The sequence below is a fragment of the Erythranthe guttata genome, chromosome 2, assembly GCF_056151865.1.
Source record: "Erythranthe guttata isolate IM_541 chromosome 2, IM_541, whole genome shotgun sequence".
NCBI lineage: Eukaryota > Viridiplantae > Streptophyta > Magnoliopsida > Lamiales > Phrymaceae > Erythranthe > Erythranthe guttata.
In genome coordinates, this window is record NC_142534.1 from 13,824,202 (window position 1) to 13,885,149 (window position 60,948).

Here is a 60,948-nt window from a genome sequence, read left to right on the forward strand (position 1 = left end):
ATTACCCAATGGTTCTTGTTGGTTGACTTGGAGTCAAAATTAAGATGATTAGGCATTTGTTAATTGTCCATTAGAGTTTAGAGATAGTTTAATTTGGAGGGCTAGAAATAGGGGAGGCTGGATAATTAGTGACCAATTTGAGCCAAAATCTGAGAAATTTGTGCTGATAAATTATGATTTAAGGTACATACATCTGGTTGCCATAATAGGATTAGTAAAAATAAAATTAAGGGCCCGTTTGGTTAAGCAAAGTCTAACAGTTGATAAGCTTTTACAATTGATAAGTTGTTTTGATAGCTGATAAGTTGTTACGTCTTATTTTTAGAATTATTTTTTAAAGTGGTCGGATAATGATTTTATAAGCTATTTTTATTCATGGGTAAATTACACCCACACCCCTAAATTATGTTAAACTGACTTTAAGGTCCATCTGTTATCGATAATTACACTCACCCCTGAAACATAGTAGATCTTAAATAAAAAGATGGGGTGGGGTGTATTTGTTTTCTTAAAAATTTTATTTGCTCTCTAACAGCTAAATTTTTTATTTTTTTGGATTTTTTTTTTAAATTACCAAATACTTTGTAAGATCTTATAAGCTCTTAAAGATCTTATAAACTCTTTTTACCAGCTTATAAACTTAGCACCCTCTAAATAATCTAACGAAAATTCAATTATTTTGTCGGAGCCTGGGACTTCTAAACATAAAAGTATCATAAAAGGCAAAATAAGACATGATAACATAATATTTCAAGCCGACCTGGAAAGTTATTGAGTTAACCAAACATCGAATAAGGTTCGATTATTTAATTAATCAATGACTAATCGCCCCAACCAAATTTGACATTAAATTATGTGGTAAGTCGGTATTCTATTTAAGGCCTTAAATTATTTAGCTTCTAGAAATTAGTAAATAACTATTTAAATGATTAAATCTAATTTCTTCACGTGCTAGCTAGTGACCTTATATAAATCTAATCTTATTTAATTGGTGCCATATGATTTAGTTTTTTATTACGACATTTTTTCAAACAAGACAAATCTTGTTTAAAATTAATAACACATATATACAATGTTATTAGAATCGGACCCGACCGGCCGGTCCGACCGGTTCGACCGCGACCCGCCGGAAAACCGGTCCGGTCTAACCCCCAAACCCACATAAATTCAAAACCGGGGTCAACTACCAGAAACCCGGTCTGACCGGGTGGAACCCGGGACCCAGCGAACCGGCCGCTGACCCGGGTTTGATTCCTAAACGCTGCGTTTTATATTTTTTTAATACTTTATCAAAACGACGTCGAATTGATTATTAGGTTTAAAAAAAAAAAGATTGAATTAAAAAACACGTTAAACGTCAACACTCAACAGACTTTTTTGACAAGTCTGTACATCTTCCGCCTTCACTATTCCCGCACCCAGCCACCGCCTCCCAACCCTCCAGCCGCCAGCCACCGCCGCAAACCACCAGCCACCGCCGGCCGCCGCAAACCACCAGCCACCGCCGGCCGCCGCCAGCCACCGCCGCCCCCGCAACCTGCCGGTACCCTCTTTCGTGTAGATGAATCGTGCAATTTTTAAATTCTTTTGTTTAATCATGTGATAATAATTTTGTTTAGATTTCAATTCTTCAAAAAAAATTTGTTTAGATGTGAATTTAAAATTTCTATTTACACTTGTAGTTTTTTCACCATTTAATATCGTATATATCAAATTATGTTATTTTCTAATACCATATCTATTGTACAAGAAATAATTTTAATGCAAAAGACATTAACGATTTGATCTGCGTTCATTAATTAATTGAAATATTTTTTGAGTATCGTATTCAACCGTGAAAATATTAACTTGTCTTTTTTTTTTTTTTTTTTTCCCCTTAATTTATTAGGAGACTATGGCTGAGCTTGAGAGTAATACAATTTCGTCACAAGCAGAAGCTTCCTCAGCTACTTCAATTAGGAAAAAAACGGACGCGGCATGGAGATGAGGGCGAGGATGACCTTGATGAGTGAGGGTGATTATTATGAGATGATTTTATTTTATTTTAAAATTTATGTTCAATAAATGTTCTTGGATGTTTGTGACTATGTTTTTTTTAAGTAAATTGACTAGTTTATATGTTTTAGTTTTATATTTTAAATTTTAATTATGTGATGAGGATGATTTTGATGAGATACATTATTATTATGGATAATTTTTTGGATTGAAGTGAAGTTTTTCATATGTTGTTTAATGTTTTAAATTTTTATTTGGATGTAATTATGTGTATATAAAATTAAAAAATAAATAGAATATATAAAAAAGTAAAAAACCCGGGTTGACCCCGGTTGAACCGGTCCAACCATGACCCGAATGCCTCACCGGTTTAATGTCCGGTCCGGTTCTGATAACATTGCATATATATATGCCTAAGAAAAGAAAACTATTATACATTTAAATATATATTCACATACTAGTGCGACTTAATTAAGTCTTTTATTAATTGTTCTATTCACAACATGCACAAATTGTACTCTTTTATTAATGACGCATTATGTAAATTTTATAAAGGTTGAAGTATATGATAAACGAATAAGGAGATTTATTTCCTAAATTAAAATCATTTATTTATCGGTCGACAACAAAACGTAATATATTAATTAATCTTTAGGAATTTAGTATATAATGCATTTGATAATTTAGTTAATTATAATCCTCAAAGCCCATAGGTTTTGATTTAAGGAGCTCTTAGATATAGCTCCTCAAATATTATAATAATAGCTAAATTACAGTTAAACTTTTATAAATTAATACAGTAAGAACTAGGAAAATTCTATTAATTTAGGGAATTATTAAATTATCGAGTTAATAATTTAACAAATTTTCACCGAACCGAGACCGAGATAAACAATTATTTGATCGAGGTTATTAATTTATTGGGTATTAATATATCGAGGTTCGGCTGTAGGTCCAATATTATTTTCTCATTAGACAAAAGTTCTACTCTTTGAGTAGTTCTAATACTATCCTCATCTTCATCTTATAAGATCCCACGATTACCTCATCTTCACCGACGACGTTGACAACGTACCACCGTCTGGACTTTAAACATCAAACAAGTACACCATGGCGAAAGCACCACCATATGAACATAAAAAACATCCACCACTGTCGAGAAGTTTGGACATCTAAACACCTCCACCGTTGTCGATGAATCACTGTCTGGTTTCTAACACCTCCACCGCCGGAACTGAATAGCCCTGCTCTCATGAAACCAATAACTGTTCTGTAACAGTTTACGTAATCGACTATAATCAATTAATAAATCAATCATGTTTCTTTTATAGTCTATTTATTGTTTTTAGTTCTAATATACACATGAACATTTTAATCAACTATAGTATTAATAAATCAACTACACAAGCATGAATATTTTAATCAACTATAGTATTAATAAATCAACTACACAAGCAGCGTAGTCGATTTATGTCCGATTTAGTCCAGAATTTTGCAAAAAAACATAAGGTAATCTAGAATTTGTTAAAAAACATAAAAATGTTGTTACCACTAATTATATCCAAATGGTGTGCATATCTCAATGCAATTTCAAGACGAGGGTTTTCACTAATTTACCCTCGATTTAATCCATAATAATCAACAACATATATGCACCCTAACAACCCATCAAAACACAGAATCAATTGTCTCCTAGATAGATTAATGATAATGACAAGGATTGTGATTAATTAATGTGGCGGTCCAACCCATTAAGCCCGGTTTAGTGTCACTTAATTAACCTAGTTACTTGCCGGTTTACCATTGGTTAATTACAATCTACACACCACCAATCATATTAGTTAGTGGCCTAATTAAATGATGCTTTCTTATTTGTGTTTTGTCTTTTTTCCAAGTGTGTGATCACATAAAAAGGGATTAAGGTGTGGACTAAAAGCAACCTAATGACGTGTTACATGGTGATTAACTTTAGATTAAACAATTCCCTAATGTTAATCACTTTAATTAACCCTAAGGGGATGGATTTAACCTTTTTATCATTTCTTTAATGACAGTCGGTCTCTTGAAAACATGTAATCATGTATATTAGGTCTTCGATAATGTTAGAATTAATGATAACATCCAAAATATTACGGGTCATATGTGTTGTAATTAAACATAAATAGTTCCATAATATTACAGTAAAATCCAAATATTTTAGGTGGAATTCTGAAGAAAGATGGAGAGGGGTAAGACAATAATAAATGAGTTATAAAGTATAAAATTGAAACTCAAATTAATAAATATAGTACTCCTTATCTCTCTGTTTCACAATAATTGTATGTTTTTAAAAATATTTTTGTTTCATATTATCTGTCACTTTAGATTCTCAATACTGCATTAAATGCATTTTTCCTGTTTTAACCTTATTAATGAAACTCTAATCATTAAATTTCTCTTATAAATCATTAAATAATAAAGGTTGTTTTAGTATTTTTATATGATTTTTCTAAAATCAAGATATATTTATTGAGTTTCTTAATCTTTGTGAAAAGTGATAAAAAAAACACTTATTTAGGAACGGAGGGAGTACATGAATAGAGTTGATTTGTCGTTATTACTCGATCAACCAATTTTTTAGCATATTCCAATTATAGACTTATCTATATATACATGAGTTTGTTACATTATTGACCAAACTTTGATAAATTGGCTGATGGTTGATTATCCATAAAAAAAAAACTATAGATCACAAATATAAGTAATACAACCCATAATCAGCCCGTTCTAGTACTAAATGTTGCAATGCAACTTTGTAAAATAACTATAAACCTCAATGGTTAATTGCAATTTCAATTTCAATTTCTCACACAATATACTTTAATTTTTTTAAATTAGAAATATTAATGACAATTGTAATTTTTTTTTTAATTTAGAAATGAATAAACTCTGAATCATGAATGAATGGACAATATTAGTGGGGTTTCTACCATGCTTTATTGTCTAGTAGAATGACTTGGCTTATTTTTTTTATTATTTTTTATTTTTATTTTAAAGATTTGTGGTCCAAATTGGGTTAATTTGTTTGGAAAATTGAAGACCGTGAGGAATGGGGTGAGATTACATTGAGATTTTGTTTGAGGATTAAAATAATATTTTGCCCCACTTTGTGGATGCAATAATAAATAAAATAAATAAATAAAATTAGGAAGAAAAATAAGCTGCAATCCTTAGTAAACTTTCCACCTGAACTCCACTAAAGGACACAAGAACTTCACCCCATCTCCAACAAAAAAGTAGTTGCACAATTAATGATGTTTTTTATACAAAATTAAATAAAATAAAAAAAGGAAGAAAAGATGACATGGCAATGTGTGAGATAAGAAAAAAAAAAAGAAAAAAAAAAGATACCAATATTTTGAAAAAATAAAGAAATTTTGTTCAAGAAAAACGTGGATAGTTTAAAAACAAAATACTTTACCAGTATTTTATTTATTATTTTCAAAATTGGTTGCACTAATTGATTTTCGAAATTTGATATTTTTCCCTTCAAACCGAGTCATAAGAAAAGATAGGTTATATAATTCGGTTCTTTCGGTATGAAAATACTTCCTCCGTTTTTACAAGCATCGTATGGGCGAAAAGATCAGAATTTCAAGAAGAAAAACCAAACACCTCTCCATTAAAGGAAAAAAAATTACTCATTTTGTTCCATAGTAAATGTCATTTTTAACAAAAAAAATATCATATTATTTGTTACTGTAGATCTCTCTAATCCTACATTAAATGCATTTTTTTCGCTATTTTAACCTTATTAATTCAGTTATTAACATTAGCTCTATCTTGTAAATCATTCAACGATAAAGGCCCTTTTCCGTCTTTTTCGATGTATTTTTTCCTAAAAAACAAGCTACAGTTGTTGAGTTTCTTAATACTTCTACAAATGTGAAAAGAAACGCCTATTAACGAACAAAGGGGGTAATAATCTCTCATTATTTTAGTTGTAGCCTCCCGCTAGTGTCCACGTATTAAAAACAAATTAAAAAATGTGCAGGGAATATAGATACTTGAAAATTTTTACTAAATTGACTAAAACACCCCTACCGTTAATTGTTTCGCCATTAATTATCTTTCAATTCAAATTCTGAAGTGACAAATAATTTGAAAAAAAAATAAAATATTAATGAATGGATTTTATTGAAGTACCAAAAAATCCCATAGGAAGAATCATTGAAGTATTAGATGCCATATTTGAATGACTGCTCACTGAATTTCCCATAAACAACCAAAAAAAAAAAAAAAAAAAACCAAAAGTGGGAGACAAAAACTTGTTATGACTGCTGAAAGATTTGGTATCTGTTTTATGTCATCTACAAAACATTTAACTATTTGCACACTAACTCAAAAAGTTCTTATGTTTTTCCTTTTTAGACCACATTTTAATTAAATTAATAATTAATTAAATAAAAATAAAATATATAATAAAATGGCCATCATTCTGCCCCCTCATCAGCTTTCTCTCATGTAATAATAATACTGATTTTAGGACAGAATAATATCTCTGCTACAATCCCACATCACACTGAATCTACCCTCAAGTACTCATCCAAATTCACAAGATTTGATCCCCTTTTTTTTTTTTTTTTTTTTCTTGCTTTTCTGCATGGATTAAATTATTTTTTTTTTTTTTTTATATTAAAAAAAAAATTGGGTGTTTTATTTTTTTTAACTGTGTAAAAAAAATTACGCGGTAAGAATGAACGAAGGAACGAAGAGTTGAAAACGATACCGTAAACGTGTCCGTTTGCAGTGTAAAGTGATGGGGAAAAAAAAAGAAAGAGAAGACTTTGGAGGATAAATAGTCTTCTTATCACTCAACTTTCCCATGCCAAACACATTTAAGCAAAAATAGGTCCACAAAAATAAAAATAAAAATAAAAATACAATTAATATACAGCAACAATTAATTAAATAAATAAATAAAGTGTGCAGTCACGTGCCATATGGACCTGGTCTGAGAGCCAAGTATGTGTGCTAAAACAACCTTAGTCCCTCTCTCATGCAAATCTTTGAATTCGGATTCGCCGTGTTTGCTTTATAGACAAGTAACGGCTGCTTATCGAAACGAATGGAAACAATCGTATCCAGCTCACCGAAAACACGGTTAAGTTTAAGGTGGTCAAGGAAATTACAATAATAGTGGATGGACTACAACAAATTTCAGAATTATTAATCAAAAAAAAAATTAACGATAAAAAATGCGCTTTTCATTCCATAAATGGCAAGATTATCCTTAACATCGTAAACGAGTTGGGATTAAAAGATAATCTTGTCTTTAATTGAATTTAAAAGCAAAAAAAAAAAAAAAAAAAAAAAAAAAAGTTTAATGAAATGGTGTGGCAACTGTATGCAAAAAAGCAACAAGATCTATGAAAATCTTTCTTCCTTTCTTGTGACACTTTTTGTTCTTCCCACTTCAACTTGGAAGAATATATAGTTGTGTTTGTTTCTATTTGCAAAACCAAAAAAACACATCTTCTAAATAGATTATATTAAACAAATTAATTTACAAAAAAAAAAAAAAAAAAAAATCATCACTACTTATATATTTCTCCCATAAGTAGCCAGTCTTCTTACGGATTCTCGAAAAAAAACCTCTCTATTTAAATCTTTTCCATTTCAATTTCTTTGTCCCACAACCATTTCGAAAACCCGAATTAAGAAGAAAAAAAGAAAAAAACGTAATCTCGTACCTTCTTAACTTCTAGAAGCCAATAAAGATGATCATACATAAGCCATCGATTTCGTCTGCGAAACAAAGCAACGTTGTTTTCAGCCGAAGCTGCACGGTTTTGTTACTATGCTGCATTTCGATCAAACTAAGCCTCTCTTTCTCTATCGTCCCGTCGTCTTTGAATTCGCTCAATCTCCACGGCTACTTCACTTTCGAGAAGAACGAGTTCGCGGCGAGAGATTTCGGAAACCAATTCCACTCCCTCCCTCTCGCGGTCCTCCACCCCAAGAAAGTGTCCGACATAGCTTCGACGATACGGCACGTGTGGCAGATGGGCCCCACTTCGGGCTTGACCGTCGCGGCCCGAGGCCACGGCCATTCACTCCAAGGACAAGCGCAGGCGCCGCAAGGGATCGTGGTCAACATGGAATCTTTGACCGGGCAAGAAATGCAGATCCATAACGACGGAGTGTCCCCTTACGTGGATGTCTCGTCGGGAGAGCTGTGGATTAATATCCTGCACGAATGTTTGAAGTACGGGTTAGCACCGAAATCTTGGACCGATTATTTGCATCTAACTGTCGGAGGCACTTTGTCTAATGCTGGGATTAGTGGGCAGGCGTTTAGGCATGGCCCACAAATTAGTAACGTTCGTCAGCTCGAAGTCGTCACAGGTTTGTACCGTTCATTACAAAACAAAAATCGAATTACATAAAAATTTCGCAATAAAAGATCATGGTCTAATAAGTAATATTTGTGTAACGAAACGCTAATGCAGGAAAAGGAGAGGTGGTCGTTTGTTCGGAGGAGAAAAATGCCGATCTTTTTCACGGCGTACTCGGCGGGCTAGGGCAGTTTGGTATTATAACACGGGCGAGGATTTCGCTAGAGACGGCACCGAAGATGGTAATTCAAGAAACATTATCCACTAATGACGACTCGTGTTTTTTTTTTGGGTCGGAATTTTAAAAATCGAAAACTAATGTTTGTCCGTCTTACAGGTGAAGTGGATTAGGGTGCTGTATTCGGATTTCTCCACTTTCGTGAGGGATCAAGAGCACTTAATATCTTCGGAAAAGACGTTCGATTACGTGGAAGGCCTTGTTATAGTAAACAAAACCGGTCTCATAAATAATTGGAGGTCGTCTTTTAATCCACAAGATCCAGAGCAAGCTAGTCGATTCGTATCGGACGGAAAGACGCTGTTTTGCCTCGAACTAACGAAAAACTTCGACCCCGACGAAGATACTGACACGGACAAGGTGAAAAACTTTTACAGTTAGTGCACACAACACAACAAACACATAAGAAAAAAGGTGCTAATGTACGATTTTTTTGGGGATTCTTTTTTCTTTCGAATATGCAGGAAATTGAGAGGTTATTGTCGGAATTAAGCTACATCGAATCGACGTTGTTTGTGACAGAAGTTACGTATGTAGAATTCTTGGACAGGGTGCATGCAGCAGAAATGAAACTTAGGTCAAAAGGGCTATGGGATCTTCCACACCCATGGCTTAATCTTCTTGTACCAAGAACAAATATTCATACATTTGCTGAGGGTATTTTCGGCAATATTCTTACAGACACAAACAACGGCCCTGTTCTTGTCTATCCAGTCAACAAATCAAAGTAAGAAACAAAACATTTTAAAAAAACAATCTTTTTTGGGCAAATTAAGCCAACCCTCAAGTATGACCAAATTACGAAAAATAAACTTGGGTAATTACATTTATAGCCACCCCTCCTTTTAAGTATTTTTACATAAAATTTATGTAATTCATATATTTACTGAACCAAATCGTATTTTAAGTTCGATAAACGGTATGAAATGTTGGCGTGCCAAAATTTCGGTTCAATTTTACTGATTTAATATTCCTAAAAATTTACATCTGGAGGGGTATTTTCGTAAGATAATACATATTTAAGGGGTGACTGTAATTATCCAAACAAGTGAGAAATTTTCGTAATTTGACCATAACTCAAGGCGGACGTAATCAGATTCAGAATTCGAATTCAGACAACTGATTTTTAATGATTTTTTTTTTTGGTTTGCAGATGGGACAACAGAACATCATTTGTAACACCAGGAGGTGAAGAAGAAGGGGAGGATATTTTTTACCTAGTGGCTTTTCTTCCGGCGGCGGTTCCCTCCGGCGGCGGCGGCGGCGGAAATGGCAGCTTGCAGAATCTGTTGAATCTGAACAAGAGAATATTGAATTTCTGCGAAACGGAGAAATTGGGGGTGAAGCAATATTTGCCCTACTACACGACGCAGGAAGAGTGGCGGGCCCACTACGGGCCGCGGCGGTGGGAGGCGTTAGTGCAGAGGAAATCGGCGTATGATCCTCTGGCAATACTTGCTCCGGGGCAGAGGATTTTTCAGAAATCCATATCCGTTTTATAGAATCTGCAGGCAGAGATCGGAGAGCAGAGAGAAAGAAACCTAATGTGTAAATTATTTTACATATTCAATAGTTTTTTTTGGCAACCTTCTCAAGAACTGTAAGTAAGAAAAACACCATTACCAAAAATGTAGTACTCAAAACAGATAATTCAAAATTTATTATTATTGATATTCTTCAAAATTTTCATCCAATGATCATCTTGTTTAAAAAACTGGAGTTCGAATAGGGTAAAACGGAGTACAAAGTGAAGAATATTTCACATAATCTAGAAGATTTTACTATATTTGATATCTCATGTAAGAAGATTTAGAGTTGATGGGTAGTTGTAATTATCCAACATAAAGAATTTTTTATAATTTGACATTATCTCAGGTCGGTAGCCGTAATTTACCCTTATTTTAAGCGCCCGATGCAAGGCAAAACAACTTAAAGGCTTAAAACAAACTCTTGCATGATATTTCCACAAAGGTTTCCAATTCTACCTAGTAAGTAGTAACTTAGGCAATGTTTGGAAGCGTTTTGAATCTTATTTTGATTTCATTTTGAGGAAATATGTTTTGGGGGAATAATTTGAGAATGAAAGTAATGTTTGTTTGTATTTTGGAAGGAGACAAAATACACTGTAGAAGTCAAATCATGTTTAAAGGTGTTAGAAAAAGGTATTTTTGAAGAAAAAAATTGAAAGATGAAGTGATGTTTATTTGTTTTTTAGTGAAGACATTTTTTACTGTACCAGTCACATCATTTTACTGTAGCAGTCACATCATGTCTGAAGGAGAGAGAAACTTTTGAAATTGTTTTGAGAAAATGATTTGAAAAGTGTAATAAATCCCATTTTGTTTTGGGGAAACAATGAAAACAAAACAAAAATGCTTCCAAACATTAAAATGTGCGACAAAATGTTGTCGTTGGTGACGGCCTGCCTCTATTATCGAATTGCATTCCAATATTCCATCAAAATATATGTTTTGTAAGCTTCTGAGTTTGTTTGTGTTTTGAGAGGAGATAATTTGTACTGTAGCAAGTCAAATCATGTCTGAAAGGTGTTGGGAAAAAGTATTTTGGAAGAAGAATTTAAAAGATAAAGTGATTTGAATTTGTATTTTAGTGAAGACAATATTCACTGTAGCGGTCAAATCATGTTTGTTAGAGAGAGAAATATTTGAATTTGTTTTGGGGAAAGTTTTTTAAAATAGTGTAGAAAGATAATATTCATTTGGGGAAAGTGTGAAAAGAATTTGAAAATGGTAACAAACATAGCCTCAATTTTTGGAGCCCTAATCTTCGTTCCAGTTTCATAATCATGATCCCTAATTCTTATTGTCAATCTATCTACTTATTACTTTTTCCCCCATTAGGCGGGTTTTGGTTCGTTGTCAATTTGTATTATATTTATGATTTCAGCGATTTATTTTGGTGCGGGGTCCTAGCCTAACCCGCGCCGTACTGTCGCTTTTTGGCTTAGGAAATATATATGTATTCACTTCCATAAAAAAACTTGCTTTGCTTAGTATGGATGTCTTGAAAGATTTTTTGCCAGATTACGATTAATATGATGATAGTGGCCATAACTAACGTGATGTTAGAGATTTGAGGTTGATAAATGACTTCCTAGGGATGGACGTGTATGGTTATTCGGTGGTTAAGTATGGGATGCACGAGCATTGATTGAGAATGACGCTTTTTAGAAAACTCAGTTTTACTTACCTTCTAAAATGTAGCTAGAATATGAAATGCTCTATAAAATATATCATAACCGTAGTATTAAACCAATTTCACCATCATTTAGGGACAGGTGAAATACTACATATCCAAGTAAAATTTCATTTGTAAATCAACAAAACAAACTTCTAGACGCAATAAAGCACATAGATTTGTTATATCAAAATAAAAAGTCTAATGTATGTTGATATACTCCATGTTATTGAAAGTGTGCCTTCTTCTTACCCATGATGCGAAATCCGGCAATAAGCCGGTACTTGAAGCAAACTCGAACATAATAGTAAATGTCGCCCCCAACTTGTTAGATTGGATCTCTCCCCCAAAATAAACAACAAATAAAGCTCCCCGACTCTACAAATAATCAAGAAACAAGAAAGAAAAATGAAATGAACAAAAGTAATTATTTTTACGATCAACAATGAGCATGGAAGTCAAACAAGGGTTGTTGTTACTCTCTCTATTTCGGTAACCAACACTTATCTATCCAATTGTATTCAAGGAAATAAACAACAAATAAAGTTCCCCGACTCTACAAATAATCAAGAAAACAAGAAAGAAAAATAAAGTAAACAAAAGTAATTATTTTTACGATCAACAATGAGCATGGAAGTCAAATAAGGGTTGTTGTTACTCTCTCTATTTTCGTAACCAACACTTATCTATCCAATTGTATTCAAGTTTTTATTTAGTTGGTGGACAATTAGTTTTGTTTCGAAGATTGGTTTTAAGAATTTTATACATAATATAGAAATCACACTTGGAAAGGGGTGCTGTAGCAAAATTGATTGCAAAAAAGGGCAAATCGGCCACATTAAAATTAACTCAAAAAAGGGCAAATCGGCCACATTAAAATTAACTTCTGCGAAGGTCCATTTGATATCCAAAAACTGCTTAGCAGAAAAGTTTGGATAGATCCAGATCCGTCGTCCTGCCCAACTTTTTTTTTACAGATTTAAAAAATATAAATTAAACTCTTTAAGCTTTTATTCTATATATATATATATAATATATATATATATATATATATATATATATATATATATATATATATATATATATATATATATATATATGATCATCTAAAGTACTCATATCCTATTTTTTAATGTGTTATAGATAAAACCGTTTTTTTTCCCCTAATTTTATTCGATACTACCATTAAAATACTTAAAATTTTTGTGCCAAGCGCATAGTTTTTTGGAAACAAATACTAATACAAAATCAAACCTAGTGTTAGATAAAATCCAAGGTACCACAATCATTTGAAGTAACTATACTCTAACTAAGGCTCTCGTTATGGATCTTAAAATCGGTCTTAAAATCGCTCGAGATTTTGAGATTGAACGTTTGATTGTCGAAACTGATTCTTGTTTTCTTTTATCTTGTTTTATCAGGAACAAAATATTCCACATCAAGCTAACAACTCTCATGGAGGACGCGAGGAATCTACTGCATGAATTTTGAAGTGTCCGCATCACATTCGGATATAGAGAAACAAATAGTGTTGCTAATGCACTTGCAAAAATGGGAACGTCTCTTTTAATTAACCATGTTTGTACTTTTGATAATCCACCCCAGTTTCTCCTTGATCTTTTGGCTAAAGATAAGGATACTTTATATATACGCAAAACCAGTAAACCTTGTACTAAAACTCTTTTGCTTATGTAATATATGAAGTATTTTGCTTGTTCAAAAAAAAAAAACTATACTCTAACTAAAATCCAAGAATAAAAAAAACACGATAAAAGCATTTTTTACTAAATCAATTCGACAATCGAATACAGAAAAATGTGCATAAAAACATGATAGAAAGGTGCAAAATGTAAGAGTTCAAATCAACTATTGCATGACAGTAGAGAAAAGTAGTGAACATTATACTTGAGAAGATAAGCCACCACCATCTAATCTAATATAGGAGGATCTTAGCCTTCCTGTACAGACTACAGAGTATCTTTATCGCTTGTTGCTTTTACGGTGACAGTATCGAACGATGTTGGTTTTATCGACACCAAACAAGAAAGTCAACAAACTCTCAAACGTCCTTTTATCATTGCAAAATTTGAAAAGAAAATAAAGCAAATTAATTTAGTGGCCCTCTTGCCACAGGTTCACTTTCGCAGTTACAGCGGCAAATACGGCAAACCCCGTTTCTGTTAATTCATGAGTAGTGCATTGACGATTCAGACAAGTACAACACAAGCACTTTCCTCATAATAACCAAAATGCCACTTTCAAGAAGATTCGTAACACGCTTATTTTACTGACTTCGAGAACAGACATAATTGTAACAAGATTGCACAGCGTACTCGTTTCCTTTTAATTGCATTGTACTGCTCACATGATCATTTCCAGATCATATTCAGTGGTCGAGACAACATGGAGCAACGGGGGGCCATCACCCCCCACTGCTTCTCAAAAACCCAATATTTTATATAGTATTTGTGCCCAAAAGAATCATGCGAAAACAATTACTATTTTTAATAGGATCAAGTATTCATGCCTAAGGATCAAGTATTTATCCAGAAAAGGGCTTCTAATAATGAATGTATCTAGTGCAACTTATGCTTATTTACTGGTTATTTCTCGGTGTTCGAAACATTATTCAACTTTCCAACTGTAAAAAGCTGGCAAAAATGATGAGCTCAATTGAAAAATGTGGAACACAGACTAGTATCTCCGAAAATATTATGCATCATTACAGCTACAATCTCCGTACTAGGAACCCGTCTTTCTATACGTGAGTATGTAATAAATACACAAGGGAGTGAGTGCAATTATTGAGAATCGTTGAAAAAATTACCCCAAAAAATAAATTCAAAATAAACATTCTTCAAATAATAAGATGTTTCATATGCTTAAAAAACGAGAAGGAAAAACTTGGGGTTGTTAAAAAAACTTCAACGAGTTTGACTATATTGTAGTTACTTAGCAGCTAAATTGCTTCTTACGTTCGATTTACCGCTATTTTTTTCACTAAGCTCGTTGGTACTATTTGCATGCAATTAATAACGAATAAGATTTCATTCTAACTAGTCCGATTCTACTCCATGATTCTACTGTCATTTTACTACACCATTTGATCCTGCTACAAAAAGTCGAAACTGCAACAAATTAATATTACGACTACCTTTCTCCTACAACTTCATAATCACTGTAACAAATTCAACTCAAACCTAATTCATTCACCTTTTATTCTTTCCTTTTTTGTCTCTTTTCTGAAACATAATACAGTGGAGGTCTACTGGCTGAAAAAATCGGACTTCTATTTCAATAAAACAATCTACAGTTAATTACGGAGCATCGCTATCAAACGAGACACCATACATCGACATTTCTTGATTGTGACTTAGCATAATATCGTTACCACAAGCCCAAAGTAACACTGCATGTGCTCAACTACATTACTTATCCTATTAATGGGCAAAGGCCTAACTTTTACTGTTCTTGGATCCATCAATCGGTCTAAGCTAAAAATCAATGGATGTAATGCTTCGTTAAGTAACTGCTCGAGCATATAAAAAAAAAGTTCGGACATTACACTTTAATAAGTGGTATTCATGCTGTCATTCTTTCCGTTTAATGCCGAGCATCTTTGTACTCCAGAAAGTCGTAATCATTTTGCAACGTACAGTTAAGTTTTGAAGTTTTGCTAATTTACATTAAAATGGGAGACTCGAAAATAGAAACACACCTCGTAATCTGCATCATGCAGCAAAATTCGCAGCCACTGCACGCCAAACAGAGACAGCGAGCAGGATCCATGTTCTACAGAGCTGCAGCAAATATCAATTTCTCTAGAATATAATATGCTTATTATCATCATCACGCATCTTACGAACCTCATCGACAATACAGTTTGAAATAAAGAAAGGCATATAAATAAAATAAAATAAAATAAATAAAAAAAGAGTTGAAGTTTATAGAATATTATCAACACGAACAATAGTATATGAATTGAAATATTTCAACAATGTCTAATAATGTTAATATCGAGGTCACCACCCTAAAGAGCGCAAATGAATATCAATATTTTCACATAACGCAACACAAATTTCTTCAACCATTTTGTTCGACAAAACCTCTTGCATGAAAAATCAACCAGTATGGTAACTTACCGAAGCAATGCTAATACGTATCCTTCCTTACCACTTGCTTCCAAAAACAAATATTTTAGGCTCATGCATACAAAGCTATGCTCTTACATACGAACATTTATTGAACTGACAAAGATAACCACTGAAGACTGATTCCAGTTTAGTAAATTTACATTCCAACAAAATAATTTGATTTGCATTGATAATACTTCATAAGGAAGCCAAATAAAACAAGTTCAATTGATTCTCGATTCATGCAGAATAAAAGGTAGAAAGAGCATTAACTTATTCGTACACGAAGCATTAACCAAATAATCCCCGTCATACCACAAATATGCACAGAGTTCTATTTGTTTGTCCTCCAACATAATTTAATATGAGTTCTATACATATGTGTTTTGAGAAGCTTGTTCTTTTTCTAAAAAAAGTAGGAAAGTATTCGGTGCATTTTTTATTAATAATTCTACCGTTTATATGATAAATGAAGGGTATCATTGCAAGAAAGAGACGTAAATCTGAACTTATTTCCTAAAGAAAGTCAACACGGACATCCTTTGTGAGATGGATTAACGGATAAGACTTACTCATAAAAACAACATATGCCGATATATTAGCCATTTACTACACCTCGTGCATAAATCTGCATGGTGTAGCGAAATTAAGCTTTTACGTACATTAACCAAATTGCAATCGAGCTATGAATAGAATCAATTTCTTTATTAGTGGTTTTTCAAGTAGTGCTAACTTGATCACGGTATGCTCAGATTTGCTTCAAACTCATAAAGATAAGAGACACATTCGTTTCTTCACCTATATCCGAAAAAATATTCTATAACCGCATTTAAGAATCCGGACAATTCAGCCGAGATATTTTGTCTATCATTTTTCCTAATAAATCGGATCATAGTGTACTTGCAATTCATAGTAAATAAGTTTCCCATTCAACTCATATTCCAAGAATCCCAACTTTTTTTTCTTCCGACAAGTTTACCGCAATCAAATGACTCGTGTCATTTCAAGAACTCGAGTATTTTTCTTTGATTAATAAACGAACTTAATTAAAAAAAACGGCAAGTCCACTTTCATATATAGCAATCACCATAACAGCAAAGAGGCAGCAATCATCTAAAATAAAAATATATTCCCAAAAGCAGATCACTGCATATTTTCAGCCACAAACAAAAAGGAAAAAAAAAACTCCATTAACTGATCAAAAGAACATCTCTTTCGGATTACAACACTACTCGATAGTACTAGGTCTGAAAGCTACATAGTTTTTTTCCCCTAATTTTTTTTTAACCTAGTTTCAAAAGAATTTTCAATTAAGCATTGTTACCCTTGTCGGAATCATCGAAAATTCGAAGCCCTGGCTGCATTGAGCGCCGCCTAGTCCTGGACGGCAAAATGTTGTCCAAATCAACCTCAGCAAGTGGATCTGACTCCAAATCACTGTCATCAAGCCCATCGGAGAAATCGCCGTCGGAATCATCGCTCGAATCGTCGGAATCATCATCGCCGTCGGAATCATCATCTTCAGAGTCCTCGATCATTTTGCCCTTCCCTTTTCTGTCTATCAAAACCCCTTTCCCCTTTCTGTCAACATCATCTTCAACTTCCCCATTCGCATCCTCCTCTTGCTCAGAATTCTCCTCGTCTTCCACGGCGGCGCCGTCGTTCAGATGGTCACCGCATTCAGCCACATTTTCGCCGGCGGGGAGCGAAACGGCGCCGTTTTCGGCGGAGGTGGTGTCGACTTTCTGCCGCTTGTTTGAGTCGGCTTCACCGGTTTCCTCCTCGGGAACTTCGTTGATGGATTTCGGGACGTCGATCTTGCGCTTCTCCGGGAATTCAGTTGCTTCATCAGCTTTTTTGACGTCCGCCATTGATGCTGGGGTTTGGGAATTAGGGTTTTGAATTTTGATACTGCACTACTCTCTATTCTGTTGTGGCATATAAATATTATTATATTAGGATATGCAAAATTAGAATGTACTTAAATTTTTTTGAACAGAATTATAATTTAAATAATTATTCTGCTGGATCTGGATTTTGCAAAGAAAATGAGAAAAAAATACAGCTGTAATTAATTAATTTCTTATTCGTATAAAATATAGTTTTTAATTTAAATTATATATCAATGAAATTGTGAGTTTAATGAGTTAATACAACAATTTAGTTTTTCTTTTATAGATTAATACAATAAATTAGTTAAAATACATAATTATTTTCATTCTAATGAATAGTTATTGTTTGGATTGAGATTAATTTCAAATTATTGAAGTTCATCTTCAATTCTTTTTTTCTTTTTTTTCCTAGAGATGTACTATTTTTTATCTACGTGTTTCCCTCTCCACGTAGCAACGAGACAGAATCCCCTTTCGATAATCCCTTTATGCCACGTCTTATCACGAGCGAGTTCGGCCGTACGTAGATATACTTGTTTTTGACTTATTTATTGATTGATAAATAGTTTCTATAAATAAGTAATCATAACATTACTTTTATTAAAATTAGAAGGGCAAAATATATACACAAGTCATAACTACTGTTTACAGAACTTTGTTCGATTAATACTTGATTAGTTAATAATATACGTAAGTCATAACAACGTGGTAATATATTTACGAGAGATCCATGATAAAAATAATTAAATGACTCCTTAATAAATAGCATATTTATGAATAATATATGAAACTTCGTAAAAAAATGATTCGATTATTGTTCTCTTTTCGTGTTGATAATGTTATCGGTTGGAATCTCAATTTGATTTTGTAGTAATTGAAATTATCATATTCATTTTCAACACGTTTATCAATCAATTTTATTTTTTTTGCTTTTCTATTTTTAGATTAATATATACGAGAGAGGTAATCAAAAAAGAAAGAATATGAGTTCTTATTTCTTTTATCACTTGGGAACCGTGAAGAGGAAAGTCTTATGCACGATTTTGAATGAGAAAAAGGGGTGAATTTTCAATATTCCTTTAATATCTCTCTCCACGCAACAGCGAGACAGAATCCCCTTCGATAATCACTTATATGCCACGTATTATCACGAGCGAGTTCGACCGTACATAGAGACACTTCTTTTTTCACTTATTTATTAATTGATAAATAGGTTCTATTAAAAATAACCATATAGTACTTTTATCAAAATTAGAACGACAATATATATACATTCATCAGTTAATACTTGATTAATTAATAATATACATAAATCATAACAACGTGATAAATTAATAATTAATTGAATATGTAGGATAATATTTTACGAGAATTTATATAGACCCATAATATGTATAATTAAATGACCCCTTAATAAATAGCATATTTATGAATAATCTATGAAACTTCATAAAAAATGATCCGATCATCATTCTCTTTTCGTGTTGAATGGTGAAAAAGCAACACAACCATATACCAATTTGTCCAAATTTGCTATACTGTTTGAAAAAAACAACTACGAAGTACAAACTGTATAAATTTTCAGTGTCAACTGTAAAAAAAAATGGTAGTCAATTATATCGTTCCAAGATCAACTATACAATTTGGGTAGTCAACTATAAAATCTCCATAATCAACTATAAAAATTTAGCAGTCAACCATAATTTTATTATGAGTTAACTACAATATCCAATTTAAGGTCGAGATTCTGGTGTTCTAAAAATCGGATCCCAGCTACAAAAACCTTATATTCGGCGATAAAATTATAACATATGGCATTTATAGAATAGAAAATACATTTATTTTGATGACCAAAAAGTGAGATGAATTAAAAACACGCGATATTTGTAAATAAATGAGAGATAGTGAAAGCAGAAGAAAAGGAAATATAGAAATAAAGAAGGCAAAAATATAGAAAGAAAGGGCAGAAGGGTCCAAATATTCATAAAATCAGTTTGGGATTTCTTTACAAATATCCAATTATAAAATGGATCTGAGCTATATTATTTTACGTATTGAGGGGTTTTCCCTTATTTTCTCTAAATTAAATAATATAAATGAATAAGAGTTGAATTAAACAAGGGTTAATATGCAACACCCACTTAGTTTTAAAATTACACTTAAGTATCATGAGGTTTACACCCTTCATTTATAGACCCAAATTTTGGTTTTAATTTGGCTTGACCCCCTTTGAATTATTTCATCTCAATTTTACCCTTAATCCATTCCCACTATATATATAAGGTTCCGTATGAAACGTATTGTAAATATTATCCATGTATTTTATCAAGTGCAGCATGAAATGAACCATGTAGAACTTAAAAAAACAGTTTTAATGAAATTTATGTTTAAAAATCTGTATCAAAAATCGGCAAAGAACTCGATTGAATTTCACTACTAGCTCCACACATTCAAATTTAGAGATTCGACAATTGTTTTATAGAATCCACTCGTTCGAACCAATAACGGAGATCTTTACTTGTTTGAGACGAAAATTGATAAACTGCAAAATCGGCAAAGTTCAAGCAGATTTAAATCAGCTTTATCTCGTCTCTGCCAGATTGCTTCTCCTGGCATTGCAAAAATCTGTGTCTTGTCGCGCTTAATATATATATATATATATATATATATATATATATATATATATATATATATATATATATATATATATATATATATATAAACCTCTATAAATTAATACAGTCGGGACTAGCAAAATTTTATTAATTTAGCAAAATGTTAAATTATCAAACTAATAATTTAGTAGGTTTTTCATCGAGACGGGATCAGAAAAACTATTGTTTAAGCGAGGTTATTAGTTTATCGAGGTTCAACTGTATTATTACCTTTGAATTCGAATGCTTGTATTAGTTCCTCTCCCTATTCACACTTGGCGGCTTCCTCATTTGCAACTGCCCAAGCTTCCGATTATTTTTGCCGATATTCTCGAATTTTATGAATCGAACGAAATATCAACAACAATAATATCGATTCAAATATAACACCCTCTTCCGTGACGAAAAAAAACAAACATTAGTTCTGCTGCAGCCTTTGCTTGCAAGATTAATCGGACCTTATATCCTTTTGGTCCCTTTCGTAGAACCCCTTTTTTTCGAACGGCTAATTTACACCGATTTATAAACCACGATCAATCCATAACAAGCCCGTCAAGAAGTTGAAAAGCGGGCAAAAGCTTTCTCTCTCTACAGATCAAATCAATCAGCACGCTCCACGTACCGGGCTCCGGTTTAAACCCCGTCTCCACCAAACCAAACAACACTAAACCAGCACCATTCGCATTTCCCGCCTCACAAAGACTAACCAACAACTCATTCGACGTACCAAAATGCGGAACAAAACCCCTATGCAGCATCAAAATCAACAACTCGACCGCCTTCTCGAGTTCGCCTTCTTTGCACAAGAAATTCAACACGATCCTATAACTAGCCTTGTTAAGATAAACACCGTCGTTGGGCAATCTCTCGACCATGTTAATCGCCTCGATAAATCTGCACTCCCTGCACAACCCACCAAGAATTACGTTAAATGTGACCTCATCCGCTCTGCAGTCTTTCTCTCTCATCTCTCTAAGCAGCTCAATAGCTTCGTCGGTTCTGCGTGCCCTACACAAAAAGTTAATCAACGTAGTGTAGAGAACAGTATCGGGCTTCAAATTAGCATCTTTCATCTCGTCGAAAATTTTCTTCGCTTCTTCAAATTTTCCATCTTTGCAAAGCCCGTTCATTAAGGACGAGTAGTTGAATACATTAGGGCTGCATCCATTTTTCTTCATAAATTCGAGTATCTTCCTCGCTCTATCGGATTTCCCTCCGCGAGAAAATCCATTGATTAGTACGTTATAAGTCAATGCATCGGGCGGTATCTGATGCTTCGACACCATTTTCTCGAACAGGTCGATTGCTTCTTCTAATCTGTCGTTTCTGCAGAGACCGTCTATCAAAGTCGAGTACGTGATCAAGTTCGGATACGACACTTGAGCTTTCTCCATCTCTTTCAAAACCTCGAAAGCCGATTCCAAATCCCCCTTCTTACAATGATGCTTGACCAAAATGTTGAAGATACACGTATTGGGCTCAAGACGGAAGTCCTTTCGAGTACTCAATAGGAAAGTCTTCGCCAAATCGATTCGATCCGCCTCGACCAGAAGATTAAGACACGTACTCACGGCTTTCAAGGACGGCTTCGAACGCACAATCGGCACAATGGAGTCGAACATTTCGATCACCCTCTCGTGCATAGACGATTTCGAGAAATGCCTCATGAGATTGAGGAACACGCCCTCGTGGAATTCGCAGGTTTCGTACGACATCCGATGAAGAACGGCATCGACGGATTGATAATTCTTGCACTGCGCAAGCTTATGGAGAATTACAGCGTAAGTGGAGTTGTTATGACAAAAGCCCTTTTGTGCCGACACCTTGTTGAAGATTTCCAACGCTTGTTCTGGATTCTTCTCGCGTTTGATCAAATTGATGGCAGTTTCGTGATTAATGTATTTTCTCTTTCTAGGAGATTCTCTGATTGTAGTATCTGATTCTGCAGAAGGGGTGTCTGCTCTGCTTGATGTTAAAGGGGTGATGAACTGAATCAAAGATGGTGCCGATTCTGCAGAGAGTAAGTGCCGGCGGCTCACGGTGGAAACAACTTTCATCTTATCTGCATAAGAATTACATGGCTCGCCGGAACGCCGCTGTATCGGCCGGAGCGGGGTTAGCGGAGCCGGAACGGAGGCATATAGCGGCTGGCGTGTTCTGAAATAATAAAAGAAGCGATTTTTATCCGACGGAACGGAGATATATGCGGCTCACGCGCACCGTGGCGGCGATTTATCGGACGGAACGGCGGGCTAGAATGGGGTCGGACGGCTTCCGGCGGTGTTCGTGGCGGCGGAAATAGATTAGGGCTGGTGACGCCGACAATTTTATTTTAATTCTCAAATGTTTCAATTTAGTCCCTATCTTTAATGACTTCCATTAAAATGAACAGATATATCCAAAACTTACACTTTATAACCACTGAATTAGAATTTTCTGCATTTTCTTTTGGGTAAATTCCACTTTACCCCCTCGTACTCTGCCTGAGAGTCACTTTACCCCCTCGTACTCTCAATTTTATCGATTTACCCCCTTGTACTTGTACAATTTCCCAATACAACCCTTTCCTTCAATTTTTGTCAATTTTGACTCTAACGCCATTTGGTCAACTCTGTAAATTACAAAATTGCCACTGCCTATAACGCGTCGTTTCTCCTCCGTCAATATTGTCATTTCTTCTTCTCCCACCACTTCCCCTTCCAAGATATCCCCAATTGAACCCCTAACTTAGTAAAAATCAAGACCCAAAAATTGATCGATTCCACCCAGTGCAAAAAAAAAATATATGAATGTGTGAAACTTTCTCTTTTCTAATCTCGAGAGCCAAAATCGAAAAAATTCAATATTTACGTCAATATTTTGACTCTTGACCAAATGGCGTCAGAGTCAAAATCGAAAAAAGTTGACGACGAGGGTTGTATTGGGAAATTGTACAAGTACAAGGGGGTAAATCGACGAAATTAAGAGTACGAGGGGGTAAAGTGGTTCTTGGGCAGAGTACAAGGGGGTAAAGTGGAATTTACCCTTTTCTTTTTTCACCTTTTGCAAATTTAACGGTTTTACAGGGATTGTTGTAGCATTGATATAACATTATTTTTTTTATTATAATTTTATTTTGTGAATTATTATATTACAATTTCAATACTAGTAAGTAGTAACTTTAAGGCTCGGTATTGGTCGGTTTTATCGGCCAACCAACCCACTTTGAATCCACTTTTTTTAGCCGATATTTTTTTTTTTCGGGCCGATAATTTAACTGATTCATATATAAATATGTCTATCGGTGGTTTTCAGTTTAAGGGCTCGTTCGGTTACCGATATTAGATTAGATTGGATTACATGAGATTGGATTAACTCCCTACTGACTAATTAATTATTTAGTTAGTAGCATGTTCGGTTTCTTAGATTAGATTTTCTATTAAATTTGTTAAAATCGGTTATTATATATGAATTGTCTATAAAACCACTTAGTTTACAATAATAAAATATGATTTTAAGGATAAAATTGTACTTTTCCTTTTTAGTCACCCCCTATTAAATTAATCTCAGGGGTAGGGGTGCTACTAATTTAATGAAATAGTAGCATTTAATAGCGGGCTTTCATTTTAGTAGCGGGTTTGAAAAAGCGTGAATCTTTCCAACCGGACATGTTATTAGCCCCTACTATTTAGTCAGTAGAACCTTATAGCGGTAACCGAACGAGCCCTAAGTCGCTTGGTCGGGTAATATATGTTAACCGACTTTTTTAATAATAAAAATTTATTGAAAATATTTAATTATAATTCTTATTTTTGTAATGTTAAAAAAATATATAAAATAAGTAAACTCAAAAACTGGAAACACAAACTTATAAACATCCATGTACTATTTCTATTTTGTAATTCTTATTTCATATTATTTTCTATATATTTACTTATTGTAGAAGTTTAATTAAAAAAAAAAAAGCTTTTAATTTTAAATTTAAGATTTTTGCAACATAAAAGATTTGCCAAAATATATTATATCTTCTGAAAAAACACTTTAAAATATCTTATTATTGTAAAAAAAAATCAAATAAAAAATGGCGGATAATACCAACCAACCGACTCATTGTTTACCCCCGACAAAGTTGGTTGTCAACCATTATCGGACCCATAATGGTCGGGTCGATAATGGTTTTCAATATTTATCAAAATCTGTTGGCCAGTTTGGGTAAGTAATAGGTCGATAATTGTCCAACCCAACCCATGCCTAGCCCTGAGTAACTTATTATAATTTTTAAATCTATTTTTAGCATTTTAATTAAAAAGTGTCTGTTTTGGCATCTAAATCCCCGCGACGTTGCATATTATCTGGAACGATGGTCTCCGCAACAATGTTCAAACGTACCATTATATATACTAGCATTTTTTCCCCGTGCGATGCACGAGATATCATTTCAAAAGTGAAAATATTCATTAGTTTAATACAGGATAATAACAATTATAATAAAATTTATTAGTGATATCGATAACAACATTAATATTTATGCAAATTTAATAATATAAACTCATTTCGAAAAAACTATATATAAACTTTATTGCCATAATATAAATTGATCATTAAATAAATGTAACAAAGAAAAATTAGAGAAAATAGGATATAAGAATAATAATAACAATTATAGAAATATAGTGTTGTGCATCAGGACTCCGCATATATTGTGGTTGTGGATTGAAGTTTTTTTATATTCGTTTCTTATACATAATTAGTGATACTAAGCTATATACTATTACTATCTTTTGGATATAAAATGTAAAAATAAATGAAAAATATAAGAAACATGACTAGAGACTATAGTGAAATATAGTCATATTCGACTATAGTCATATTTGACGTAGTAAATTTATAGGAAAAAACGATTCCTTTAAAATAAAAAAATTATTAAAAAAATACGAAAAATGATAAATGCAGTTTAAATAATAATAAATTTGATTTACGTAAGGGAGGGGTATTTTTGATACAATTGATAGGGAAGTCTCACAAATAGTAAATTTTATATGTGAACTTAATGCTATTTTGTAGCGATTTGAGGATCTATTGCTAATGGTCCTAACTAAATAGACTAAACTGTAAAAAGTATCCTTCTATAATCGTCAAATTGCAGAAACCCCTATGAGATAAATAAACTAGCAAACCCTTCCCTATTGAATTATTTATATAACACTCTCGGTCCAATATTCATTTGAGTGTTGATTTGATATAACAAGACACAAATATCCTCAGAGTTTTGCAATTAATAAATTTTTCATTAAATAATATTTTTTGAGGGACAATTTCGTCATTTCACGTCCAAAAATCAGGTATCAGCCGCACATCTGACGAGTGAGTCACACGAAAGTCAACCAGTGAATTATCTGCCATTAACAAAATTTCACAGAGAGTTTTTACTAGTTTATTTATCACACGAGAGTTTTTACTAGAGATTATACAGGGATACTTTTGCAGTTTACTCTTACTAAAATGTCACACATAAGACGAAAAGAATAAGTAGAAAACATATTGGTTAATTGACAGTTTGCACTCTCAAATTGACACTTTACACCCTTAAATTGGAAAAAAATAGTAGAATACACCCTCCAATTACAGTTTATTTGGCAAAGTGCATCCCATAATATAGTGTTGGGAATTTTATTTAATAAAATAAAATTATTTTTTGAATGAAAATTAAAAAATATTTTAGGCACCTATTTGATCAAATAGATGTGACAATATGAAGAGGTGTGGCCACACCTCTTCACTTGTTTAATTTTCTAAGGGGTTGTGTTCATTAATCACAACCATTGGAAACTTATAAATAAAAACTCCACATGTTTGATTTAAAAACAACATAAAAAATCAATTCAATTCCATAATTTTGTTCTATGGAATTCTTCTTTCTTTAGCCCGAAAATATTCTTCGTAGAATATTTTCTTCCGTATTTGATTCGAGAGTTTGACACAAAGTAACGTTCGTTGTACTCGGGATTTTGAGTGCTCGTATGCCGAGTTAGCCGTTGTATCTTGGGAGACCATTGCAAAGTAACCGTAAGCACCGTAGCGAGGTAATATTGTCTTAAGGAAAGAGTATTCTCGCCTCGGCTAATCTTTTCGTATTTTCACTAATTAATTTGTTCGACCATTTTACTAAATTCACTACCCGTTTTATATACCGGGAACAACAATCATAAGACAAGATCTTTGTGAGATTTAGTAAATTGTGTTTTCTGCACACGTTGGTAAACGGGATGGAGAAGAAGATAGTCTGCCAAAAATCAAGAAGTTACAGAATCAAATAGGAGGAAAAAGTTCATTTTCGGACAGAATATGAAGTCCACGTTCTTTCGCATTTTCGAAGCTGTTAAAGTCCGAATATGGAAAATTAACATTTCACAGAAGTTGTAGATAATCAAGTTGGCTTTTCATAACATGTTAAATCGTGACAATCGGAGATCGTATGGAGGAGTTATGATGAAAATACGAAAGGGTGCGAGAACTGCCAATGCACCTTTTCATGAAAAATACAACCGTTCGTGACCAATGCAACTTGTCGCATATTAACGCCTCACCAATGTCCAATGCACGAAATTTTGGTGAAAGAAGACTGAATCGAAGATTAATAATGAGGTTTTATATTATTTTCGATTCATGAATATTATTTAATATTTTTTTTGGTTCCATTGTAGGTGCAAATTTACAGCACACCTATTCCGACTTCGAGGCTTATTTTGATCATAATCCAGTCCGAATCTCAGAAAACGTAAAAGATAAAAGTTGTAGAAAATTGTGTTGGCTATTCGGATCATATTGAATCAATAAAATCGGACTTCAGACGGAAGAGATATGATTAAATCATTCAGCACTGCCATAATATTGACTCGATTTGGTGCTACCCACAAAATTTGAATTGACGAACATATAATTTATCGGGTACGTTTTTTAATTATAAGATATCTATTTGTGCAATAAATTGATAATGCTATATGATATAATGGTGGATTATTGCATGATAGTTTAATTTTAATATGTGGAAGAATGGTAAACTATATACAATATATATGCTTAATGAATATTCATTATGTTTGTGTATCTACATTAATGATATAAACAATTTTATCATAAATGCAATAAAGTGATAGGGTATATGTTAATTATTTGAATAAGTTTATCAGAAACCGCATGACATTTCTCATGAAAATGCAATATTTATTTGCATAAATTGCATATAGTTTGATACGGGATTAGCTTTCTCCCAATTTTCATTTGATGTGGAACCATCCGGTTGATTGATTTTCGAATATGTTATATGAAATTTGTGAGTACGTGATTTTATTAACGTTTTTTTTATTATCTATGAACGATTAGACTTGTCTCGTATATTAAGTATTAACTACTTAGTAAGAGGAATATTATTATACATATTATTATTTGCGTAAGCCATACTAATTCCTTAGAATTGTGTTATTACATGGACATGCATTGATTACGTGCTATAGAATTTATATCAATTCATTATGTTGGACATGAACAACCAAGTTAAAATATATGTGTGAGTGGTAAATCATCAAAGTGATGAACAACCAAGTTAAAATATGTGTGAGTGGTAAATCATCAAAGTGATGAACAACCAAGACACAACAAGATGGCAAATAAAATCAATATGTTTGATTTGATTTGATTTTATAACTTATGAGTTATAAAATGAACAAATGACAATTATTGAAATATTGTCTACATTGGAAGAATGTACGTGGAAGTTAGTTTGTCTTCTTCCAAGTAGTAAACCATTAAGGTTTAGATGGACTATTCAAAATAATGATTAAAGATGGTCCTATAAAGCTAAATTAGTAGCTATGAAATTTTTGATTATTTATAACAAGATATTGGAATCCGTTAAAAGTAATATTTGATAAAATTATGTTATCAAATAATTCTCGTAATAACAAGTGTGACCAGTGTGTTTATATTAAAAGCACATGGAAGTATATGTCTATAGACGACATTATAATCATGAGATAATGATCATGATATTATTTTGAACGTTGAGAAAATATTGAAAATAAAAATAAAATTATGTTTGATGTCAAAAGACGAGGGTCTAGACGATGTAATCTTATAGATTAAAGTCACTAAGACAAAGATAGTCTTATTGAAAGTCTCATGTTGATACATTACTAGAAAATTGATCTAGTTATCTAAAGACCAAGTCGATACCTTGCAAAAAATAATGATGAACAATGGTTCAATTACAAATATTTTTGAATAGTTTGGCAGCATAATGAACTAGTAAATATGTAATTCCAAAATAAATAATCATTCAATGATATTATAAGGGTTCTTAGGTAATCTAAGTATCGCCTTTAAATGTATTACATTAAAGAAAATATCCAATTGTATTAGGAAAGTACATTGGATATATGAGTCCACTAAGATTATGTATCTTGGAAATCCTCAAACAAAATTGAATAGCTCGATTCATGGTCGAATTCGAATATATAACTTGATATAAGGTTAGAAAAGAAGTTGAATAAACTTCAAAAAAATATTGGAGGATGTTCCGTGTTGGACGAAGTCGGTGTCTACAATTATGAATAAATTGTGATAACCAATCGGTTACGTTAAGGGCACAAACGACATGTATAATGGCAAGTATCGACACACTCGTACACATAAGACCATTAGGCAATTGATCTCAAAATAAATAATATAACATTGATTATGAAAATCAATGGTTAATAGCGGATCCGCGACTAAAAGTCAACTAAAGAGATCAAACATATGTCTAGGGGAGTGAGATCAAAACCCACAAATTAAGAATTTCTATAGTGGAAACCCAACCATGATGACTGGAGATCCCAAGAACTGGTTCAAAAGGGACAACTAAGTTATGGAAAATTCAGTGATGCACTAAGGAGTATATATTCCTATGGAATTATATATTTCCAACTCATTCCCGTGATAGACATTAGTGCTGCCTGCAAAGAGGGTAAAGGATAAGCGAAAGCTTTTAATGATTCCAAAACCTTGACAAAAGGTGAGGTATTGGCAGGATACCTTTAATAAGACATCATCTATCTAAGTGTAGAAGTGTGGGCCGCTTCAAAAAGACAAACACTTATGAATCCAAGATGTGCTCCAGGGCCAAAATGGACGCAACCATGAGAACTGATGAAATGTGGGAAAACTATTGTGTGAGATATCATTGTCTTGGTTTACACAAACGGCTGGCAGTTCAAGACATCGCGTTCACTAACTAGCCAAGTAAATCCGATGGTATACTACTAAGGAAGGTTCAAAGCCAAAAGCTATCTATCCCCATTGCAATAGTTTCCACTTGAACTCTCGATAGAATCCATCGTTTTTCGTTAATTTCATTCATGTGGGGGATTGTTGGGAATTTTATTTAATAAAATAAAATTATTTTTTGAATGAAAATTAAAAAATGAGTAAAAAGCAGTTTGCCCCCTAAACTAAGACCCATTTTGAGCTTTGCCCCCTAAACAAAAAAAATTTGCACGTTTTTACCTAAACTCGAGTTTTTGTTGCACGGTGCCCAAAAAGTGGTATATTCCGGTAAAATTCACTGAAAATTTGTGCACGCGATTCACATGTGAAATTGATAGGGTTAAAATTGTCTATTCACTCACATCTTGACCAAGGTTTAATTTTCCCTTTTTCTTTTTCATCTCTCTTTTTCATTTTTCATTTTTTTTATCTGCCAAATCTCTCTCTCTCTCTCTCTAATTCTCAACTACAGAGTATCAAATTCTGCATTTCCCCTGATTTTTCTTATTCTTGTTTCCGATTTGCTTAGTCCAAATTCATCCTCTGTGCCGCCTCCAATTCCCACCCCTTCCGCCGTCGGAATTCCCCTAATCAACTCTACCACAGCAACCCAGGACCCAACTCCGACAATGAGACCAATCGCCCAAACCCCATCCCACAACCTCCCACCACCCCGTCGCGAAACGACTCCATTTCGGCGCGACGGGATATCATTTATTCTTCATTTGGAGTTAATAATTTTCTTCTGGGTAAGAATTTGAGAAAGAGAGCACTGGTGGAGTGAAAGGAGGTGGGTTCTGACGAAAGAATTCAAGGAGGGAAGGGAGAAAAGAAGACAGGTGGACGCCACGTGTTTTATTGCTAATGAAAAGACAAAATCACCCCTGCCAAACTCACGTGAATAGCACGTGCTTAACATTCCGGTGAATTTTGCCGGAAAATACCACTTTTGAGGCAACGTGCAACAAAAATACGAGTTTAGGTAAAAACGTGCAAAAAAAAATTGTTTAGGGGACAAAGCGCAAAAGGGGTCTTAGTTTAGGGGGCAAACTGTTTTTTACTCTTAAAAAATATTTTAGGCACCTATTTGATCAAATAGTATGAAGAGGTGTGGCCACACCTCTTCACTTGTTTAATTTCCCAAGGGTTGTGTTCATTAATCACAACAATTGGAAATTTATAAATAAAAACCCCACATGTTTGATTTAAAAACAACATAAAAAATCAATTCAATTCCATAATTTTGTTCTATGGAATTCTTCTTTCTTTAGCCCGAAAATATTCTTCGTAGAATATTTTCTTCCGTATTCGATTCGAGAGTTTGACACAAAGTAACGTTCGCTGTACTCGGGATTTTGAATGCTCATATGCCGAGTTAGCCGTTGTATCTTGGGAGACCATTGCGAAATAACCGTAAGCACCGTAGCGGGGCAATATTGTCTTAAGGAAAGAGTATTCTCGCCTCGGCTAATCTTTTCGTATTTTCACTAATTAATTTGTTCGACCATTTTACTAAATTCACTACCCATTTTATATACCGGGAACAACAATATATATATATATATATATATATACAAAAATATTCAAAATAGACATTACTCCCTTCTTCCCATTTTATTTGTCTTTTTAGAGAATTTTTTTTTTATTTCAAAATAATTGGCACTTTAGGATTTCACGAAGTATTTAACTATTTATTATGTTTTTCTCAATTATGCCCTTACTACTCTTAAGATAATTAATTGTAAAATATTTATGAAAGCGGTTTTTTAATCATTTTATTATGATTTTTGTAGAATCAATGCACATTTATTAGTTTTCTTAATGCGTGTGAATTAGACACAAACGACAATTAAAATGGGAAGAATTGAGTATCACAAATTCTTAATTTGTAATTAATCATGTAAATAATTAGGGAAGTACCAAAAATATTTAAAAATTTGCTATTCATAGGTTTTTTTAACTTTATAAAAATTGCAAAATAATCCAGAAAATGAGTGAATCTATATTCTATACGTTGAGAAAGTTGAATTTTCCGTGTCTATGGACCGGGACGTACTACACGAGCAAAATGAAATTGTAATTTCTCAAATCCCTTCGGCCTTCATTGAATTTTCCGAGCTACATCATCAAATCACACGTTTCAAGAATTCCCATTTCTTTCTCTTATATGTAACAAGAAACAACGAAAAACAACACCGTCTGATTCTTTGTTACTACAAGACACCGCAGATTGTCTCTCTCCTCTCTCCTCTCTCTCTCTCTCTCTCTCTCTCTCTCTCTAGGTGAGGTTAGTTTGCCAAACTTCCCTCTTTTTCTTTGACGGATTTAACAAAGTCAGTTAATCTTGGACGTTGCTTCTTTTTCAGATGGTGATGTAATCTGAACTGAATTTTTTGACAAAACCCATGTGGGAAATGTAATTTCGCACTGGGTTTTTCTTTCTAATCAGCTTTTTTAGAATCTACTGATTTCAGAAAGCCGCTGTGTTCTTGGTGAGAAACCCCACCTTCAAATCAATTGTTCACATTGCTAATTTTTAATTTCTTTTTTCTCATTTAATAGCGGCGGTAATAGCAAATTCAATTGCGGGTTTGATTGTATTGATTTGTAGAAATACATTTGAGTATATTGTATCTTGTGAATAAAAATTCATACTTTAGGGTTTGATCAAATTATTGGGGAAAAAAGAAAAAAAGAAAAAAAGAAAAAAAGAAAAATGAAGGGAAGTGATGAGTTAGTTAGTGATGGTGATCTGCATACAAACGGGTTGATTCAAAGCACAAACGGTTCTCTAGAAGATAAACTTGACGAACTCCGTTTATTATTCGGTAAAACCGAAGGTGACCCGTTGAGGATCGTCGGTGTAGGTGCCGGAGCATGGGGCAGTGTATTCGCCGCAATGCTCCAAGATTCATATGGGTCGTTTCGCGATAAGATCCAGATCCGAATATGGAGACGGCCCGGAAAATCGGTCGATAGGGCAACGGCCGAGCATTTATTCGAAGTGATAAATTCGAGGGAAGATGTGCTGAGGAGGCTGATAAGGAGGTGCGCTTATTTGAAGTACGTCGAGGGTAGATTGGGCGATCGGGTTCTTTACGCCGACGAGATTCTGAAAGACGGGTTTTGCTTGAACATGGTCGATACCCCGATTTGCCCTTTGAAAGTCGTGACGAATTTGCAAGAGGCGGTTTGGGATGCGGATATTGTTATTAATGGATTGCCTTCGACCGAAACTTGGGAAGTGTTTGAGGAGATTAGTAGGTATTTGAAGGAACGGGTTAATGTTCCGGTTGTTATTTCTTTGGCGAAGGGAATCGAGGCTGAATTGGAACCCGAGCCTCGTATAGTTACTCCCACTCAGATGATTAATCGAGCAAGTAAGATCGGTTTTATTCTGTTTTTATATGTGCATTAAATAAAAGTTACTTTCTTGGATTATGCATCAATGGATTGTTTAGATCTTCGATTTTATGTATGAAATACACAGATGATGGAGGAATCTTGTTTCACGTGTTCGGGTTACCGTTTTTGAATATTTTCTGAAACTTTCGATGTGATTTTTTTTTATAAATCAGTTGCGATTAGTTCAGCCGAATGTGTTCACTCGTTTACTCATATTTGAAGTAGGATTTATAAAATTTTATGTGTAGTGTCAAGCAAGTTAAACGAGAAATGTCCTTCATCTTATAGGCATAACTTTCTGATTAATGTTCGACAAGTTTTCTTGGAGCTGCATGAACACTGAAAGCAAATCCCTTTTTATCGTTTCGGCATTTGATTTGGTATTGCATTCTAATGATTGTTCAAGAAAAAGGAAAAAAAAAAAGAAAAAATCAATCTTGAAATTGTTATGCTGCATAGATGTCTTTAGATTATTCCCGTTTTGTAATTTTGCGATAATTGAAAAAGACGAGTCATTTCTAAAATCATGTGGTGATTTATGCGTCCGTATTTTTGCAGCTGGGATTCCAATGGAAAACATTCTCTATCTTGGAGGACCGAATATTGCGTCGGAAATCTACAACAAAGAATACGCAAATGCTCGTATTTGCGGAGCCGAAAAATGGAGAAAGCCACTCGCGAGATTTCTAAGGCAGCCGCATTTTATTGTTTGGGATAATGGCGACCTCGTCACACACGAAGTTATGGGGGGTTTGAAAAACGTATACGCAATTGGATCTGGTAAATATTTTCCGACCTCAAAAATCAAGAATCGATTATTCGACTGCTTAAGCCATTTTATTGGATTAATTAATTAGCTATAAAAAATTCATTTTTCGTGCTGACAGGAATGGTGGCAGCTCTGACCAATGAGAGCGCGACAAGCAAGTCCGTCTACTTTGCTCACTGTACATCGGAGATGATATTTATTACACATCTCTTGGCCGAAGAACCCGAGAGGCTTGCGGGCCCTCTATTGGCCGATACGTACGTGACATTATTGAAAGGTCGAAACGCGTGGTATGGTCAGAAATTGGCTAAAGGTGAAATAAATCTTGATATGGGTGATAGTATCAAAGGCAAGGGAATGATTCAGGTATATATATATATATAATGCTTTTCAATTTATTTAATTAAATGTGATTTTTTTTTAATTATTTATTTTTTTTCAATTTGCAGGGGGTTTCGGCTGTAAAAGCTTTCTACGAGCTGCTTAGTCAGTCTTGTTTAAATATTCTTCATCCCGATGGAAGCAAGCACATTGCACCGGTTGAGCTATGTCCGATCTTGCAGACGTTGTATAAAATACTTATTCTGAGGTACATTGAATAATAAATATTAGGGTCGTTATCGAAAAAATCGGAACTTTTTTTTTCCTTTTTTTTTTTTTTGCAATGTAATCTGATGAATGTTGTTGTGCAAAAATTGATTAATAGGGAGATATCCTGCGAGGGAATTCTTCAAGCGTTGAGAGACGAAACGATGAACGATCCTCGAGAACGGATTTTGATTGCGCAACGCTATGCAGTCTACAGACCTTCTCTGCTTATAAAATAATTTGTGATAATAAGATATTTTTTAGTTGTTATTACAAATTTTTAGTTACTTAGTTGAAAGAGATTTTATCTTGGAGCCTAATTTTTTTTTTTGAGGGACTAATTTATGTATTTCATTACTACTTTTTTATTTGTTCTTCCTTTTATACTTTTGTGGTTTTAGGTACAAATCACTAGAATTATAGTTTTTGAGTGGGTAAAATACAACGGAAAGTGTTTTATGTGTGTATTCGCTACATGTGATGCACACGTTCAAATGTGTGCGCGCGTGTGTGTACAAATGAACGGTTTTACCTGTTTTACTTAAATTTGATGTAGCACGAATAAATCTAAAATTTGGATTCATTTTTTTTTTTTATGGGTTTGAGTTTGATTTTTTTTTTTTTGAATAAGTGTTATAGATGTTAATCAAATAATATATTTTTTTATTCTTATTATTTTATATTGTAATAACAAATAGACAAAAACTCATTTAAATATAGGGGTAATATGTTAGGAGCCCTTCAACACAAACTTAATTTGAACTAGACGACGATCTTAAATAAAATATCTTAACTAAATCCTTAGTTCAAAATAAAATTTGACCAACATTCTTTTATTTTTGTTTAACCCGAAAATACCCTTAATATAAATAGTAAAAGATTAGATTTATCTCTCATTCTCTCTTCTCACGATCTTTTTTTTCCCACTCGCCACACCTCATTTTTTTCTCTCTTCTTCTCAATCGTTCCACATCTCTCTCTCCTTCTCTCATATTTTTGTCGTCAGTCCATCACGTTTTCTCTCTCATGCAAATCAATGGGTGCAAACCGAGGATGCCACCGCCACTATGCCGAGATCTGAAGATTTTGGGGATCCATCCAGATCCGTCGCCGAGCAGTAGAGTAGAGTGAAGGAGGCGATGCATAGATCTGAAGATCTCGAGGTTCTTGGAGACCTCGGCGAGGGTGCGGTGGAGGGAGAGGGTGTAGAAGGGGGCAGCGGAGGTGGGTCTACGGCGATGGCGGTGGTGGTCGTGGTTATAGATCAGATGATGGTTATGGTGGAGGTGGCCATTGGAGATGGTGGTGTGAGGTTAGATCGAAAGTTGGAGGCGATTGCATCAACCTAGGGTTTTTTTACGGCGCTAGGGTTTTGGTTGACGGCTAGGGTTGTTGGATAGTAGTTGGCGGCGGCTGTGATTTGTTTGCTCTGGGGTGTGCCGACGGCTGACAATTTTTTTTTATGCTAGGGTTTGGAATACTACGTCGTAGTAAATTATAGTATACCGCAGTAAATCATAGTACACAATAGTAAACTATAGTACATCGTAAACTATAGTATATTGTAGTATATCATAGTACACCAAATTCTACTACAATATTATTAACAACAGATAAAATTAAAACAAAATATAAAAACATATGTAAATTGGATTAAAAAAAATAAAAAATAAAAACATGTTTTTTTGTAATTTTCTATATTATATAGATAAAAGAGGATTTTTGTTTTGTATTATATTAGTGTAAAAAATGCTTAAATGAAGAAAGAGAAAAGAAAAAAAGAAAAAGAGAAAAAAAAGAAAAGGGGCGCGCTAAATTCCACATTAAAAGTTACTAAATCTCGCACATAAATAAAAAAGTATTCTCTCTCTACAAAAAAAATATTCTCTCTCTACGCTCTATTTTCTCTGACTTCTTTTGAACTTTTTTTTCTAGGGTTTTCCACACTAACAGTTACTAAATCCCGCACATCAATAAAAAAAATATTTTATCTCTACAAAAAAAAATAGTCTCTCTCTACGCTCTATTTTCTCGACTTCTCTCTAACTTTTTTCTAAGGTTTTCGAAATGCTAAGATGTCATCAAAAGTCATTTTTTGTTACGTAATAATCATCAACTAATGTGTCCAACACCTTCTAACGACAAAATGTAAAATTTTAACATTTTCGCCAAAAAATCGTCATACGCAGAGGGCGGACAATCTGGTAGACGAAACATATAGCGAGCACATGTTGGGCGCGTTGTATACTGTATTCGCGTCCAAGGTGGGCGCCGTCTTTGATGCGTCCGCTTCTACTTTAGACGCGATCCATTTTTATCTTTCTTTCTTTTTTTTTTAATTAGTTTTTGTTATATTTTATTTTTCAGACTAATGGGAAAGTTCATTACTCTGAATATTTTCCAAGAGTACAATTGTTTAATTGTAGAGACGATTTAATACAGTGGACGAGAGGCGCAGCTGAAAATCATGGTATTAAGCTAAGTATAGGTGATACTTTTTGTGATATAATATACGTCATCTGGGATCAATTTGGGAAAAGTAAGGTTAAACGAAAGAATGTAGAAAAGTATAATATGTACTGACACGAAAAAATGTAATTGTGGTTTCCAGCTGAAGGGGGCTCTACAAGCAGAGGGTAAATGGGAACTCTATAGTTTACGGGAAGCATAATCATCCTCCGGCTTCCAAGTATGGTCTTTTTAAACAACTCTCACACAAGCAGTATGAAGTTACCGAAATATTTAAATATTTATTAATTATTAAATATTTATTAAATTATTAAATTTATAAATATTTTTAACATTTATTCAGTATTTATAAATTATTAAATTTAATAAAAATTTATTAACCATTAAATATTTATTAAAACATTTAAGAAATAATTGAGTTGAATTGAATTGAAAAAAAAAAAAAAAAAAAAAAGAAAGAAGACAAATCTATCGCTTCTAATCTAAACGCCCCCAACCCAAAAGAAAATCCCACACACGCTGGTGGCCTGCCATGGACGCCAATTTCATGGCAGGCGCAGCTCTCTTTATAACCCTATACCCCCTCTATAGCAAATAAACTAATTAAATTGAATTTAAAAAAAAAAAAAAAAAAAAAAAAGAGAAAAAAATTGAAAGAATCAAAACCTATCGCACTACTACCCCAGGCGGCCCCCACCTTCAAAAAAAAAAAAAACAAGCTGCTTAATTCGTAGAATAAATTTGAGATGGAATGATAACCTTTCCCGTAGAATAAATTAGAGAAGATTTTCTTCAAGTTCGGTTCTCGAATTATAGTACTATTTTTATGATTTTTTTTCTGCAAGCATAAGGGGAGAAGAAGAACTTATTTCGGGGAGAGATAAAAGACCTATACGTTTGAGATTTTAGAGAAAGAACTGAGAAGTAAATTTTATTATGTGCATGATTTAATAATTTTCATGTGGGATTTAGCATTTCAGAAAAGAAAAACGTGTATTTTGAAAAGATAAAAAATAAAAATATAAGATGGAAAAATAAAAATATCCCAAACTAAAAAGATGATAAATGCAATATGAATTTTAATTAAAGCATATTTTAAATTTGTGAATGGGGGCATTTTGAAATGAATTTTATAAGAGCATCTCCGACCGGTCTCACCATTTTTTTATCAAATCCCATTTATGGTGGTGAAAAAATGGGTTCATCTCCCACCGGTAGCACACCATTTTACTCTTCCACCATTTTTTGTGGAAAAATTGTGTTTTTGGTCTCCAATGGGTTTCACCAAAATTTAGACCAAATATTAAAATAATAATATTTCACCATTTCACCACTTATAGGAAATGGAATTTGGTTTGGTCTCCCATGGCATTTCAACATATATACCCCAAAAATGTAAATCTAATGTTAATCGTAATTTTATAATATTTTATTTCCTAAATATTAATTATAGATTCAATGCTAAGTAATAAATTTTCTTAATTATATAATTTAAAAATTATGTTATCATTCTATTAAATATCTATAAATGTCTCTTGTATTTCATCAATTAAACTGTGTTTCGTTAATTATTCTATTGTTTCTTATTATATTTTATTAATAACAATTAGCGTATTAGTTAAGTAAAGAAATGAACTAATAAATATTGATACCAACAAAATATACAAATTAATTAAAAATAAGCATATTTATATTATTAGAATTAATGTTTTGTTAATAATATCAAATGTATTTATATTTTAAAAACTAATATAATAATTAATACCAATGTATTTACGATAAATATAATAAGTTGGTAATCGGGTGCAATTAGTTAAAATCGTCATTTTATATGGTACTTAATAAAATGGTGTTAATTACGGCAAATCCTATTTTCACCTCTATATTTGGTAGGAAAAATAGGATTTGGTGGAAAAAATAGGAAAATGGTGGACCGGTGGGAGATGAAAGTTCCTTCACCAAAAAGTTTGGTGGAAAAATAGAATTTGAGTATTTGGTGATATTGGGTTGACCACGGTGGGAGGCTAAAACCAAATCTCTATAATTTTAGGTGTAATGGTGATATAGGAATTTCGGGTGGGAGATTAAAAACACTTAAATTAGATGAAAAAATGGCGTTATGGCGTTCAGTCGGAGATGCCCTAAATGATGTGTAGCAAAAATTTAGCTAAGTTTGTCATTTAATTCTAATAAGTTCTCACTAGAAACCTATATGTTAAGGTCCCTTATATATATATATATATATATATATATATATATATATATATATATATATATATATATATATATATATATATATATATATATAAAAGAGCATGCACAAAAAATAAAACTGGGGCAAAAACATATTTATATTTATAAAAAATACTAATTTTAAAAATAATGAAAAGGAAAAGTTGGAAGGATTGGTCAAAACAATAACACAAATTAATTAAATAAATAAAATATACAAGAAAAAACAAATTTATAAATGATTATATGAAATTCAACCGACGAATAAAAATATATTTCTAAATTTAATTATTTAAGTTACATGAATTTTCATTTTAAATGTATGAAATTTGATGTTACAAAAAATATAATTTTAAAAATTAAATATTAAATGAAAAATATTTTATCCAATATTTGAAAAATTATAGGATTTTCAATGTAAGCTTAATGTTTAATTAAAAATATTAATATTGAGTTCAAGGATAAAATTCTAACTTTATTTTCAAGTCTAAATACACTAAAGGATTAGAATTTGGGGAGGAAATTTTATTTTAACCAAATTTTAATTTGTGTGCCCAATTTTTTTAATCTGGTGCAGATCGTTGTTTGGCTATGTCGCTGGTGGATTATGCAGCCTCTTCAGATGAAGACGATCCCGAAACCCTTGCTCGCGAAGAAGAAACCGAACAACTGAAAGAAAACTCACAAAAACGACGCAGTTTTGGGGTTACCTCCGCCGAACCCTCATCGGCGGCGCCTCCAAACGAAGACTCAGTTCGCGCACAAAATAGGTTAACTCCCGAATAATTCTTTTCCATGCTGAATTTTTTTAGTTATTTAAAGTTGAATTTATGTGGATTCCAGTCAATTTGTGTTCTAGGGTTGCGGATTTTAATTTCAGAAAATAAAGTATGGTAATTAATCCGAAGTGTCAATTACGTAGTAATGTTATTGTTCTGTTAATTATCGTAATTCAAAATCTGAATTGCTTTTTTTTTTGGGCAACTGGATGTATTGGCCGAAATCGAAAGGAGTCGAAAAGAGAGAATTTTTTGAATTGCAAAAAAAGAAAAAAAAAAATTGTTTTGTTTGTACTTTTAACTGTGCATTAACTATTCGTCGTAAAGTTTGTGAGTACGAAACTCTTGAATCGATGTTGATTGATGAGGTTGTTTACGGTAACTAGGATGCAAAATTCGAGAAAGCAAGTGGTGACGGTTTCTAATCAGCCTTCTGTGATGAAACTTCCGGATGCTTCTTTCCTCTTGAATTCGCCAGCTGTGCCGCCAGCTCATCTACTGAATCCGATGGACCACTCGTCTCGAGTAGCAGCTGCTATGGCGGAAGGTGCGGCACGGAAGAGAGACTTACCATCTGCTAATTACCCTCGTAGGAAAGTTCCGAAAGGGACATTGCCTCACCCGAAGAATGTTCCGGATACTGTGGGCGGTCGTTTGGTGCCACCTCAGCTGGCTGGAAGGTTTGTTTTATCACTTACACACCAAGTTTTAATGATAAATTTACAGTTATTATGTAGTCAATATTTACACGTTTGATCGAGCTAAAGTGTATTACGCTCTATATTTGCAAATTGGTGTTTTAGTGCTGCTAAGAGGAATATGATCGATGAGTAACATTTTCAATATATATAAGAGCTCGTTCGAGTTACGAGATTCAGAGGAAAATTGTATTGTGCATTCGTGTATAAGTTACTGCTTTTTGTTAGTGAACTTCCATTTGGTTGGACGACATGGTTTTTAAGTAAAAAAGGTCGCTTTTAGATTGCCGTTGGATGCTGTCAATTATTCATACGTTAAGTGATACCATTGTTTTAGCTATGTATCTTTTAAATTTATCGTCAACTTTAGTTGCCCGAACATCTTTGGCATCCAATTGATTCCCTAAGAGAAACTTTTTTTCCTTACGATCATCCTCTAGGCAAACTGCAACCGATCGAAAGATGAAATTGCATGCTGTTAAGACTACATATTACGTTTAGCGCACCTTTTTTTGTTGGTTGGCTTATATACGTACGATGTTTTGCAGGAGCAATGTAGTAACTGAAGACATAACGAAGCTCTTTGTGAGAAAGCAGACCAATTCATCGACAGAATAGGCGTACAATTTGCTGATAATCTTGCAAGTAGAATTTAGTAACAAGTTACTCAGATGATCTATTTTACTGTAGGTTCAGGTTCAGGTTGGGTAAAGAAAATTATCGAATACAAGTCCAGTGTTTACGTTTTTCGACTGTGTATTTAGACGTGCAAACTCTGCTGTTTATTATCAGAAAAAATCCGTTGGGATTATTCCAGTGTTTTAGGCAACAAAATCATTTACTTCTAGATTCATCGAGCAGTAATTTAGCTAGTTATCATCCGATTTTCTGAGAAACAAATTGAATACATGAATGTAAATTCAAAGTTTCACATGACATATTTACAACAAAATTTGTTCGATCGTTCTTTCTTTCGTACACAATCTAATTACCGTATAGCAGATGAATACAATATGAACATACACTTAAATCTTCTATACGGCAGCTAAGTACTAAGTATTCCATCGAGACATTTCTGTGAGAAGAGGTTTGAACTGAGAGAGAAACCAATTCCAGACAGAGAAATTGGATCCGTGGAACTTCACACGAACCGATTTTCTAGAACCTTCTTGTCTGAAAAATTCCAAGTCCTTTGTGACGTTGTAATAGGTGTATTCAGGGTTGTCGTCAAGCAAAGGCAGCACAAAACGACCTTCCGATTCCACGTTTTTTAGCCATCCACGAAGAATAAAGTTCACTACCTGGAAATATAAACAGGGAATCAAGCGAAAATACAAGTTAATATGATTAGGGGTGGATAGATATCGTATCGGAGCTCAAAGTTAGTCATTTTTCGAAAAATTCTAATTATTTTCGGAAGTAAAAAACTACTTCCAATTGCGTTCGAAAAAGAAAATTATAAAATCGGAAATCAGATTTTTTTAAATTAGAAGGAAAAAACTTTTAAATCGGAAAATTGTCAATCAAAATTGGCGAAATTTGGAAACTATAGAGTTTTTAATACATAATAATATTGATATTACAAATGCAATTTTTAGAACACGAAAAAAAAAACGAATCTTGGGAATTATTTTTGAAAACTAAATGGATCGGAATCGTAATTTCATATATATTTCAATTTCCATCCAAAAATGTCAGGAAAACGGAAATCTGATTTTTGGAATTTGAAAAGAAATAATTTATTCCAAAAACAATTATTTCCTGATGGAAATAGATACAAAAAAACTAAATATTATCAAAATAATTAGACTCTTCATACCTCGGGAACTTCATCATGAGGGCAGTGACCGGCAGGGCTAATTTCGTAATACGGCACATCCGGCATTTGGTTCTTCACCTGCAAACCGAATATGGGCATCACCCAAGGATCTTCCTTACCATACATCAGACAAATCGGTATATTGTTCATTTGACACCTGCAAATCATAAGTTACATATGCATTATTAGTATTCTTTATTTTGAAACAAGAAACATAAATTTTAGGGGATGTGTGATAAATTCAATTCCGTTTCAGTTTTAATAATACCGCTTCGACTTCAAACGTGATTTTGACCATTTGCGAGACTGAATTGCAAAAAAACTCAAAACACGAAGTTTATGTTTCTTTAAGTTAGCTTTTTAATCCAACTCGAATCACAAAGATTGGATGTCGGGTGAGAAAGATATGCATAAATCAATGAACACTGCCCACAACTCTGATGTAACTCATTCGCGTGTAACTTTTTCACCCAACATCCGATCTAGCTGATTTAAGTTGGATTAGAAAACTAACTCAAAGCACTACAGATTCCGTGTTTTGGATTTTGTCAAAATCGGAATAGAAAAGGTCAAAAATCACGTTAAAAAAAAACGGTATTAGTAAAAAAAAAAAAGAAAACCGGTATCTTAAAATCATATTATTTGTAGCTACCTAGATAAAGCTTCATCAAACGATAATTGTGCTTTAGGAGCAAACATTATTGAAGCCAACGATGCAGCCGCTGCCGGATGTTGTGTTGTTTCGACAATACGAGAAAACACTTCATCCACATCCGTTGAATGATCTGCGTACACTTGCTTGAGTATTTCTGCAATACTTCTTCGATCACTAATTTTCAGCCACCTGAAATGCATAATTAAATTAAATTCGAGGCTTTTTTACTTTATATTTCAGGAATTCGATATATAAAAAAAACTAAAAAGACATCGAAAAAAATTAGTGTAGTAAAAACTTACAAAATTTCCATTAGCTTTCTAATACCAGAAGGAAGAGGAAACGATCCGGACCACGGAAATAGTCTCGATAGTATCGGAGATCTTTCGGGATTAGGGAGAAGTCCCCAAAACGGAGTTGCATTAAGCAAAGTTACACCTTTCACTAATTGAGGATAGCATGCCGCAAAATAGAGCGCCACAAATCCTCCGAGTGAATTTCCGACGAGATAAACGGGTTCTTTAATCACCTACAATACCATCAAACCGTAAATTATTTCCGCAACAAATAATTCCCAACTATTGCGAGCATAAACTTTTAAGGTACTACCTCTTCTACGAAATAGTGCACTTGGTCCTTCCACAAGTCAGCCGAATAAACTAGCTCCTTCGCCCACGTCTCGCTTTCATCTCCAAATCCCCAATGATCATTCTCCCCATCTAACACGTATTCATCGGACCGAAAAGTCGGGTCTTCGTTCGGCAAAGACATACCTTGACCAAGGAAATCCATTGCCCACGTCCTATAATCACGGCCAAGATCTTTCAACTGTTTCTCGTAATGAAACGAGCCCACACCGAATCCCGGAAGAAAAAGAACCGCGGGCGAGTCGACATTTCCAGACCCCGATTTTTCGTAATGCACGTTCAGTTTCGGCCTCCACTCCCAATAGCAGCTGCTTATGGGAGCTGCGCTATCGCCGCCGTTTTTATCGGGCAAGCTAGGAATCGAGACTTTAGGTATCGAACGATTATTACGATCGGTCACACTGGTTGTGCCCACTTGACCATCAAGAACGTTCGAGTTGTAAGCTTCGTTAAGAGAGGAAACGATATTTGGAACTCTGTGGTGGGTGAATCGATTTAACCTTAAACTGTACGGATGGTCAAAATTACTGGTTTTTATGAGAGAAGAAGAAAACCCTTTTCCCCTATTTGAGTGATGTGGATCTGTGAACTTTGTGCCCCTAAAATTTACAGTATAACAGCAGCTTGTAGTATGGCAAGAAATAATTTCCATCCCCACAGCAAATCTCTGAGAGAGAGAGAGAGAGAGAGAGAGAGAGAGAGAGAGAGAGAGAGAGTTTCAATTAGCCCAATATATTGCAGATACATGATGATCACACTGCAACAGAATATATATAACACAAATTCATGGATAAAATCAACAGACCCATTATTTTTTATGACAAATCAAGATCATTAAACAAAAACAAGAACTAAAGATTCGAACTTTAAATTACAAATAAAGCTGCGAATCATAGAAAAATAACTCAAAAAAACAAAAAAGAACAATTTTTATCTGTTCTTGTTTACCTCTAAGCAGAAAGCCCAGATGTCATTAGTGAAGTTCCCAGCTTCCAGGAGAAACAAAGTAATTTATAATTGGATTTTGGTAAAGAAAGCCCTATTAGCTTTCTTTAAAAGCCAATTAAGAAAATTTTAGGCAGCATGAGGAACGAACAAAGCAACACAATTGTCGTCTTGTGTTTATTTTCTCTGTCATAATTTGTCTTTTAATGTGAAGGCGTGGAAAAGGTGGAGTGTACGCAATGTTCTTCTCGTGATTAATTTGTGAACATGGTTCGGCCATTGGAAGAATTGGGTAGAGGTGTCGGTTAGGGCATCTCCAATGGAGTAAGCAAATCGGGTCTCCAAATTTGAATTTGGAGACCCGTATAGAGACCCGATGGAATCTTAGAGTCTCTAAAAAATAAAATCTCACAGTGGAGGGCTCCATAATTTTGAGTTCCTAAACAATGTCCAATGAAATACACATGAGTCTCCAAACGAAGTCCTATATTTAGGAACAAGTTTGGAGATTATGCAAAAATCTGAAAATTTAGAGCCCCACTAAATTTCTTATTGGTGTTGAATTTTCTTCCACAATTTCTATATTTTGAAGCCAAATGGAGTTTGCTTACTCCATTGGAGATGCCCTTATTCAAGAAAATGATGTAATTTTCCTTGTTTTGACTATATATAATAGTAAAATTCAAGAAAATGTTAAATCATAAATGCCGTTCCAATTTTATTAATACTGTTTTGACTTTGCACATAATTTTGATATATTTCTATTTTAATTTTGGTAAAATTTGAAACACGAAAACTGTAGTCATTTGGGTTAGTTTTCTAATTCAACTTAAATCCGTTAGATTGAATGTCGTGTGACAAAGTTATGCATGAATGAGTCACATTTTGAATTTTAGATACATCAATACATCAAAGTTGTGGGCAGTATCCATTGATTCATGTATATATTTCTCATCAGACATCCAATTTTGGTGATTCAAGTTGGATTAGAAAACTAACTCATAATACTACAAATCCTATATTTTGAGTTTTGCAAATTTGGAATAAAAAATGATCAAAATCACATTTGAAGTCGAAATGATATTATTAAAGCTCGAACGACGTTTATTGAACGACGTTTAAAATTATACATTTTATTTAGATATTTCTTTTTTTATTAACTCAAATGTTCAAGCTTGCCCCGATTAATTTTGGGGAAATTATCGACGAGGTTTTTAGGGCAGCAGCGCCCCCAAATATTTTTAGAAATATTTATAATAAAATACAAAATAACAAATATTTTAAATTTAATTAAAATAACGTAACTTTAAATGTTGGATAAAGTACGGCCACCTCTGAAGTAAAGTCAAATTACGGAGAGAAAAAAAACTCTCCTTGTTATGGTAATTACAACCACCATTTCAACTATGAATCTTCTGACACATCCACTCTTATGCAGTCAGATTCAACATAATCTATTATATTATGTGTAATGTTCTCTAGTTTGTACCCATTTTGTGCAAGAATGCAGTTTCTGATGCAACACAATATGATATTTATAAGGCAAGAGACATATCTTATGATCATCTTGTTTCAAAATAATGAGCACGAATGGGGAAAAACGGGTACAAACCGAAGAACATTCCACATAATTTAGAAGATTCCATTAAATTTAACAACACAAGGGTGCACGTGTAAGAAGATTCATATAGTTAAGGATGATGGTTGAAATTATCCAAACATGATGAGTTTTCGTAACTTGACATTTTCTCATGGGTGGCCGTAATTTGCTCTAGAACGTGATATGTTCCCAACATTTGAATTTTTTTTTTTTTTTAAACCTTAAAACAATGGAAAATAGTGTAATTTGGTAAAGAACAAATTATTTCAACTTCAAGTCAATTTATGTTATATGAACTAACTAGGTCGAATAATTTATCATACGCTCTATCTAAAGATTGTAGCCGGCCATATTAGTCAAATAATATATAGTTGACTAATTTTTTTAGATTGAACGTACAATAGTTTTTTTTTAGATTTTCAGATGTAAACTAAATTGATCGATTAATTTGCCGTGCGCTCTCTCTCTCTCTTAAAAAATTAGTCGACTAGTATTAGTTAACCATAATTAGTCGACTAAATAATTTCAAATCCAGTTAACTTAGCAAAACAACGTAAGCTTATACAACTCAACCAATCATATCAATCCCATCATCAACGTTCTCAAACGAGGCCGAGTAGAATTCTACAATTAACTTTTTAATCAAGAAGATCTTGTTTGAATAGGCCTTGTTTGAAAATGCAGATAAGATTCGATAGACATTTAACAAAGACCCGGGGGGTCTAAGTTTTGTAGTCCATGATTAAAATTCGAGTTTGTGATTTAATCGAACATGTGAATGATAACGATTCAAACCTAAATCCTTATTTCTGAAAAATATACTATGAAGAATATTATACAATACAAAGATTGTATAATCCCATATTAAAGGAATTATTTAATCAAATCCAAGATAATATTATATCAACATTCCCAAAGGTGGTTACAACACACATATCTTTAGCCAACAAAAACTAATTCAAGTATATTTTCCTTACACCCTTGTACAATTGAAACATTCAATTATCTGGGGCTGGGATTGGGTTGATTTTTATCCACCAACCGATCCAGTACCGACCATATTTTTAGGCGGATAATCAATTTTTAAGCGACCCATTGGATCGGGTCGAAAATTTTAACCAACCCATCTATAATGGGTCGGTTGGTGGTTTCTAATATTATCAAAAGTTGGTTGACCGATAATTATCGGTTATCCAACTATACTATTAAAATTTTATTAAAAAATAAAATAAATGCCGTGTTTTCTTAAGTGGTTATTGAAATTATCAAAATAATTAGTATTCTAAATTTTAAAACAATCAACAAACGAAAAAAAAATTTGACCTAAATCTTCAACCATTTTCTTTATGCCCAAGTTTAAACAAAACGCCCACAAAACTTCACTGAATCTCTTGTGCATGTTGAAATTACTTTGAATTTCTTCATTATATTTTTTCGTTAAATTGTTATTAATTATTTTGAACTAATAAATGATGATCGCACCGTGGCATTACGCAAAATTTGGATATTTTTACTCCAAAATTTGATTTTTTTTTAAGTGAACTAGGTGGCGGGTATAAACCATCAACCGAACCATTCCGCAACCAAATATTCGGTTGCCAAACATCAACCGACCCTCAAAAGTTGGGTCGGCAACGATTTTCAAACTTGAGCAAAAATGGTTTGACGGATGGGTCGGGTTTTAGGCTAGTAATCGACCGACCCAACCCAGTCCCAGCCCTAATTACCATTGAATATTTTTGAGTTAAATACAAATTGCACCTCTTTACTATTACTATTTTTGCATATAACCTGCTGTTACTACAAAATGCGACACAGTGCCCCCTCAACTTAACGGTGAACCCTCAAATGTCTAACACCATTAACTTATGTAGCATAGTTACCTTTTTACCTTTACATTTATATGATAGTCATTTTTTGACTTTATTACTTGACAATTTTTCTTTATTACATAGCACTCCGGTTTCATTAACAAGTGGTTCTAGAAATATATGCCATGTTTATTTGGACATAATAAAAATGAAATGCATGAATTTTGAGAATTATTACTACATGAACAAAATATGTCATAAATTTTGGACATAACCATGAATTTTTAAAACTATTATCAAAATAAAAGAAATTTACTGCTTTTGGGTGAATTTTTTAGACTCAGAACAAAATTGTAAATTTTCATAAATATAAAAGAAAATTATAAATAATTTTCAGAACATAAATATTTTTTTTCAAAAAAAAATGGGTGAAATGTTAAGGTTGTGGAAATTAAAATTATGAAAGAGACATGAAGAAAAAAAGGAGTAAATTGTCCACCTTTAATACACAAGAGAGAAAAAAAGAGGCACACATTTTATACACAACCATAAGAAGTGTTTTCGTATGAAATTGTCCAATATCTGAGCCATGATAAGCTCAAATTCGGCTCATAATTTAACCGGGTTTAATAAAGAGGCTCAAACTTGGCCAGACTCACAGTTTATCGAGCTCGGCTCAATAAAATCGGGCCGAGTCATCGAGCTTCGTGTAGGCCTGACTCAATTGGCGGTCCTATCACCTATGTGTATGTGTATGTGTATGTGTGCTTAGTGGAAAATTATTTCACTACATCAATGATTAATAATTACCCGATGTATTTCATCACGTGTAGCATCTCAAAGAACTTTTATCAATTATACCATTTCTATTTTTTGTTATATTAAATTTTCTTCAATAGAAAAAAAAAATTCTTCAATTTTCAAATGAAGTAAAAATCTTTATATTTTAATTTCTATAATATTGTTTTTTATTTATACGCGTTAAATAATTATAATACAATGTACCTATATATAGTTTTTTTTTTTTTTGTGATGCAGTGCATTTGATAATTATTATTAAATATATTAGTTAATTTCGAATATGATTTTTAATGTGGTTAAAAATTTAAATAATTAAAGGAGTGTCAATATTATATAATTTATATTATATTTGATATTGAAAAAAAAAAGAGTATTGGAAAGGCCAAAAATAAATTTGAAATCGAGACAAATAACACGTGTGTTCCACCAATCGTGTTCCACCAATTAGGGCCTTAGAGCCACCCCTTACCAAATGTAATTTAATTCTTATTAATAAGAAAAAAAAGGAAAATATCATTATTAGAAATTCTCAAAACCAAAAAAAGGATAAATAAATAAATAAATAAAGCCCTAGACGTGGAACTCATGTAGGGGCAATTTCGTCTTTCCCCAATCATAATAATTTACCGGAGAAATCACAATTATTAAATTCCCATTGTGCCCCCAGCCTGGTATGAAAATCACACTCGGTTCTCTCTTAAAATCGATAAACTGTAACTGTAAGAGAGAGAGTGGTAAATGAAAACCTAAATTAACATAAAACGAAAATTAAAGAAACCCCTAGAGAGAGAAAATTCTCACTCCTCTCTCTTCTCTCTCGATCTACTTCCCAATTATCTCTCAAGCGCAGATCTAAATTCTCCTACTGATATATGTAAAATCTCCCTTTATTGAATTCGGTTTCTATCCAGATTGAGAGATTCGTAGGTTTTTGTGATGGCGGGTTATATAAAGGGGGTGAACAGATCGGCCACGACGGCGTTCTCGCCGGATGGCGCGTACATCGCCGCGGGGACGATGGCGGGGGCGGTGGATCTGCAATTCAGCTCCTCCGCCAGTCTCGATATATTCGAGCTTGATTTCGTCTCCGACGATCGGCAGCTGATCCTTGCGGGCACTGTTCCGACATCCGAGCGATTCAATCGGCTTTCATGGGAGAAGGGTCCGGCGAATTCTGAGGAGTATTCTCTTGGTCTCATTGCCGGTGGCCTTGTTGATGGCAACATTGGGCTTTGGAATCCGAAGAACCTGATCTGGTGAATTTTTTGTTTTTTGGAATTATTTTTTTCAGTTTTCCTTGTTGCCAATTGCAATTTTTTTTGGTTGATTTATGTTTCCGTGCGTTGATTATGGCTGCGTTTTGATGATTATATGTTTGATGTTATTTTGGATTAGTTAGGATTTGGTGATGATTAATTTAAATTGAATATAGAATTGTTTATATGAAATAAAGAGGTTGGGTTTTGAATTTTGATTGCTTCTTTCATCAACATGTATTTATTTCCTCCAAACAATGAATATGAAAAAAACCTTGATTTTAGTCTGTTGTAGGCTATGGCAATTAGACAAAGTACCAGGAAAGATTACTAGGCTTTGTTTTCAGTTTGAGTTGAAAAAGAAGTAATATTAGTTCTGATTTTACATTGGTCAGTTCAGGTAGCTTAATGAACTTATTTTTTTTACATCACAAAAATGGCTAATTTAGGCTAATTCACACTACTATGATGTGGTTCCGATGGATTCCCAAACCAATTCTGATTTGAACTTTACCTCATAAAGAAAATTTAATTACTAAGAAAATTATTGCATACATAAACAATGTTTGTATTTACGAAAAAAATGTACTTGCTTTCTTGATATACTTGAAAGAAACTAAATATAGGAAAATACCTGTATGCTGAAATAAATGGTTAGGGATTCTCATATTCATTTAATTAATTTTGACTTTCACACTAATGGGATCTGAGGGAAACATACTCATACCTTCAGGAAGATAGATTGCTAATGAATAAGTATATATACAAAAAAGGTTCCATACTGTCAAATGGAACAATTACCAATATATAATTGATGATGTTTATTCATTTTTTTAATTGATTTTCTTTTATCAATTATATTTTCAAGTTGTTATTTAGCAAGTATATTATAGAACAGGTAGTGAAATTCTTGATTGTCAAAATATAGTTGCAAGGATTTCGGTATGTAAAAGACAACATGTTTTGTAGTCTTTTGGGTTTTATGTTCTGTGGAATCGTAGTGATATTGATTAGCTTCATTGTTTGCCTGTTTTTGCATACATTTCTATTGATCTCCCTAATTGGTGCTTAAGGCAATATGGTTCATCTGGTTTCCCTCATGTTTTGAATGTCCATTGAACCTTATTAGTGGAGGAAGAAACTGGCAAACTTTCAAGAAAAATCTGGGATTTGATTGGAAACCTTCTAGATAAAAAATTGAAAATGTCTTGAAGAAGCAATTACTACAGATTATGATGAATTTTTTTTTTTGGGTGAAGATGAACTCTTTACATACTTTGGTTTGTTTTTTTTTTTTTTTTTTTTTTTTTTTTTTACAATTGAAGATGCTTTCAGTTCAATATAGTTAAATTCTCCGATTACTAATTTTCTGTGATACTTGACTTGTGAGAGTTTTGTACTTAACTGGAGATTTGTCAATAATATTTTTTGTTGAATTTGTCCTCTGGATTAAAAAAAAACAAATATTAATGAAACCAATAATCAGCATCTTTGTTTGATATGCAATACTCATTTTCATCCAATAATTCTAACATTCTGTTGCTGCTGCTCTTAATTTTCCTTGATAGATATATTGTTTGTTTGTTTATTTATTTATTTATTTATATCTCCCTTTCAGTTCCGACGGCGTTAACAAGGGTTCTGATACAAGTGAGAATGCTTTTGTCACGAATCTTTCAAGGCACAAAGGACCTGTAAGCTTCTGCTCTCTGCAGCCTGTGTTGTTTGTGCATTGTTTTATCATTTTATTTAATCACGTGGATGATGAGATGGTGGGTCAATTTGATATTTTTTTTATTTGGTTTAGGTACGTGGCTTGGAGTTTAACTCTCTTTCGCCAAATCTTCTTGCTTCTGGCGCCGATGAAGGTGATATTTGTATATGGGATATAACAAAACCATCAGAGCCGAGTCATTTTCCTCCACTCAAGGTTTGATTTTTTATTTCCTCTAGCACCATTTTTATGCTTTTAAACCAAATCAGTAGAATTAAAAAAAAAAAACCCAAATAGTTAGGAAAAATCAAGCAAGAAAGTTTTTCTAGTCTCCAAATACTATTATGTATTATCAGACATAAAATGTATGACTGGTGTGTAGAGGGAGAGACACTGTAGTGTATGGTATTATTTTATTCCACTTGTTTCAGTATACTATTTGTTAGACTTCAATGCACAAGACTGTGTGTGTGTGAGGGAGGGCGGAGGCTGTGTGTGTCTGCATGTGCCCTCGATTAACTTTAGGGACATGAAAAGATATAGATGGAAGGAAAATATGGAGAGAAAAAAATTGATGGATGGACATCAGGAATAGGGAAAGAGCTTGCTGAAATTGAAGGAAATGTGTTATCAGAGTAGCAGCTTAGTTCCTTTGCCAGTTTTGTCTTGTGACAAGCATACTTCGTGCGTTGTGGAATACTTCTAGCATTGCATTTCAAACAGCGATTCATCACATTCTTAGTTTTACAAACCCCTCAAAATTGTTTTACTTTGATCCACCGCTGTTTTCTTTGCACTTGCAAAGTATGTGACATATTCATTTTCCTCTCTTAATGGATAATTTTGCCTATAGATCTCTGTTGGTCTCTCTCTTACTCTTGGAATTACAGTGCCTTCAAATTTTTCACACATATTTTGTTATTGTTACCAAGATCAACGGAAGCTCAAACTGTTTAAACTGTTTCACAGGGCAGTGGATCTGCAACACAAGGTGAAATTTCATTCTTGTCCTGGAATAGCAAGGTTCAGCACATACTGGCCTCCACTTCATTTAATGGGACAACTGGTAAGAAAGATACTGTTTAATGAGATTTCATGTACATTTTACATTTTGCATTGAAATATAGTCCTTTTCTGTAATTTCAGTTGTGTGGGATCTGAAGAAGCAAAAGCCAGTTATAAGGTAAATTGTTTGCCATTAATGTGAAGCTGGGTTATTGCACTTTAATCATTGACTGCGGAGATTTGGTTCTTCCCCTATTCTGATCCCTAATGTGCCCCCTTCACAGTTTCTCAGATTCAATCAGAAGGAGGTGTTCTGTTTTACAGTGGAATCCAGATGTTGCTACTCAGCTCATTGTTGCTTCAGATGAAGATAGTTCACCTTCTCTCAGGGTAAAAAAATACAAACTCCTATTTAACTTCTTGGTTGAAATTTATCCCAGATCTGCTTTTGTTTATGATCTTTGTAATTGCACTGCATTCTTCTTCAGCTGTGGGATATGCGGAATACAATGACTCCAGTAAAAGAGTTTGCTGGGCACAGCAAAGGTATGTTATGTCTCAGGGGTTCACTTCTAATATTTCATAAACTTTTTGTCCCAAATTGATTTTTAATATGTTTCTAGTTGATTTCTCTTCTCTGGTTTACGAAGTAGATTGTGTCTTAATATATCATGGTTTAGGAAAAAATGTGTAAATGTTCATGTGTACGCTGCCATCTAGTGGAAGTTCTGCCAAATATATTGCCAAAATGGTAAAGGATCACCAAATGGTTGCTTCTTCAAATTTAAAGGAAAACTTTCAGTGAACTTCAGCATAGCCATCCCTATGGGATTGCTGCTTGATTTAATTTAGGGAAAGCTTGTAGGCGTCAGACTTACAACTTATTTGATTTATGTGCTCTATGCTATGGAAGTTGGTCATATCAAAGAGATAGGTTCAGGTTTCCAATAAGTTGAGGCTAAATGATATCTGCTGAATGGATAAACAATTTTTTGTTCATCTGCCCCCCGAAACGGGGAATGGCTAGGGAACTGTTAGTGCCAGTAAATGATTCTGATCACTTGAGATTGCTGTAAGCCTGTAACAAATCTATTTCGTAATGCATTTCTAGAAACTAATTAAACATTATTTTATTCTGGAGTGTTAGAAAACCAGCCTTAACTTCACTTTTTTATGAGTACACTTGTCTGTACTGGTCTAGGGAATAATAGTTATTCCTGTTATCGGCTCTCGCTCTACCTACCGTTGAATATTCATTTCCTTCCATACTTCTGACAACTGATGGGATGAGATTTTTTTACCTTTCAGAATGTCAACCCTTTTGTCCCTATTATGCTGATTTAGTTATTTTGAAGTGTTAAAAAACGCCTTTAATATTCTGATACTATGCTTTTGATTTATTAGTAATATCTTGTATATGTTGGGATTTCATTAGTTTGTATGACTGACTGCATCAGGTGTGATTGCTATGTCATGGTGCCCTATTGACAGTTCTTACCTGCTTACTTGCGCCAAAGATAACCGCACTATTTGCTGGGACACAGTATCTGGGGAGGTAAATATTTTGATTCTTATAATTTCCTTGAACTGATTGTGTTATCATTTCTTTTCCGCAGGAGGTTTCCCTTTCAGATTCTTTTATTCTGAGCATTTGGACACGCTTGATAGTTATATGTTCTTTTGTAGATTGTGGCTGAATTACCTGCTGGAACCAACTGGAATTTCGATGTACACTGGTACTCTAAGATTCCTGGAGTCATATCAGCATCTTCATTTGATGGGAAAGTTGGCATCTATAATATGGAGGTTATTTCCTATTCGCATGCAACACTATTAGTGCTTTTTCGTTGTTGATTATTGTGATTAATGGTGCAGTAAACGACAATTGTTGACATGGACCAATCATCAATCTCCACATTTTCGTAAAGTTGTGTAGCTTCACTAATTAATATTGCAACTAATACCTATTACTTGTTCTATTTACTTTCTCTTAATGTATTACGACTACACAAGTTTTTTGGGGTTAGCTGAAGTTTGAGCTTTTTGGAGTTCTTTGACTTGCTGAAGATGGATGGACATTTTTCTTTAGAGGCACATACTGAGACAAATCTGACTATATACGTAACTCAATTTTGCTAACGTTTGGAATAAATGCAGTTATAATTGGTTGCAATTCAAAATACGAAATATTTGGTGTTCTTGTTGTTTTTTTAGCTTGCTTAATAACCCTTTTTAACAACTGCGGGCCTGGGTTTCTTCGTAGTGACTTTCTCTATCTTTAAATGCAGGGTTCTGGTAGATATGGCGTTGGAGAGGGTGATTTTGGAGCAGGTATCATAATGTGTTTTAGATGGTAAAATGTTTGTTGTTTACCAATCTCTTGGCCCGACATGGAGCTGAATTAACTGTTCTGGCAAAAATCTCTCTGCATCTTTTAATATATTTACATGTTGTAGCAACAATTTGCTTGAGTGGAATTGTATATTTTAAGGGTGATATTCTTGGCTTCTTATGGCTTTAATTGTTTGAGTGGGATTGTAATAAGAGTAATTTGGGTGGCTCTTTTTGGCTTCTACTGCTGCTGCCAGTCAAGCATATGATGAGTATCATTTGGTTCTTCTATTGAACAAGTTCTAGGTAGAGGACTCAAAATAATGCCGGTAGATGCAAATACTTTTGATGTTGCAGGATACAGTTTTTCTCTTCTTGATTTAATTTATAGAGGAGGTTGAATTGTCTGATAGGGAAAGGAAGTAAATTAACGTTTTTTCTTTTAACTTGTATTAATTTGGGGTTTCAGTTGGTCTTATGTGCCATGTTTTCTGTAGCACCTTTGAGGGCCCCAAAGTGGTACAAGCGAAAAGCTGGAGTTTCATTTGGTTTTGGAGGCAAACTTGTTTCATTTAACGCTACTGAATCTCCAGCTGGATCTTCCGAGGTACACGAGAGAGTTCTACACTGTTGTTTTCTCCTGGCATATTGTACACATTGTGACTGTATTTCCTTCTTCCAGGTTTTTGTGCACAATTTAGTTACTGAACAGGGTTTGATGAGTCGATCTTCTGAATTTGAAGCTGCAATACAAAATGGGGATAGATCAGCACTGAGACTTTTGTGCGAAAAGAAATCTCAAGAAGAGTATGTGGTCCAGACCTGGTGTTATTTAATGATTAGATTACTACGGTATCCATAATTATCTCCAAACTTATCTTTAATCATTATTTGATGGTCAGATCCGAGGATGAGAGAGAAACATGGGGCTTCATGAAGGTTATGTTCAATGAGGAAGGGACTGCAAGGTCGAAGCTGCTTTCGCATCTTGGTTTCAGTCTGCCTACTGAAGAAAGTGATGCTTCACATAATGATGTATCTGAGAAGGTGAATGCTCTTGGTCTTGATGAGAGTTCAACTGATACGGAAATTTCTGGGAAAAAGGAATCCACCTTATTTGCAACTGACAATGGGGAAGATTTCTTCAACAATCTTCCAAGTCCCAAGGCGGATACACCTTTGGCCAATTCAAAGAATGATTTTGTCGTTGAAGAATCTGTGAAGGAATCCCAACAAGGAATTGACGGTCAAGAGGAGAGTTCTGATCCTTCATTTGATGATGCTGTTCAACGTGCTTTGGTTGTTGGAGACTACAAGGGGGCGGTTGCACAATGCATTTCTGCAAATAGATTGGCAGATGCTTTGGTCATTGCTCATGTTGGTGGTACTTCGTTGTGGGAGAAAACACGTGATCAGTACCTCAAGACAAGTTGTTCTCCATATCTAAAGGTGGTGAAACATCTCCGGTTTCTGAAAATGAGCACATTTATCATTGCTGATTGTTTCTACTGGTTTCTTTTGTTTCTTGTTGCTGCAGGTTGTCTCTGCCATGGTAAACAATGACCTGATTAGCTTAGCAAACACCAGACCTCTTAAGTCATGGAAGGAGACACTTGCTCTCTTTTGTACTGTAAGTCTCTTCCCCCCTGAAGAATCACATTGGATTATAATGCTTTAAAAGGTGGTCACATCCAGTGTAAAATTGAGATCATTCTGTAGTTTGTAAATATTTCAAGACTTGAGACCCTATACTTGTTGACTGCCTTGTTACTCGGAATAAGATTAGACAGGCTGGCAGCTTGCCTGTAAAAGAACATCTATTTGCAACCTAAGGCATTAGTAAATGATATTTGTTTCAAAATGAAGGGTCATTTCTGTGAGATTATGCTTTGGTACTTCATTCTTCCTTTGCATTCATGTTTGATAAAATCACTCTATCTAGTGGTACTGTCATTAAGAGAGTATGTATGACTGTCGGGCGTTATTTCTCATTGGAGCATATTTGAGAACTATCCTTCCCTTCCCTTTTTTTTACTAGCACTGAAGGCATCTTCCTGTATCTAAAATATATCTAAATGTTGTTTGCTATCACCAGTTTGCACAGACAGATGAGTGGACTCTACTATGTGACACTCTTGCTGCTAGACTCATGGCTGCTGGTGATACAACTTCTGCTACACTGTGTTATATATGTGCTGGAAATATTGACAAAACTGTGGAAATCTGGTCGAAGAATCTGTCAGCAGAGCATGATGGAAAGCCCTATGTAGACCGTCTCCAGGTTTGTATGAATTGGCTAAATGTTATCAGGTGGTTTTTTATGTATAGACTTATATGTATTTTTTTTTTCTATTCTAAAGGATCTAATGGAGAAGACTATCGTCTTTGCTTTCGCTACTGGACAGAAGCGATTTAGCGCTTCATTATGTAAACTTGTTGAGAAATATGCTGAAATATTAGCAAGTCAAGGTCTTCTAACTACAGCGATGGAGTACTTGAATCTTCTCGGAACTGAAGAATTGTCCACTGAACTTGTTATATTACGTGATCGTATTGCTCGTTCCACTATTCAAGGTTTGTATTTATGAGATCTCGTTTGATATATTATTCTCCATAAAATATCCAGCTGAAAATGATCTCGTGTGTCTGGTTTTGTATTTATGCATTCGTTACGGTAATCGACATGATACATCTAACCTTCTCTGACTAAGCTTTATGTTCACAAACTTGGTTTCTTTATACATTTGCAGAGAAAGAGATTGAGAAGCCTGTGACTTACGAGAATAGTCAATTACAAACCGGACCTGCATACAATGATCAATCGAGTTATGGTGTTGTTGATGCCTCTCAACGTTATTATCCGGTACTTGTTTCTAGTTTCTCAGCCCTTATATTTTATTTTCTTGGGCTGATTTCCGATTAGTGCTTAAAAGATACTGTTCTCTTCTTTATCTTTCTCAGGAGACTGCTCCATCCCAGATGCAACCAAGTATCCCAAGCAGTCCATATGGTGAAAATTATCAGCAGCCACCCGCCGCTCCATTTGGAAGGGGTTATAATCAGCCTCCCGCATATCAGCAAGTTCCGCAGCCTAATATACCACAGCCTGGCATGTTTGTCCCTTCTCCTGCAGCCCCTGTTCAAGCGGTAATAATCCCTTTTGGTTCAGTTGTTTATTAAGTTGGTCTATAAAGTTGTTTTTGACTATTGTGGCAATATTATAATCTGGATAATGATGACACGTGTTTCAACTTGCAGAGCAACTTTCCTCCACCCCCTGTTAATACTCAGCCTCCTGCCAAATTTGTTCCATCAAATCCTCCTATTTTGAGAAACGTGGAGCAATATCAGCAGCCATCGACTTTAGGTTCCCAGCTATATCCAGTATGCTGCTGCTACCCACCTTTCACTTAAATTATTCTTGTTAATTTAACCAGAATGCTGAGTTTGCTTTAAATCCATTATCCAGGGAACTGCTAACCCTAGTTATCAAGCTGGTCCACCGGGAATTCCTGCCTATGGTGTTAACACATCTCAAGTTGGGCCAACGGTTGGGCAACAAATGCCCCATGTATTGGCTCCTACACCAGCACCTAGAGGATTCATGCCAGTGAATAATGCAGGGGTTCAAAGACCTGGGATGAACCCAGTGCAACCTCCTAGTCCTACTCAGCCTGCTCCAGTGCAGGCTGCAGTTGCCCCTGCCGCTCCTCCACCTACTGTGCAGACTGTTGATACTTCGAATGTACCTGGTAAACTAATTTTCTCTTCCCTGTGTCCGATTGCATGATTTTTTATTTATTTATTGTTATTATTATCTTATGAAGAGGTTGCCTTGAACAATGTTAAAGATGGATTGGAATATGATCTCTTAATTGGTCTGTTTATTTTCTGATTGTGGGGAGTATGGATCCTACTTGGTACAACTTTATTTTGGTGTAGTAGCCAATGATAGACCATGGTATATCATCATCAGTGCATGAATTATAAAAATTCAATCATGTATTTTTAGCACACATGTAAGAAGATTAATTTTGTGAGGACTGAGATAAATTAACAAGAGTGTTGTATGTTGTGACGTAGGATAGAGGAATCGCGATTATCTTGATGATTCTTGAAGTTTAATTTATTTATTCTCTGAAGATTCCACTCATTTAGTCACCTTACATTTTGTTTTTAATCTGGTACAGCTCATCAGAGGCCTGTTATTGCAACTTTATCAAGACTTTTTAACGAGACATCCGAAGCATTGGGAGGGGCACGAGCAAATCCAGCTAAGAAGCGAGAAATAGAGGACAACTCAAAGAAGTTGGGCGCCTTGTTTGCAAAACTCAACAGTGGAGATATATCTAAAAATGCTGCAGAAAAGCTTGTTCAACTTTGTCAGGCATTGGACAGTGGTGATTTTGCCACAGCCCTTCAAATCCAGGTACAGGAGAAATTGTCCTACGTTAATATTTATCTGTTTTTTTCGAATCTATTTGTGCTTGATCAATTACAAACTACGTTTTTTGCATGTTTTTTTTTGTTGTATGTGTAGGTGCTTCTGACAACAAGTGATTGGGATGAATGCAACTTCTGGTTAGCGACACTTAAAAGAATGATCAAGACAAGACAGAACTTCAGATGAATGATCTATCAATCAACTCTTCTTGCAGAACTTGTGATTTAGGTTCATTTGTAGTTTTGGAATCGTGTTCGATTGACTTCGGTATTTAAGAATTTATGTTGGATAGCATGCGGGTTTTCCGTTTTTTTAACTTTTATTTTACTCATCTGACCTGTTAAACTTTTTTTTTTTGGCTTTAATTTCGTTGGGATTCTTTGAGAACAGTTCAAAGTAAAGATAGTTCTGAAGGACTATGATAGTTATTGCAACTGTGCTTCACATAATATATTTAGTTTTGAGATATAGATACATTTTGAGTCTAGACTGTTGTAATTTGTCACAAAGTCTTGCATATGTTTTTATGAAGCCATTGGATTGTACTTTATAACCTTTATTAGAATAAAACAATGTTGTTTTCTTTGTTATTACTTAAATTTCTTAGTAAACACGTACTTACACTGGCTCCATTTTTCTCGATAAAAAATAAAATTATATTTTGTGAAGGGTAAATTACAATCCTGAGGTATGCTTAAATAACTTTAAGGTCTTTGTGGTGGAGGCAACAAAAAAAGAGTTACGGGTGATTGAAGAAATATTGGGGGAGCCATGTCACAACATAACTCCACATAACTCTATGTTATCTCCACCACCAGCTAAAAGTAATAGTCCATTAGAACTCTATCGGAATAATGTATCCAATGCATTATCCCGTTAGGGCCTCTTTGGTTGGAGGGTTTCGAAATATAGAGAGGGATGGGATGGTTAATATTGAGATAGAAGTGTTGACAAGTTATACTTACTATGACATTTGGTTCGTGATATTATCTCGGTACTGATAATCCCCAGACCAACAATACGCCGTTTTGTGTATTTGATTCCTGTGGACATAATTGGTAATTTCCGTAATTGCCCTTGACATATTGTATAATAATATATCATGTTTTCATAAAGCCCCAATCAACTGCAATTTTTAACCACAATTTCGAACCCTAAATTGGAAATCGGTGAAAAATAAAATCTGCCATTCAATCGAGTTAAATCGTTGA

At 33.9% G+C, this 60,948-nt stretch overlaps 7 protein-coding genes across 8 annotated transcripts; 4 read left to right on the forward strand and 3 right to left on the reverse strand.

Annotated features, from left to right (window-relative positions):
- Positions 1 to 7,281: 7,281 nt before the first annotated feature.
- LOC105969568 (cytokinin dehydrogenase 9) lies at positions 7,282 to 10,281 on the forward strand. Its single transcript, XM_012994340.2, has 5 exons — positions 7,282 to 8,382; positions 8,487 to 8,614; positions 8,710 to 8,970; positions 9,075 to 9,337; positions 9,764 to 10,281. The coding sequence occupies exons 1-5, from the start codon at positions 7,755 to 7,757 to the stop codon at positions 10,110 to 10,112; spliced, it is 1,629 nt and encodes a 542-aa protein (XP_012849794.1). The 5' UTR covers positions 7,282 to 7,754; the 3' UTR covers positions 10,113 to 10,281.
- Positions 10,282 to 17,050: 6,769 nt separating this feature from the next.
- On the reverse strand, positions 17,051 to 17,948 carry LOC105969449 (uncharacterized). The gene has a single exon (XM_012994203.2). The coding sequence runs from the start codon at positions 17,810 to 17,812 to the stop codon at positions 17,252 to 17,254; it is 561 nt and encodes a 186-aa protein (XP_012849657.1). The 5' UTR covers positions 17,813 to 17,948; the 3' UTR covers positions 17,051 to 17,251.
- A 2,618-nt stretch (positions 17,949 to 20,566) lies between these two features.
- On the reverse strand, positions 20,567 to 22,843 carry LOC105969565 (Pentatricopeptide repeat (PPR) superfamily protein). Its single transcript, XM_012994338.2, has one exon. It carries the CDS (start codon positions 22,542 to 22,544, stop codon positions 21,021 to 21,023), a length of 1,524 nt encoding a protein of 507 aa, XP_012849792.1. The 5' UTR covers positions 22,545 to 22,843; the 3' UTR covers positions 20,567 to 21,020.
- Positions 22,844 to 31,865: 9,022 nt separating this feature from the next.
- LOC105969553 (putative glycerol-3-phosphate dehydrogenase [NAD(+)] 1, cytosolic) lies at positions 31,866 to 34,917 on the forward strand. The gene is made up of 6 exons (XM_088811938.1): positions 31,866 to 32,056; positions 32,136 to 33,149; positions 33,733 to 33,954; positions 34,062 to 34,309; positions 34,393 to 34,532; positions 34,650 to 34,917. The coding sequence occupies exons 2-6, from the start codon at positions 32,486 to 32,488 to the stop codon at positions 34,768 to 34,770; spliced, it is 1,395 nt and encodes a 464-aa protein (XP_088668064.1). The 5' UTR covers positions 31,866 to 32,056; positions 32,136 to 32,485; the 3' UTR covers positions 34,771 to 34,917.
- Positions 34,918 to 39,580: 4,663 nt separating this feature from the next.
- Positions 39,581 to 41,661, forward strand: LOC105969519 (uncharacterized). The gene is made up of 3 exons (XM_012994284.2): positions 39,581 to 40,002; positions 40,398 to 40,691; positions 41,258 to 41,661. Exons 1-3 carry the CDS (start codon positions 39,824 to 39,826, stop codon positions 41,325 to 41,327), a joined length of 543 nt encoding a protein of 180 aa, XP_012849738.1. The 5' UTR covers positions 39,581 to 39,823; the 3' UTR covers positions 41,328 to 41,661.
- Positions 41,594 to 45,083, reverse strand: LOC105969518 (pheophytinase, chloroplastic). Its single transcript, XM_012994283.2, has 6 exons — positions 44,779 to 45,083; positions 43,793 to 44,497; positions 43,486 to 43,712; positions 43,181 to 43,372; positions 42,529 to 42,685; positions 41,594 to 42,010 (listed from the first exon to the last, which is right to left on the reverse strand). Exons 2-6 carry the CDS (start codon positions 44,480 to 44,482, stop codon positions 41,762 to 41,764), a joined length of 1,515 nt encoding a protein of 504 aa, XP_012849737.2. The 5' UTR covers positions 44,483 to 44,497; positions 44,779 to 45,083; the 3' UTR covers positions 41,594 to 41,761.
- A 4,458-nt stretch (positions 45,084 to 49,541) lies between these two features.
- Positions 49,542 to 60,327, forward strand: LOC105969488 (transducin family protein / WD-40 repeat family protein). Of its 2 annotated transcripts, XM_012994240.2 has the most exons (22): positions 49,542 to 50,243; positions 51,862 to 51,937; positions 52,051 to 52,173; positions 52,927 to 53,023; positions 53,104 to 53,140; positions 53,247 to 53,352; positions 53,451 to 53,508; positions 54,420 to 54,517; positions 54,649 to 54,768; positions 55,251 to 55,293; positions 55,791 to 55,900; positions 55,976 to 56,100; positions 56,196 to 56,742; positions 56,831 to 56,923; positions 57,389 to 57,574; positions 57,654 to 57,867; positions 58,044 to 58,156; positions 58,255 to 58,440; positions 58,552 to 58,677; positions 58,763 to 59,045; positions 59,484 to 59,722; positions 59,834 to 60,327. In XM_012994240.2, the coding sequence occupies exons 1-22, from the start codon at positions 49,924 to 49,926 to the stop codon at positions 59,921 to 59,923; spliced, it is 3,390 nt and encodes a 1,129-aa protein (XP_012849694.2). In that variant the 5' UTR covers positions 49,542 to 49,923; the 3' UTR covers positions 59,924 to 60,327. The 2 variants fall into 2 exon arrangements, with proteins under 2 accessions (XP_012849694.2, XP_088668075.1); XM_088811949.1 differs by having other exon boundaries at positions 49,693 to 50,243; positions 55,791 to 56,100.
- Positions 60,328 to 60,948: the final 621 nt, after the last annotated feature.

What these genes read in the sequence shown, in the direction of transcription:
- LOC105969488 (XM_088811949.1), top strand. Translation starts at nt 49,924, where the DNA reads ATGGCGGGTTATATAAAGGGGGTGAACAGATCGGCCACGACGGCGTTC. An exon ending in TTCATTTAATGGGACAACTG is followed by an intron (nt 53,024 to 53,103) that starts GTAAGAAAGATA and finishes CTGTAATTTCAG; the next exon opens with TTGTGTGGGATCTGAAGAAG. An exon ending in ATAGTTCACCTTCTCTCAGG is followed by an intron (nt 53,353 to 53,450) that starts GTAAAAAAATAC and finishes ATTCTTCTTCAG; the next exon opens with CTGTGGGATATGCGGAATAC.
- LOC105969568 (XM_012994340.2), top strand. Translation starts at nt 7,755, where the DNA reads ATGATCATACATAAGCCATCGATTTCGTCTGCGAAACAAAGCAACGTT. An exon ending in AAGATACTGACACGGACAAG is followed by an intron (nt 8,971 to 9,074) that starts GTGAAAAACTTT and finishes TCGAATATGCAG; the next exon opens with GAAATTGAGAGGTTATTGTC. An exon ending in TATCCAGTCAACAAATCAAA is followed by an intron (nt 9,338 to 9,763) that starts GTAAGAAACAAA and finishes TTTGGTTTGCAG; the next exon opens with ATGGGACAACAGAACATCAT.
- LOC105969519 (XM_012994284.2), top strand. Translation starts at nt 39,824, where the DNA reads ATGTCGCTGGTGGATTATGCAGCCTCTTCAGATGAAGACGATCCCGAA. An exon ending in TCAGTTCGCGCACAAAATAG is followed by an intron (nt 40,003 to 40,397) that starts GTTAACTCCCGA and finishes TACGGTAACTAG; the next exon opens with GATGCAAAATTCGAGAAAGC. An exon ending in CCACCTCAGCTGGCTGGAAG is followed by an intron (nt 40,692 to 41,257) that starts GTTTGTTTTATC and finishes GATGTTTTGCAG; the next exon opens with GAGCAATGTAGTAACTGAAG.
- LOC105969449 (XM_012994203.2), bottom strand. Translation starts at nt 17,812, where the DNA reads ATGGCGGACGTCAAAAAAGCTGATGAAGCAACTGAATTCCCGGAGAAG.
- LOC105969518 (XM_012994283.2), bottom strand. Translation starts at nt 44,482, where the DNA reads ATGGAAATTATTTCTTGCCATACTACAAGCTGCTGTTATACTGTAAAT. An exon ending in TGCACTATTTCGTAGAAGAG is followed by an intron (nt 43,713 to 43,792) that starts GTAGTACCTTAA and finishes ATGGTATTGTAG; the next exon opens with GTGATTAAAGAACCCGTTTA. An exon ending in TTTGATGAAGCTTTATCTAG is followed by an intron (nt 42,686 to 43,180) that starts GTAGCTACAAAT and finishes TATGATTTGCAG; the next exon opens with GTGTCAAATGAACAATATAC.
- LOC105969565 (XM_012994338.2), bottom strand. Translation starts at nt 22,544, where the DNA reads ATGAAAGTTGTTTCCACCGTGAGCCGCCGGCACTTACTCTCTGCAGAA.
- LOC105969553 (XM_088811938.1), top strand. Translation starts at nt 32,486, where the DNA reads ATGAAGGGAAGTGATGAGTTAGTTAGTGATGGTGATCTGCATACAAAC. An exon ending in TCAGATGATTAATCGAGCAA is followed by an intron (nt 33,150 to 33,732) that starts GTAAGATCGGTT and finishes GTATTTTTGCAG; the next exon opens with CTGGGATTCCAATGGAAAAC. An exon ending in AAGGCAAGGGAATGATTCAG is followed by an intron (nt 34,310 to 34,392) that starts GTATATATATAT and finishes TTCAATTTGCAG; the next exon opens with GGGGTTTCGGCTGTAAAAGC.